This window comes from Amblyraja radiata, chromosome 24, assembly GCF_010909765.2.
Source record: "Amblyraja radiata isolate CabotCenter1 chromosome 24, sAmbRad1.1.pri, whole genome shotgun sequence".
NCBI classification, from domain to species: Eukaryota; Metazoa; Chordata; class Chondrichthyes; order Rajiformes; family Rajidae; genus Amblyraja; species Amblyraja radiata.
In genome coordinates this window covers 27,084,620-27,154,788 of record NC_045979.1, presented here as the reverse complement: position 1 = coordinate 27,154,788, position 70,169 = coordinate 27,084,620, and the positions used below count along the sequence as shown (strand labels likewise).

Genomic DNA, 70,169 nt, shown 5'->3' with positions numbered 1-70,169 from the left:
AATCCGATCAGATCCCATCAGATCCACCTTAACGCTTTTCAAGAGCCCCTACATCTCATCTTCCATAATCTAAAAATGGCCTGAATTTGTTTACATCATGTTGCCTGCTTTAAAATGATGACCATTTTTCAATAACACTCCGTTGGCTGTAAAGCACTTGGGGACATTCAGAGGTTGCAAAATACTTCTCAATATTTAACATTTATAAATTCAGATTAATACATCTACCAATCTCATTCTTAAGCATCTAAAATCCTCCAGTTGCTAAGGAACTGGTTCACAATGATACTGAAACATGCAGACACACTGACAACAATCATGGTAAATGTTGCCTTTGCCTCTAGTTCATTAATCAATAGGAAAATAAAGAATAATCCACGTTTCTTGGAAACTTGCTAGAAAGCGAAAGAGCCAAACATTCTCTTCCAGTAAATGGGTGTGGCTGAGAACTGTAGAATGTTATTGCGAGGTTATTGTGTAATTATGTGCATAAAGGTGCACTATAAAGAAGTCTAAAAGTCACCGTCATTTCAGGCAGACATTTCCTTCTCCAAATGGCAGTGACTCCGTCATTTAAGGAACAGGCTGAATACCTTGTGAATATTCTGCTGGGAGACGATGATGACAATGAACCTTTGATGGGCTTTCGATGCCTTCAGCCCAATTCAGAATCTGCAGGTAAAGTTCTTTATACTGTGTAGATATTTCACTTTACCTTGTGAAACTGCCTAACTCTCTATTGCTTAGGAATACTACCCTTGTGTTCTGCCCTGCATTTGTGCCCGATGCTCTGACACTTTAGTTTCCGGTTGCTAAACACTTTAACTCCCACTCCCAGACTGACATTTCTGTCACAGTGAGGCCCAGCGCAAATTGGAGGAACAGCATCTCATATTTTGGTTGGGCAACTGACACCCCAGCAGTATGAACATTGACTTCTCTAATTTCAACTAACCTTTGCTTTCCCTCTCTCTCCATTCCCTTCCCCATCTCATTTCTGCAACCAGTCTTACTGTCTCTGACTATATTTTATCTCTGTTTGCTTTGTTGTTAGCTTCTCCCAACTAAAAATAATCTATTCTACATTTTCCTTGATCTCAATTCCCTTTGTTCTGTTTTCACACCTTACACTTCCTTAACTATACACTTACAAGATACAAGATACATTTATTTGTCACATGTACCAATTGGTACAGTGAAATGTGTGGTCACCATACAGCCATACGAATAAAAAAGAGCAGAGAACACGATAGTCTTTAACATAGACATCCCCACATAGTGGAATCAAAGTTTCCCACTGTGAGAGAAGGCCCCAAAGTTCAGTCATCCTCCTCTGTTGTCCTCTGTTGTTCATTCCTTATCTATGTACCCCCCACTCCGTTGACATCAGTCTGGGGAAGGGTCTCGACCTGAAATGTCACCCATTCCTTCTCTCCAGACATGCTGCCTATCCCGCTGAGTTACTCTAACATTTTGTGTCTATCTTCCATTGTAATGACTAATTCTCTACCCCATAGTTACTCTTTCCATTATTATACTCTATCCAGTAGTGTCCAATATTCCATTCCATAGTTATATCTACTAGTCTACTCCATAGTTATGCCCGATACTCAATACTGAACATAGTTACGTCCAATATTCCACTCCGTAACTGTGTCCAATGTTTTACCTAATAATTATATCGAGCACTCTCGATGAAGTAGTTATATACACATTTTCATTTCATAGATGTGCCAAATATCAACCCAGCAGATATGCCCAATACTGGGCCCATTGCCATGCACACTATTCTTCTACCTTATGATTGTGCTCAAACTGCACCCGTAGTTATGACCGATACTCTACTGCACACTTGTGCCTAACACTATGCCCCATAGATATACCCAGTCACATATTGTCTGCTCTTGTTTCTGCACATTTGCATATAGGCGTAAGGAGCTATAAGATTGATGGTCGTGAATTTAATTGATGACAAGGAGCATCTTAATAGAAACATAGAAAATAGGTGCAGGAGGAGGCCATTCGGCCCTTCGAGCCAGCAATACCATTCATTGTGATCATGGCCAATCGTCCCAAATCAATAACCCGTGCCTGACTTCTCCCCATATCCCTTGATTCCACTAGCCCCTAGAGCTCTATCTAACTCTCACTTAAATCCATCCAGTGATTTGGCCTCCACTGCCCCCAGTGGCAGGGAATTCCACAAATTCAAAACTCTCTGGGTGAAAAAGTTTTTTCTCACCTCAGTCTTAAATGGGCTCCCCTATATTCTAAGAATGTGGCCGCTGGTTCTGGACTCGTCCAACATTGGGAACATTTTTCCTGCATCGCTCTTGTCCAGTCCTTTTATAATTTTATATGTTTCTATTAGATACCCCCTCAGTTGTGTGGAGAGAGTGTCCAGCTTTAAGTTTCTGGGCACTCACATTTCAGAAGACCTCACATGGTCCACAAACACCGCCGCGCTGGTCAAGAAGGCACAGCAACGACTGTTCTTCCTGAGGACATTAAAAAAGACTGGTCTGCCCCAACAGCTGCTGACAACGTTCTACCGCTGCACCACAGAGAGCATACTAACGTATGGCATCTCTGTGTGGTATCTCAGCTGCACGGAGGCGGAGAGGAGAGCTCTTCAGCGCGTCGTCAACAGACCGCAGCAGATCATCGGGACAGAGCTACCAGCCTTGGAGGGCATCTACCACACGCGGTGCCTCAGGAAGGCCCTCAGCATCCATAAGGACTCATCACACCCCTGCCACGGTCTGTTTCAACTACTTCCCTCTGGCAGACGTTACAAGGCCTTCTACGCCCGAACCTCTAGACTCAGGAACAGTTTTATCCCAAGAGCTATAGCGGCTCTGAACCGGCCCTAATGAGTGCCCCCCCACCCACCCCCTTTGGACAGTCTCCCTCAGATGGTGACGTCAATCAATTCAGCTTGCTTATTTATGTATTGTATTTATTTACCTTTCTTGTACATCAGTGGAGCTGCACACTAAATCTCGTTGCACTGACGTGCAATGACAATAAAAGATATATTATTATTATTATTATTATTATCCTTCTAAACTCCAGTGAATACAAGCCTAGTCTTTTCAATCTTTCCTCATATGACAGTCCCGCCATCCCAGGGATCAATCTCGTGAACCTGCCTCAATCACAAGGATGTCCTTCCTCAAATTAGGAGACCAAAACTGTACACAATACTCCAGATGTGGTCTTATCAGAACCCTATACAACTGCAGAAGAACCTCTTTACTCCTATACTGAAATCCTCTTGTTATGAAGGCCAACATTCCATTAGCTTTCTTCACTGCCTGCTGTGCCTGCACACCATCTTTCAGTGACTGGTGTACAAGGATACCCAGGTCTCGTTGGAACTTCTCCCTTACCCAACCTAACCCCATTGAGATAATAATTTGCCCCCTCGTTTTTGCCGCCAAAGTGGATAACCTCACATTTATCTATATTATACTGCATCTGCCACGCATCTGCCCACTCACTCAACCCGTCCAGGTCACCCTGCAACCTCCTAACATCCTCTTCACAGTTCACACTGCCACCCAGCTTTGTGTCATCCGCAAACTTGCTAGTGTTGCTCCTAATTCCCTCTTCCAAATTATTAATATATATGGGAAACAGTTGCGGCCTCAACACCGAGCCTTGCATTGGCACTCCACTCGCCACTGCCTGCTATTCTGAAAAGGACCCGTTCACTCCTATTCTTTGCTTCCTGTCTGCCAACCAATTTTCTATCCATGTCAACACCCTACCCCAAACACCATGTGCTCTAATTTTAGTCACCAGTCTCCCGTGCGGGACCTCATCAAAGGCTTTCTGAAAGTCTAGGTACACTACATCCACTGGCTCCCCTTCATCCATTTTACTTGTCACATCCTCGAAAATTCCAGAAGATTAGTCAAGCATGATTTTCCTTTCATATATCCATGCTGACTTGGACTAATCCTTTTATTGCTATCCAAATCCCCCATAATTACCTCTTTAATAATTGATTCCAGCATCTTTCCCACCACCGAAGTCAGGCTAACTGGTCTGTAATTCCCCGTTTACTCTCTCGCTCCTTTCTTGAAAAGTGGGATAACATTAGCTATCCTCCAATCCACAGGAACAGATCCTGAATCTATTGAACATTGGAAAATGATCACCAATGCGTCCATTATTTCTAGAGCCACCTCCCTGAGGACCCTGGGATGCAGACCATCGGGCCCAGGGGATTTATCATCCTTCAGTCCCATTATCCTACCCAATACTATTTCTCGCCTAATGAAAATTTCTTTCAGTTCCTCTACCCCCTTAGATCCTCTGTCCTCAAAAAACAATCTGGGAGATTGTTTTTGTCTTCCTGAGAATAGAGAAGATGGTAAATATATTCCTGAATAAATATATGAAAATGTATAGATTTAAAAAGGGAATTATAGCATCAATGGTAATGCAAAGGTTATGCAAAAGTAGAGACTATCGGAGCTTGTAGTGTAAAATTCCAATATCCACCCTTTATTTGAAAATAGATAGTTTGACAACCGACTCATCAGATGCTGACCTCCACGCTCCCTTTATTGGACAGACGCCTCGGTTTCCATGCACTCTTAAAATGCACTTGGTTCTGTTTTCCACACATAACTGAAACTCGCCTAGTTCTGTTTCTCACTCTCTCTTACTGTGCCTTTGTTCCCTTAACTTCCTTTAAATTAGTGTTCATTGGAAGATTTATTATTCTGCTGGGTAACATTTTATAAAAAATAAGTGAACTAAAAGTGCTGTTATAGGAATACATTCTTCAGGCATGGAGGAAATTTACTAGTCCAACTCCACCAAAGTCCTGAGAATGTCAGATGAACAGAGTTTTGACTGTACAAATTGATAGATTACTGGGCCTGTGCATATGATGAATGAATGAATGAACGAATACGTTTATTGACCAAGTATTCACATACAAGGAATTTGTCTTGGTGCTCCGCACACAAGTGACAACATGACATACAATGACAGTTAAGAATAATACATAAAACATTGAACATTAAGGCATTTGGGCAGATAAAGAATTGGGCAAAAATGCAGCAAGTGCTGGAGATACCCAGCAGGTCATACAGCATCTCTGTAAAGCAGCAGGAAATAGTGTTTACATTGCAGGATGATCATGTTTCATTAACCTGGAAATGGTAGAAACCAAACAGCTACCAAGAAGGAAGAGGAGTGGAGAAAACAAGGGGGCATATCTGTGATGGAGTCCACCGTCAACCTGGAATAGAATTATAGAGTCATACAGTATGGAAACAAGCCCTTCAATCTACTATGTCCATGCCACCCATTTTGCCATCTACGCAAATCCCATTACTTGCACTAGAATTGTATCCTCCCATGCCTTGCCTATTTAAGTGTCTGTTAAACATAGTCCTTAAATCTGATTCTATCACCTCCTCTGGGAGAGTGTTCCAATTATCAACCACTGCCTGGATAAAAACCTTGCCTCTCAAATTCCCCTCTAAAACTTCTTCTTTTCACCTTAACCCTATGCTCTCTTGTTTTGCCCTTATTATGGAGAATAAATATTTTCTCTATCTAGCCCATCCATGTCCAGCATAATCTTATATACTCAATCGAGTCACCCATCAGTTTCCTTTAGGGTAAACTCTAGGGTAGACAAGCTCACCCCATCCAATCTTATTTGATAACTAAAGACTTCCAAACCAGGCAAAATCCTGGTGAATTTCCTCTGCACACCAACACAATCACATCGTTCCTATATTGTGGTTAGCAATACTACACACAATACTCCAAAAGCAGCCTAACTAGTGTTTTGCAAAGTTGGAACATCATGTCTATCTCATATTTTCTCTGCCCTGATATTTGAAGACAAGCATGTCATATGCTTTCTTCACCACCTTATTGACCTGTTTTGTTTGCTTTCAGGATACATTGGCCTGGTTTCTTTGTTCATCAACATTCCTTAGTGCCATACCATTTATTGTATGTTCTATGCATAGTTGTCTTCCCAAAATGATAAACTTGCAAATCTTGGGATTAAATTACACCTACCAATGCTCTACCCAACTTTCCCTTTCCGCAACACCACAATTCTCCTGCAATCTGCAAACTTACTAATCATACCTCCTAGATTAAAATCAAAGGTTAATATATATCACAAACAGCAAAGGTTCTATCAACGATCCCTATGATATGCCACTGGTCACAGATTTACAATCAGAAAAACAACCTTTCACCATTACCCTCTGTTTCCTATCCACAAGCCAGCTTACCTTGTCTCAACCTTCTGGACCAGCATACGATGCAGAACCTTGCCAGATGCTTTACTCTGAGTCAGCTCTGTTTCTCTCTCCGCAGATACTGCCTAACCTGCTCAATATTTCTGGCGATTTCAGTTTTATTTCAAATTTCTAGCCTTTGCAGTTATTTTGATTTCATTTTGTGATTTTTCTGTGTTCTAGAAGAGCAAGCGATCAAATCTATAGCTCGTTGTCTTCGGGAAACAGGAGACGTGATAGACAAGGAGCATTTGAGTTCCTTCACAAGTGAATTTCAGACACTGGCAGCAAACCATGCAATGGACCAGGTACGTGGTGGAATTCATCCACCAGCCAAGTTAATACCTTCTCTCAAACAAATCACAAAGTAATCCTTGTCAAGAGGATTGCAGTGGAGTTAAAATGGGGTTCAAACTGTCTTTAAATGCCTTCAATGGTTCAATGGTCCTTTATTGTCACGTGTACAGTGAAATTTGATTTACCATACAGTCACACCAAAAAGCAACAAGATACAAAACCACATAAAGATTAAACATAAACAGCCGCCACAGCGGCGTGTGAGAATCCCCAGGGCACCCAGCATAAGTAGAGACTTATCAGTTCAGCTATCAGTTCAATGTCTGGGCCACACACACGCTCCTTCGCCGTGATGTGACCAGACTTGTACCGGCCGACTCCAGGATGTCCCCGCGAACACCGAGATCACTGCACTCACGGTAAACCCTCCGAGTCCCCACAGCACAGGCAGCACGTCCATCTTGCTTTCTGGTGACCTCACATTCTCCCTTGTGATGGAAGGCAAATAACTTCTATCTTCTTCCTCCTTTTCTCCCGCGGTCGGGGCGATCGAAACATCCACGGTCGCGACGATCAAAACTCGCGCAGTCAGCGATCGAAGCGCCCACAACGGGGCGATCGAGGCTCACGCAATCAGGCCAGTCGAAGCTCCTGTGGTTAGAGCTCCCAAAGTCGATCCCTAACAAAGGTACCGCCAGCTCCACGATGTTAGGCTGCAGTGCGGACGGAGACACGATACGGAAAAAGTCGCATCTCCGTCGAGGGAAGAGATAAAAAAAGTTTCCCCCACCGCCCACATATTACAAAACTAAAGATACACTAAAACATACAATTAATGCAGACTAAAAAAAACAAAATAAGAAAGGGACGAGACAGGCTGTTGGCGAGGCTGCCACTCATGGCGTCACCTGGTGAACAAATACCTCAGAGGGCTATAGCGATGAAGAAAGTTGCAAGGTTCTGAGGTTAGTGTTGGATACAGATAGCTATGGGCTGAGTAACTTTCAGGGGAACTGAACTGAGAAAGGTAGATAAAAATACTGAGCCAACTTTTAAGTGACCTCTCTCTCCCTCCATCTCTTAAGGCATGTGAACTATTTTCCAATATGGTGAACACAATCTTCCAAAACTTGTACAAGGAGAATGAATTTGCAGTTGAAGAAAAGCTGCTGAAGATTTCGGCTTCATTGGTAATGCAAACTAAGAAGCAAATTCCAGGTCTCATTCGAGAGATTGGGACAGCCATGACCAATTTTATTGCTACCCCCAGGCTGGAAAGCTGGGTGAGGAATTCTAATGGATGGGTAAGTGATTAAAGCATTGAGTGGGTACTCAATCTTAATTAATGGGGGCATGTCCAATGTCCAAGGGTTGTAAATAGTATACATGGCAAGAAATGCATAGAATCAATAAAATATACAAGGTGGCTGCAGCCATTTTTTCCATCAAGCTTGCACTTGGGGGAACTAAGAATCAGGTGACCAATAAAATAAATAATGCTGGGTGACATGGCTTAGAAGGTTAAAGACCAACATAAACAACACCGTAAAAAAATAACTCTAGATAAGAGCAAGTGCATCTAGAAAGACAAGCAAATAAATGATCGTTGGCTGTATAACAGCAAAATTAATCTGTGTCAACAAACCACTGCAATTTACTTTTAGTTGGCTGGAATTCAAAAACTGACTGTAGTTATAATAAGCTTATTTAAAAGTAGGCAGACCACAATCATCCATGCACAGTTATGGGCTCTGTACTTTAGGGAGGACAGGGGAGTGCAAACAAAAAAAGGCTTACTGGGATGACACCCGAACTGAAAGTTCAGAGTTATGCTGGCTGACGATAGAGAACTGACTTTTCTTAGTTCTGGTGAAAGATCATTGATCTGAAACATTAACTATATTTCTTTCTGCACAAAACCTGATACGTTGGGTATTTTCAGTATTTTTTGCTTTATTTCAGATGTTCAGCATCTGCTGCATTTTGTTTAAAATATAGAAAACAAATAAAGTTCTTGAAAACTATGAATAGATTGGGGAGTGCAGATACATAAGAAAAATTATTTCTTATGAGAGTGTTTGGAATAGGAAACAGTAAAGGCTAAATGCTAAATAATGTAGAGTTAATTCAAAATAAAGTAATACGGAGATATAGGATCATAGATTATAAATGGAATGAGAGAAAATTTGTCAAGAACACCAGCACACCATCTGAACAGTTATTTAGGGGAGTAGGTTAATAAAAAGACTAGTATATATGAGGATGGGGATATGGGATAAAAGTATTGACTTCACTTTATATACTTTAGGGAACAAGAAGAAATGTATGCAGTGTTGTATATTGCTGTACTTAAACATAGAAATGGGCCAATGCTTTTGGTAGACGAATTCTTGTCGAATTCTTCTCCGCATTTTTATCAAAATAAACATTATTTTAGAAAGTTGTTTCTCTTTTACATTGGGTTTTAAAGTAAAAATACCAACGTATTTACTAATTCATCTCTCTCCCCTAATGGTTCCCATTATCATCTTATTACTTATCAGATTCCTTTGTGACCCATTTACACCCTCCACCTTCCCCCCCCCCCCCTCTGCCTCTTTTTCTTTGTTTTAATCCTTGTTTGTTTTCATATGTTCCCCCAGCTCTACTCCTTCCGTTTCCATCTGTCCGAAATCCCCTCCTCAGTCCACCTATCACCCACCTCACCCCTCCCCTTCTCCTCTATACCAGTTATCCTTCCTCTCCGCTCTCAGTCCTGATGCAGATTTTTGACCTGAAACATCAAGAATTCCTCATCCCCTTCCCTCTCCTCACCTCCACAGATGCTACTGAACCCACTGAGTTCCTCTACCAGTTGATTTCTTGCTCCAGATTCGAGCATCCACAGTCTCTTGTATTGTCAAACGAATTTATAATTCATTCTTTTCACTTTTGTACAAAATAAAAAATAAAATGAGGTAGGGTAGGTTAGTGTAATAATAGGTCATTGTTTTCAGAGTGGATTTTATGGGCCAAAGGGCATTGTTCTGTGCTGTATCTTTCCATGACTCTATTGCAGTACATCCAAGTAACAATGAAAAGTACCTGTAATAGGGAATACACATGAAGTATTGGATGTATGTCAAATACAGGGGAAGGAATACTCAAGAGACATGGGTACATTTGGACACTAAAATAGGCAAGATATAGAAAAATGTGGTCCTTCTCATGTCTATTCTTTCTGCAGGCAAATTGGATTAGTTAGACAGGCAAAAGGTTGGCATGGATGTGGTGGGCTGAGAGGCCCGCTGCTGTGCTGTATAACTCTGTGACTTTTTATAAGGAGTGTATTGAGGAAAACAAAATACATGAGGAATAAATTAGATGATGTATACACGAGTGTGTGTTCATGAAAAGAGAAATAAATGTTGTAAGGATATGAGTGCACTGTTCCTGGGAAGAGGAGCATCTAAAAAAGGGATGATATGAATAGAACTATAATGAGTGGATTGTTCCGTGACAAAGGCAGAAAGTGAGGATTTTATAAAAAGGATGATGCATTACAGTGCAAATGGATGAACTGTTTATACTAACGGAAACAATATTATTGGGGGAAATTCTGCATAAAAGGCAGAATGTATTTTAATATGGGATACACATGATAACCAGGACCCAGGTAGTTCTGCTGTAATGCGTGTTTTCATTCCATGTCTATGGATATGATACAATTGATGAATTTGTGATCTCATTCTGTGTTATGCAGGCCAAATTGTTTATAATATGAACTATGGGAACAGGAAAGTTAAAAGTTACTTTGGAAATAGACAAAGCAAAAAAAAGCTGTTGGAAAAAAACAGTTGAGGGTGTTTCCATGTAACCTTCCTGCAGTAATCAGATGTAAATCTCTCTTAAGAACATAGTCTGTCAATTTCACTGCTATTCACCCTTCGGCAAGGATACCCTATTAAACTATATACCGTATAGCCTTTAGTATTTACTTTACAGTAACAAAAATAAACCTGTAGCTATTAAAAAGGTCATTATTTTTTGAAAATCCTATGGGAGAAATAACTTTTGTTACCACAAGTCTGAAACTTTCTTCCTCCTAACCTTCTTTTCCCCATTTACGCCATTGATTTTATAACATGATTTCCGATAACACAAGATTCCGTAGGAATTGAAATATTGTATTGTAGCTGAACTACCTGTATAAGAGAAGGAGTGCACAATGGAATGACCATTTTTAGGAAAGAGTGCATCTGAAAATAACTGTGCAGACAGAGAACTTTACACGGCATCAGAAGTGTAGAAGACATGGGAAGAATGGAAAGGCAAAACATGGTGCAAGAGAACAACTGTACATAGAGAAAGAATATAGAACACAGAACATAGAAAAACATGGAAAAATAGGTGCAAGTGTAGGCCATTCGGTCCTTCGAGCCAGCACTGCCATTCAATATGATCATGGCTGATCATCCAAAATCAGTACTCTATTCCTGCTTTTTCCCCATATCCCTTGATTTCTTTAGCCCTAAGAGCTAAATCTAACTCGCTCTTGAAAACATCCTGTGAATTGGCCTCCACTACCTTCTGTGTCAGAGAATTCCACAGATTCACAAATCTCTGCGTGAAGAAGTTTTTCCTCATCTCAGTCCTCCTTGGCCTACCCCTTATTCTTAAACTGTGGCCCCTGGTTCGGGACTGCCCCAATATTTTTCCTGCATCTAGCCAGTCCAATTATTTAAGAATGTTATATGTTTCTATAAGATACCCTCTCGTCCTTCTAAATTCCAGTGAAAACAAGCCCAGTCCACCCATTCTTTCATTATATGTCAGTCATGCCATCCCGGGAATTAATCAGGGAGTACAACTACGCTGTACTCCCTCAATAGCAATAATGTCCTTCCTCAAATTAGGAGATCAAAATTGCAGATGTACAAGATGTACATGTGACTGATGTACAAGCACACCCAAGTCTCATTGCACCTCACCTTTTCCGAATCTGACACCATTCAGATAATAATCTGCCTTCCCGTTCATGCCACCAAAGTAGATAACCTCACATTTATCCACATTATACTGCGTCTGCCATGAATCTGCCCACTCACCCAACTTATCCAAGTCACCCTGCAGTCTCATAGCATCCTCATAGCAGTGCACACTGCACCCAGCTTACTGTCATCTGCAAACCTGGAGATGTCACATTTAATTCCCTCGTCTAAATCATTAATATATATTGTAAATAACTGGGGTCCCAGCACTGAGCCTTGCGGCACCCCACTAGTCACTGCCTGCCATTCTGAAAGGGACCCAATAATTCCTACACTTTGTTTCCTGTCTGCCAACCAATTTTATATCCATGTCAATACCCTACCCCCAATACCATGTGCTCTAATTTTGCCCATTAATCTCCTGTGTGGAACCTTATCAAAGGCTTTCTGAAAGTCCAGGTACACTATATCCACTGGCTCTCCCTTATCCATTCTACTTGTTACATCCTCAAAAAATTCCAGAAGATTAGTCAAGCATGATAGCCCCTTCATAAAGCCATGCTGACTTTGACCGATCCAGTCACTGCTTTCCAAATGCGCTGCTATAACATCTTTAACAATTGACTCAACCATCTTCCCCACTACTGATGTAAGGCTGACTAGTCTATAATTCCCCATTTTCTCTAACTCCCTCCTTTCTTTAAAAAGTGGGGTTGCAATGGCTACCCTCCAATCCACAGGAACTGATCCAGAGTCAAGAGAACATTGGAAAATGATCACCAATGCATTCACGATTTCTTGGGCCACCTCCTTGAGTACATAGAAATATAGAAACATAGAAAATAGGTGCAGGAGTAGGCCATTCGGCCCTCCGAGCCTGCACCACCATTCAATGTGATCATGGCTGATCATCCAACTCAGTATCCTGTACCTGCTTTCTCTCCATACCCCCTGATCCCTTTAGCCACAAGGGCCACATCTAGCTCCCATGTACTCTGGGATGCAGACCGTCAGGCCCTGGGGATTTATCTGCCTTGAATCCCAGCAGTTCACCTAACACCATTTCCGACTAATGTGAATTCCCTTCAGTTCCTCCCTCCCACTAGATCCTCGGTCCCCTAGTATTTCTGGGAGATTGTTTGTGTCTTCCTTCATGAAGATAGAACCAAAGTACTCATTTAACCCTTCTGCCAAGATGTCTGGGATGGTGTATAAACATGAAGTAATGTATTTGGTGATGGAATATTCACAGGAAAGGGGTCCAGGTATACTAAAATAAATATTCATGGTAGGATACAGTAGGATAGCAAATGATAAACACAGGCAGAAATGTATACAATAGTTGGAAAACATGAATGGCTGCCGTCATATTTCCGTCTGTTTAATCACATTTTCTTTCCTTCAGACAAATATTGATATTGAGTGAGAAACATCCAAGAGATCCACTCAACGGCTGCCTACCAACACCGCCCTGCAAAAAAAGATTATTGCTCAGAAATAATGTGATTCACCATTTGGACAAAGGCAGTGAAAATGATATTTTCTAAGACCATCGTTGAGTGTTGGCTTTGGTGCATAGTTAGGAATATTTTGGAAATATTGGATTGCAGTCATCTCCACCTTGCCAAATCTAATTGAATGTTTCTATAATCACCAGTAAGTTTTTATAAATGTTGGTATTCTCTATAACTCTGAAATTGAGGCAGTTGCAAAGTGTCAGGTTCTTCACCTTTACCTTACTGTTCGATTCAATGAACCTACTTTGGAATTATGTGCAAAACAAAACAAATGCCCAAAGCCCTGAGTGCAAACGTGACAGTTTGAAGTTTAGTTGGCACTTGCAGTGTTGGAGGTACAGTTTTCAGGTGTTTAAAGGGACATTCTTCCACTTCGAAAAATTTCAGCAGTAGTTAATGACTGAGCACCTAGAACAGAATATTTCAACTTATATTTGTGTTTCATTTCAAATTAAGGAAGCATCACAATGCTGCTCTTGCTACAAAAATGAAACATAGAAACATAGAAAATAGGTGCAGGAGTAGGCCATTCGGCCATTCAATATGATCATGGCTGATCATCCAACTCGATATCCTGTACCTGCATTCTCTCCATACCCCCTGATCCCTTTAGCCACAAGGGCCACATCTAACTCCCTCTTAAATATAGCCAATGAACTGGCCTCAACTACCTTCTGTGGCAGAGAATTCCAGAGATTCACCACTCTCTGTGTGGAAAATGTTTTTGTCATCTCGGTCCTAAAAGATTTCCCCCTTATCCTTAAACTGTGACCCCTTGTTCTGGACTTCCCCAACATCGGGAACAATCTTCCTGCATCTAGCTTGTCCAACCCCTTAAGAATTTTGTACGTTTCTATAAGATCTTCCCTCAATCTTCTAAATTCTAGCGAGTACAAGCCGAGTCTATCCAGTCTTTCTTCATATGAAAGTCCTGACATCCCAGGAATCAGTCTGGTAAGGGTGCTAAGGCACATATAGGGCATAAGGAATTATGCCCAGGAAAATTAAAGGGCTACGCCTAGATGAAAGCACTGTTAAGTCATAAGGCAGGAGAATGGGGTTAGAAGGGAGAGATAGATTAGCCATGATTGAATGGTGGAGTAGACTTGATGGGCCGTATGGCCTAATTCTACTCCTATCACCTAAGATCCTATGAGATGGTTTTTTTGTGAAGATACAATTATTCCCCGTGCACAATCTTTTTAAATTCATTGAGAGATTCTGCTATCATCCAAATCCCACCCCTGCTCCTCTGCTTGACCATACGCACTGTATCAGAATCTCAGAACACAGTGCCTTGCGGGCACCTGAAAGCAAGAAGGCACAATCGAGATACCAAGGTGAAAGATGAGCAGATATTCAAATCTGAAGAATCTTGATAGACAATAGGTGCAGGTGTAGGCCTTCGAGCCAGCCGCCATTCACTATGATCATGGCTGATCATCCACAATCTGTACCCTGTTCCTTCCTTCTCGCCATATCTCTTGACTCTGCTTTCTTTAAGAGTTATATCTAACTCTCTCTTGAAAGCATCCAGAGAATTGGCCTCCACTGCCTTTTGAGGCAGAGAATTCCACAGATTCACAACTCTCTGGGTGTAAAAGCTTTTCCTCATCTCCATTCTAAATGGCCTGCCCCTTATTCATAAACCGTGGCCGCTGGTTCTGGACTCCCAAATATCTAGTAATATTTGTAAAATATATCAGTTTCAACAGATAACCAATGCAATACATTTAATAACTAATCTTAATCATCTTAATTCAAAACATAGGTCAATACATTTCTGGATAGTTAGAGGATTCCGTTCTGTTTAGTTTATTGTCACGTGTACTGAGGTACAGTGAAAAGCTTTTGCTGCGTACTAACTCGTCAGCAGAAAGACAATACATGATTGCAGTCGAGCCATTTACAGTGTATAGAGGGAATAACAATTAAAGCAAAGTAAAGCTAGCAAGGATAGTCCGAGGGTCACCAAAGAGGTGGATAGTAGTTCATATACTTAAGGTATATGTGACATGGGCTGGAAATCGCATAGAGGCATAAGATCAGTCATGATATTGGTGAACTGCCGCAAGGAACTACTACTCTTCATTTTAACATTAAATCGTTTCTCCATTTACACCTGTGCTGCTCTGAGCTATTAAAAGACTTTTGAATATGGAGACCATACTGCAGAAATCATTCAAGTTTGTATTTATTTTCACATGTGTGCTTCCAAATAAGTCATAAGCCATAATCACTTACTTATCATGGCACACTAGCGGATTATTTGGTCCAACAGATCCACACCGACTCACAGTGCAGCAGTTCTATCAACCCAGTTCCCCTTTCCTTTTCTTTCTGGCAGTTGTGAGACACCACAGATTGGCTTCCACCATAAGGTGCAGACTAAAGACTCCCCATGGTGACAGCTGAAGCATGGGGAATAGGGAGATTTGGGGAGGTGAGCACAAGATCGGATGGAGAAGAGCATAGAAACATAGAAAATAGGTGCAGGAGTAGGCCATTTGGCCCTACGAGCCAGCACCGCCATTCAATATGCTTATGGCTGATCATCCAAAATCAGTCCCCTGTTCTGGCTTTTTCCCCATATCCCTTGATTCCCTTAGACCTGAGCTAAATCTAACACTCTCTTGAAAACATCCAATGAATTGGCCTCCACTGCCTTCTGTGGCAGAGAATTCCATAGATTCACAACTCTCTGGATGAAAAGATTTTTCCTCATACATTCCTAAATGGCCTACCCCTTAGTCTTAAACAGTGACCCTTGGTTCTAAACTCGCCCAACATCGGGAACATTTTTCCTGCATCTATCCTGTCCACTCCACTAAGAATTTTATGTTTCTATAAGATGCCCTCTCATCCCTCTAAATTTCAGTGAATACAAGCCCAGTCGACCCATTCTTTAATCATATGTCAGTCACGCCATCCCGGGAATTAACCTGGTGAACCTATGCTGCACTAAATCAATAGCAATAATGTCCTTCCTCAAATTAGGAGACCAAAATTGTACACGATACTCCAGGTGCGGTCTCATCAGTGCCCTGTACAATTGCAGCAGGACCTCCTTGCTCCTAAACTTAAATCCTCTCGCAATAAAGACCAACATGCCATTAGCTTTCTTCACTGCCTGTTGTACCTGCATGCTTACTTTCAGTGACTGTATAAGTACACCCAGGTCTCACTGCACTCCCCCCCCCCCCCCCCCCCCCCCCCCATTCTCCTAATCTGACACCATTCAGATAATAATCTGCTTCTTGGTACAATACAATACAATATTTATTGTCATTTGAACCTCAGTGAGGCTCAAACGAAACTGTTTCTATAGCCATAAAAACAAAAATGATTCCTACTAGACACACAACCAATTTAATTCACACAAAGTGGATAACCTCACATTTATCCACATTATACTGCATCTGCCATGCTTCTGCCCACTCACCCAACCTGTCTAAGTCACCCTGCAGCCTCATAGCATCCTCCTCGCAGCTCACACTGCCACCCAGCTTTATGTCATCCGCAAACTTATTGTTACATTTAATTCCCTCGTCTAAATCATTAATATATATATGGTAAACAACTGAGGTCCCTGCACCGAGACCGACACTGGTTACTACCTGCAATTGAGAAAAGGACCTGTTAATCCCTACTGTTCAAAAGGGAACTGCAGATGCTGGAATATCGAGGGTACACAAAATTGCTGGGGAAACTCAGCGGGTGCAGCAGCATCTATGGAGCGAAGGAAATAGGCGACGTTTCGGGCCGAAACCCTTCTTCAGACTGATGGGGGGTGGGGGGGGGGGGAGAAAGAAAGAAAAGGGGAGGAGGAGGAGGAGCCCGAGGGCGGGCGGATGGGAGGGTGGGAGGAGACAGCTAGAGGGTTAAGGAAGGGGAGGAGACAGCAAGGGCTAGCAAAATTGGGAGAATTCAATGTTAATGCCATCCGGACGCAAGGTCCCCAGACGGAATATGAGGTGCTGTTCCTCCAATTTCCGCTGTTGCTCACTCTGGCAATGGAGGAGACCCAGGACAGAGAGGTCGGATTGGGAATGGGAGGGGGAGTTGAAGTGCTGAGCCACCGGGAGTTCAGGTAGGTTATTGCGGACTGAGCGGAGGTGTTCGGCAAAACGATCGCCCAACCTACGCTTGGTCTCCCCGATGTAAATCAGCTGACATCTAGAGCAGCGGATGCAGTAGATGAGGTTGGAGGAGATACAGGTGAGACAAAGGCACCTCCCCCCTCGACTCCATTTAAGGACCCAAGCAGTCGTTCCAGGTGCGACAAAGGTTCACCTGTTTCTCCTCCAACCTCATCTACTGCATCCGCTGCTCTAGATGTCAGCTGATTTACATCGGGGAGACCAAGCGTAGGTTGGGCGATCGTTTCGCCGAACACCTCCGCTCAGTCCGCAATAACCTACCTGAACTCCCGGTGGCTCAGCACTTCAACTCCCCCTCCCATTCCCAATCCGACCTCTCTGTCCTGGGTCTCCTCCATTGCCAGAGTGAGCAACAGCGGAAATTGGAGGAACAGCACCTCATATTCCGTCTGGGGACCTTGCGTCCGTATGGCATTAACATTGAATTCTCCCAATTTTGCTAGCCCTTGCTGTCTCCTCCCCTTCCTTAACCCTCTAGCTGTCTCCTCCCACCCTCCCATCCGCCCGCCCTCGGGCTCCTCCTCCTCCTCCCCTTTTCCTTCTTTCTCCCCCCCCCCACCCCCCATCAGTCTGAAGAAGGTTTTCGGCCCGAAACGTCGCCTATTTCCTTCGCTCCATAGATGCTGCTGCACCCGCTGAGTTTCCCCAGCAATTTTGTGTACCCTGTTAATCCCTACTCTTTGCTTCCTATCTGCCAACCTGTTCTCTATCCGTGTCAATACCCGACCCCCAATACCATGTGCACTAATTTTGTACATTAATCTCTTGTGTGGGACCTTGTCAAATGCTTTTCGAAAGTCCAGATACACCACATCCACTGGCTCTCGCTCAGTGCGGGAGGGGGCGTGGCCGGGCTCTCGCTCAGTGCGGGAGGGGGCGTGGCCGGGCTAAAGCTCAGTGCGGGAGGGGGCGTGGCCGGGTGGAGCTCAGTGCGGGAGGGGGCGTGGCCGGGCTCTCGCTCAGTGCGGGAGGGGGCGTGGCCGGGCTAAAGCTCAGTGCGGGAGGGGGCGTGGCCGGGTGGAGCTCAGTGCGGGAGGGGGCGTGGCCGGGCTGGAGCTCAGTGCGGGAGGGGGCGTGGCCGGGCTGGAGCTCAGTGCGGTAGGGGGCGTGGCCGGGTGGAGCTTAGTGCGGTAGGGGGCGTGGCCGGGCTCTCGCTCAGTGCGGGAGGGGGCGTGGCCGGGCTCTCGCTCAGTGCGGGAGGGGGCGTGGCCGGGCTCTCGCTCAGTGCGGTAGGGGGCGTGGCCGGGCTGGAGCTCAGTGCGGGAGGGGGCGTGGCCGGGCTGGAGCTCAGTGCGGTAGGGGGCGTGGCCGGCTGGAGCTCAGTGCGGGAGGGGGCGTGGCCGGGCTGGAGCTCAGTGCGGTAGGGGGCGTGGCCGGGCTGGAGCTCAGTGCGGGAGGGGGCGTGGCCGGGCTCTCGCTCAGTGCGGTAGGGGGCGTGGCCGGGCTGGAGCTCAGTGCGGGAGGGGGCGTGGCCGGGCTGGAACTCAGTGCGGGAGGGGGCGTGGGCGGGCTAAAGCTCAGCACGGGGGGCGTGGCCTGTTTGACCTCGGTCCAGGGGGCGTGGCCTGTGATGTCAGAGGGCGGGGTATGCCAGAGGGGGCGTGGCCCGGCCCGGCTCAGTGCGGGAGGTGCAGCTTTCGGTTCATTGCCTGCGGCGGCGCATCGTCGTGCGTCTCGGCTCCTCTCCGGCACAGCCATATCATGCTCGACTTAAGGGAGCAGACGGCGATCATCATAGATCACCTGCTGGACCTGGATCCCTGGGCCTTGCTGGAGACGGACTGCGACAGCCCAGGTAGGTGCGGCCCGCCGCCCGTTGTCGGCCTAGCGGGGAGTGGATTGATATCCGCGCCCGGTGCCATCTTTTAAAAATTATACAAATACTTTTGTTCAAAAATCAAATAAATAAACATACAGACTATTAACACAACCAAAGGCTGCTTATATTGACAGTTTATGAACAAATGGTCATCAAATAAATATATCGCCAACTTTATCAAAAATGCACTCGACCTCCCGCGGCGACCAGCGTTCACGGAAGGCCTCCGGTCCCCATGGACACCGCGTGTTCCCTCTTCAGGGGCACGGGGGCAGACAGGCAGACAGCCCCAGCCAGTGCGGCCACCGACCACCCGCTGCCTGGATCCGCGAATGGCCATCTTGGCCAGGCCCAGGGACAGACCGACAGGGAGACTTCCCTCTCCCCTCTGTGCCCAAATATCAGGTGTGTAGCCAAGACTTGAGGAACAGCTCCCTTCAGCTAGTCGAACAGGGCCTGCAACCTCTCACACTGCATTTGATTCTATGTCTGTGGAATTCTCTGCCTCAGAGGGCGTGTGGAGGCAGGTTCTCTGGATGCTTTCAAGAGGGAGCTAGATAGGGCTCTTAAAAATAGCGGAGTCAGGGGATATGGGGAGAAGGCAGGAATGGGGTACTGATTGGGGATGATCAGCCATGATCACATTGAATGGCGGTGCTGGCTCGAAGGGCCAAATGGCCTACTCCTGCACCTATTGTCTATTTGGACGTGGAACATTGCTGGCGAGTCTGTTACAAGCCACAGCCATGTGCAACATTCCACCCCAGGTCCCCGATGTAAATGTGCCCTGTGAGCAGCCGCCGTTGTCAGTTTGAGGGGGAGGGTCGCCTTCGTTGGTTCTTTGGGTGGGGGAGAGACTGTAGTGGGAGGAGAGGTGGCAACGGAGCAGGGAACATGGAGGAAGAGAATTGTTTCCAATTTTAAAAATATATACAAAACAAGAACAGTGCAAAAACACTTTCCATGTTTGCAGCGTCAAATCATCCATTAGTGTCATATTGAGTAGGGTCTGTAACTATCCTTAAACCAGGCATCCTTATCTGAGGAAGGGTTTCTACTATTCCTTTTCTCCAGAGTTCCACAAATGAGTTCCACAGATTAACTACCCTCTGATCAAAGAAGTTCTTCCTCACCTTTTTTAATTGTGCCCTTTAATTCTGAGGCTATGACCTCTGGTCCAAGACTCTCCCACCAGTGGAAACATCCTTTCCACATCCACTCATCCATCTTCCCACACGTCTTCCCACCCTGCCCCCTGTAAAGACTCCATCCCCTACTCCCAATTCCTCCGCCTACGCCGCATCTGCTCCCAGGATGAGACATTTCATACCAGGGCATCGGAAATGTCCTCGTTCTTCAGGGAACGGGGATTCCCCTCCGCCACCATAGATGAGGCTCACACCAGGGTCTCATCCATACCCCGTAACACTGCTCTCTCTCCCCATCCCCGCACACGCAACAAGGGCAGAGTCCCTCTGGTCCTCACCTTTCACCCCACCAGCCGGCAAATACAACACATAATCCTCCGCCATTTCCGCCACCTCCAACGTGACCCCACCACTCGCCACATCTTCCCATCTCCCCCCATGTCTGCCTTCCGCAAAGACCGCTCCCTCCGCAACTCCCTCGTCAATTCTTCCCTTCCCTCCCGCACCACCCCCTCCCCGGGCACTTTCCGTTGCAACCGCAAGAAATGCAACACCTGTCCCTTCACCTCCCCCCTCGACTCCATTCAAGGTCCCAAGCAGTCGTTCCAGGTGCGACAAAGGTTCACCTGTATCTCCTCCAACCTCATCTACTGCATCCGCTGCTCTAGATGTCAGCTGATTTACATCGGTGAGACCAAGCGTAGGTTGGGCGATCGTTTCGCCGAACACCTCCGCTCAGTCCGCAATAACCTACCTAACCTCCCGGTGGCTCAGCACTTCAACTCCCCCTCCCATTCCCAATCCGACCTCTCTGTCCTGGGTCTCCTCCATTGCCAGAGTGAGCAACAGCGGAAATTGGAGGAACAGCACCTCATATTCCGTCTGGGGTCCTTGCGTCCTTATGGCATTAACATTGAATTCTCCCAATTTGGCTAGCCCGTGCTGTCTCCTCCCCTTCCTTAACCCTCTAGCTGTCTCCTCCCACCCTCCCATCCGCCCGCCCTCGGGCTCCTCCTCCTCCTCCCTTTTTCCTTATTTCTTTCCCCACCCCCCATCAGTCTGAAGAAGGGTTTCGGCCCGAAACGTCGCCTATTTCCTTCGCTCCATAGATGCTGCTGCACCCGCTGAGTTTCCCCAGCAATTTTGTGTACCCACTCATCCATCTATGCCTTTCATTATTCTGTAAGTTTCAATGAGGTCCCCTCTCAACCTTCCAAACTCCCTCAGCACTCACTCCTACAATCTGGAACGGGCCAGTCGGTAACATTAATTGATGGACACCTCGCTCTGCTGAGAGGCCAACAAGTTTTGGACAGACTAAAGAGTGTCTTTCACCAAGTTGATAATATTCCAGCAACACTTGATGTCTGTCTCTGAATGTGTACCTGGGAACAGCCTGTAAATCAGAAAGTCCTCCGTTATGGAGCTGTTCAGAATGATCCTTGTCATTCCCCACAACCTCTTCGCAAATCCACATTCTGCGAAGAGACAATAGGTGCAGGAGTAGGCCATTCGGCCCTTTGAGCCAGCACCACCATTTAATGTGATCATGGCTGATCATCCCCAATCAGTACCCCGTTCCTGCCTTCTCCCCATATCTGCTATTTTTAAGAGCCCTATCTAGCTCTCTCTTGAAAGCATCCAGAGAATCTGCCTCCACCTCTGAGGCAGAGAATTCCAACAACTCACAATTCTCTGTGAGAAAAAGTGTTTCCTCGTCTCTGTTCTAAATGGTTTACTCCTTATTCTTAAACTGTGCCCCCTGGTTCTGGACTCCCCCAACATTGGGAACATGTTTCCTGCCTCTAGCGTATCCAAACACTTAACAATCTTATATGTTTCAATGAGATACCCTCTCATCCTGCTAAACTCCAGGGTGTACAAGCCCAGCCGCTCCATTCTCTCAGCATATGACAGTCCCGCCTTCCTGGGAATCAACCTTGTAAACCTACGCTGTACTCCCTCAATAGCAAGAATGTCCTTCCTCAAATTAGGGGACCAAAACTGAACACAATACTCCAGGTGTGGTCTCACTAGGGCTCTGCACAACTGCAGAAGGACCTATTTGCTCCTATATTCGATTCCTCTTGTTATAAAGGCCAACATGCCATTTGCTTTCTTCACTGCCTGCTGTACCTGCATACTTACTTTCATAGACTGATGAACAAGGACCCCCAGATCCTGTTGTCCTTCCTCTTTTCCCAACTTGACACCATTTAGATAGTAATCTGCCTTCCTGTTTTTGCTACCAAAGTGGATAACCTCACATTTATCCGCATTAAACTTCATCTGCCATGCATCTGCCCACTCCCCCAACTTGTCCAAGTCACTCTGCATTCTCAAAGCATCCTCCTCACAGTTCACACTGCCACCCAGCTTTGTGTCATCTGCAAATTTGCTAATGTTACTTTGAATCCCTTCATCCAAATCATTGATGTATATTGTAAATAACTGCGGCCCCAGCACCGAGCCTTGCAGTACCTCACTAGTCACTGCCTGCCATTCTGAAAGGGACCCGTTAATCCCTACTCTTTGTTTCCTGTCTGCCAACCAATTTTCTATCCATGTCAGCACTCTACCCCCAATACCATGTGCCCTAATTTTGCCCACTAATCTATGTGGGACCTTATCAAATGCTTTCTGAAAGTCCAGGTACACTACATCCACTGGCTCTCCCTTGTCCATTTTCCTAGTTACATCGTCAAAAAATTCAAAAAAGAGCGAGGAGGAACGGGGAAGGTGGATGTGAAGTGGGGAGGCTGGGGCCAGAGCAAATCTTGAAGGTGTTGTTGCACATCTAATACTAGCTGTAAGTACCCGTGTGGCAGAGAGGGAGTGGATAGAAGCATGAATCAGTTATTTACCTCGCCTCCTCACAGTTCACAACCATCACTTTTTAAAATTGCTGCCACTTTCCTGCAGTATCCCTGCTGCCCTCATTTAAAAATCCCAGATTTTAATCTGGAAAGTAAAAATGGCATCAAAGTCAATATTTTTTCACCATATTGGTTCATAAACTTTCCTGCATGAACCACATATTCTTTCTATTTACATAATAAGCAAATATCCATCATGATTTGTCTAAATATGCCAAGTGATTCAATTTGCACAGTCTTCTTGATGAAGAATTATAACCACCATCACATTGAAGGAATATCTTATCTCTGTCCTGAATGGCTGAACATTTGTTTTGAGGTACTTTGACTAGAGAATATGTCATTGGTGCATTTGCTACATTCTGGGGAGTATAATCTCTGTCCACTTATTCTCGTTATCGCACAAACCGCTCAATTCCAGGTTTTCATTGATCCAGTGAACTTTGGTGGTGTCTTTCAGAAGTACTTATTTTCTGAGGTAGGGTAAACAGTTTCACCAGGATCCCTTATTTCAGTAAGACCTTTTACATAGGTACAGTGCCCTCCATAATGTTTGGGACAAAGACCCATCATTTATTTATTTGCCTCTATACTCCACAATATTTGTAATAGAAAAAAATCACATGTGCTTAAAGTGCACATTATCAGATTTTAATAAAGGCAATTTTTATACATTTTGGGTTCACCATGTAGAAATGACAGCAGTAAATTACAGAACATACCATGAGTCTGAAGAAGGGTCTCAACTTGAAACGTTGCCTATCCATATTCTCCAGACAACAGTGTTTAAGAAGGAACTGCAGATGCTGGAAAATCGAAGGTACACAAAAATGCTGGAGAAACTCAGCAGGTGCAGCAGCATCTATGGAGCGAAGGAGATAGGCAACATTGCGGGCCGAAACGTTGCCTATCTCCTTCACTCCATAGATGCTGCTGCACCCGCTGAGTTTCTCCAGCATTTTTGAGTACCTTCTCCAGACAACATGTTTGCTGAGTTACTCCAGCAATGTCCTTTTATAACATGCCTTCTTTGATTTATACGCAGTTCAAACATGTAGCAAAATATATTCACATCAGGGCAGTCTGCAGTACACTTCTGTTTGCATGCTACTGTTTGTAGTTATCTATTTTCGACCCTAAATGCAGAGTCATTTCAAATCAGTTTTCAATCTACAAATGAAAAGGAAAAGTAGAATTTACATCACCAATAAACTCAAAATAAATAAATCCTGGTGATCCTAACTCGTGCGTCCCAATTCAATGATACATCACTCTCTGAAATGCCTGGGCTTTTTAGCTCACCAGTTGTACCATGACTGCTACATTGGAGAGTCAAGAGTGCTTAATTGTTCTGGTCTCTGTGTATATGGCCATTAAATTCTTGCTTGCTGCAGCTTTATAGGCGCATAATGTTCAACAACACAACAAATAATTTATTGTATTATTGATTGTACTTTCATCAGTTAAACTAGGTAACCAGACAATAATAGTGCAAGCCAAAGTATGCAGTAGTTTATACAAAGCTTGGTGCTGAAATAGGGTTGTGTAGTGTCGTTCAAGAACCTGATGGTTAGTGGGAAGAAGCTGTTCTTGAACCTGGACGTAAAGGTTCTCTGGCTCCTATACCTTCTCCCTGATTGTAGAAGCAAATGAGAGTGTGGCCAGGGTGGTGTGGGTCTATGGTAATATTAGCTGCCTTCATGAAGCTACGCTTTCTATTCATCCCTTTGATTTTTGAGGAGGGTAGTATCCATGACGGCAGTGTCCACCTCTTGTGGTAGCCTTCCTTGTGTGTTTGCGTTATGGAGGAAAATGCGTGAACAGGTACTGATTTTGGATGATCAGCCATGATCATATTGACTCGAAGGCCCAAATGGCCTACCCCTGCACCTTTTTACTATGTTACTATGTTACTCAACCAGGCTGTGATGCAACCAGTCAGCATGCTCTCCAAGCCACTGGCTGACGTACGGAGTCATACCTTAGTATGCCAGATTGCTGATTACATGCTGCCGCAGGGTGGCAGCACAGTAGTGTGTAAATGGATAAACCTTGGCATCCTCAACTGACTCCAAAATCCCTCATGCTTGTAGGTTAAACATGGGTACGATACCTTCTGATAACCACCCAATTCCTTCCTCAGCTAATAAATCAATGTTGCTATAGGGAGGTTGCACGGCAGTCGGGTCACGACCCGTGACCCATACTGTTGCCACGCAACGCCAACTGGAGTTTTTTTAAATTTTGCAGCCAGATTTATCACTTCTGAAACTTTTTAGATATCAAAGGAATCAAGAAAAAACACAAATAATGCCTTACTGTTGATGAAATGCAGTGAGCCAACGCGATAATTTCCAGTATTTTCAATCTCGATATCTGCACGCCCAATGTTCGCCAAGCACTTTGGCTGTTGTTGTCCCTTCAGCTCTCGCTTCTCTGTACCATCATTTCTTCTCACTTTTGCAATTCTGAAGTAGGATAAGTGTCTCTCATGCTTACCCCGATTTCCACAATTATTTACAGCACAGAAAATTACCTTTTCAGCGTTTTTAAAAAGGGTAAGAAAGTATGCGTTTTGGTATTCGTAGTATATGCCGGAAGCTGCCATGTCCTCCAATTGGATTGAGCTGGTCCGTGCGTCACGCCCTTTGACCTGATGACCTTATGTGCAAACCCCCTATACTTGTAGTTCTGCCATAATGTATGTTTCCGTAAGTGTGTGGATAAAACCGCCATGATGCACATGATAAAGTAGGCCAAAGTCAACATGGTATTGCGAAAGAGAGATCTCGAATCTTTTGGAATTGTTTGAGGAAGTAAACAGCAGGATAGACAAAGGAGTCAGTGGATGTTGTTTACCTGGATTTTCTGAAGGCGACATGAGTTACTCCAGCTTTTTGTCTATCTTCGGTTTAAACCAGCATCTGCAGTTCCTTCTTACAAATTATATTTTGAGCTCGATGTCAAACTATATCCGTCTAAGTCTTTCCTATCTGTGTACCTGTCCAAGTTAAATGTCATAATTGTACCAAACTCAACTACTTCTTCTGGCAGCTCGCTTTTATATATGCATTGTGTGGAAAAAGCTGCCTCTCGGGTTCTTGCTATGTATTCTGCTCTTGCATTAAAACTGTGTGCTCCAGTTTTAGTCTCCCCTATCCTAAAGAAAAAACTGTCTATTTGCCATATTTGTGCCCCTCATGATTTTATAATTTCTGTAAGGTTACCCATCAGCTTCCTAAGGTACATGGGGAGAAAAGGACCAATCTACCCCCATAATTCAAACCCTCCAGAGCAAACATAATCAAATGTCTTCTTTTTGCATCCTTTCCAGTTTATTGTCCACTCACAATGATTAATTTAATTTAAATAAATATGGTTACATTTCCCAGCTTCCGTTATGCTTTTCAAACGTTTGCCTCCTGATAATGGTCCAGGCCTCTAATCTCGTAACTTAATCATCATGCTACCGACAACTTAATTTCCACCTCAAATGTAACCTCCAAGAATGTCTTCCATAGCTTTGTCATGGAGCCACAACCTCCAAATATTCATATACAGACATCCCCTGACTTACATAAGGGTACCATGAACTCTGTGTAAATCAGATTTTATGTAAATTGAGATCACCAACTCTGTATCTGTTTCCACCCCCAGTCCAAAATTACTTGCTGAGATTTCACAACTGCTATTTTGTTGCAGAACTGTCCACTGATCGAGGTGATTTTCAAATGATTTATAGTCCTAGGTAGACAAGTGCCAGCTAACCAATCCCTCACAATCAATGGGGAGAGCTATTATTTGGAATCCAGCAGAATGCCCCCTCTGCATGCTTGACAAATCCTTGTCTCTCTCCTCATTCAAATGGTTAGTCAGTCCTGGTGGGTTAAAGCTCACTGTCTCAGCAGCCCGGCAGTGACTCAACTTTTCGTAGTGTTCTATACAAAATAGTGCACTGCATTTAGTTGTTGGTTCTGAAATGTAAACTTTCTTCAAAGATGCTTTTGAATATATCCAGCATTGTCTGTTTTATTTCAGACTTCTATCATTTCAGAGTGTGGGAGGAAACAGGATAACCCAGAGAAAATCAGTCACAGGGAGAACGTACAGACTGTGCACAGAGAGCACCCGTAGTCAGGATGGAACCCGGGTCTCTGGCGCTGTACGGCAACAACTTTACCGCTGCTCCACTATGCCGCCCTAATTCTCCACAAGTGGTGGATACCTCCTGGTCCATTAAGAGTATTGACCTACCCACTATAGAAGAGATCTGTTAGAACGCATTATTTAATTACACTCGGAGTCTGGTGGTAGGTTTCAAGGCTACTTTGTTCACAGATTACAGTTGTTACAAGTCCTACACCTTGCTATTCGATAAGTTTATTTTAACCACACACTTATTTGACCAACATCTTAAAAAGGCAGCCGGCATCATCAAAGGCCCACACCCACATTGGCCACCTCTCATTTCACTTATACCACCAGCAAGAATGTAGAGGAGCCTGAAATGCATGAGCACTAGGTTCAAGAACAGCTGCTTCCCAACAATCATCAGACTTTTCAACACTAACCTATGAGCTATGGACTGCCTTTGGTTGCACTAAAGACTTTTGGATTTTGTTTGCATTAGTATTGGGGAAGTTCATTAATTTAATCTTTGCTTATATATTATCTCATGGTATTGTATTACAGGTCTTCTATGCTGTTGCAGGCAAGAATTTCATTGTTCTGTTGTTGGTACATATGACAGTTCTCTTGACTCTCGACTGGTACTCTTGACACAATTCACCCCATTTTCTAGTAACTCATCTACCCACAAGGACAATTTACGGTGGTCAGTTTATCTACTAACTTGCACATATTTGAGATGTGAGAGTAAACTGGTGCATTCGAGGAATGTAGGGTGGATTTGGGTCCTGGAAAATGGCGAAGCTCTTAATATGTATAACATATAGATGAATCCAAGCAGGTACATAAGTTTGTGTGGTATAGCTGTCACCTGCAAGACGGGCATTTATGGTAAACCTGCCCCATTGTCATAGCAGTTTGGCTGCAGTCCCATTAGCAATGCTCTGAAGATAAACTTGGCGATGTAGCTAACATGATATATCTCTTTATTCTTCTAGAGTAATTGTTGTCATGGGTGAATCCCAAGTTAGATCCTGACTCAAGGCACAACACAAAATAGTATTCACTTATTGGCATGACTTCCACAAGTTTGACTGCAATCCTGTTGAGATATAAATTAGGAGATAATTTATTTGTTTCCTGGTTCATTTATATTGCATACAGATCCTATTTCGGAGGAAGAGAAGATTTTGAAGGTAGCTCGGTGTCTGCGGGCGTTCGGAGATCAATACAATGACAAGATTCAGGAACAAATGAAGGAATTTAAACCCCGGTTACCTGAGCTGATAAATAACCCGGTATGTAGAAGTTTAAGCGAGCTACAGAGAGAACTTTAGCACATGCAGAAAATGTCATATGTTTTACATAATCCAAAATGAGCAGCCAGTATCCCAATTTGGTCACATCCTAATGGGTGCCAATTGGTGTGATTATTCAATGATCATTCACCATCATTAACAGTGATACTTATCCTTTCGCCATGAATAAATAATACAAACCAGCTCAAAAATCCAACTGATTTTGTCAAGTTCTGTAATTACTTGTGCAGTTAACTATTCTAATTGGAGAAATTTAACGTGAACACAGTCTTTTAATGTTAATGGTATAACCTAAGAATATGATATAAAGCATCGTTGATTTTCCTTTATGCTTTGCAGTTAATAAATTTTACAAGTGATATTTGAATTATCAGACATTCTTCCTAATCTAGCTTGAAAAACCCAAGGAATGAGCTCCATTCTTCCAAATTACAGAAATTACATGAAATAAAGAATTGTTAGAAACACTCTAGAGTCAAGAGTATTTTATTGTCATATATCCCAAAACAGAACAGTGAAATTCTTACTTGTACAAGACATGTAAACGTGTCTGTAGGAAAAGTTTATGTTTTGGGTTGAAACCTCCAGCTCTGCTTGGGTCCCTATTACTCTATAAAGCCTCTATCCCTGGAACCAGTCTAGTGAATCTACAATATCATTAAAGACATTTATTCCGACTCTCCTGGGCATAGCCGCTTTTAACAGCTTCATCAGATCCATTTCCATTACAAGGTCAGAAATGAAGATGTTCTTTGTACGATGTAGTCAATTCTCAGCAAATGATCTAATGCATCCAGCATGGATCAAGACACAGACAACTTACAGGCATATGTTGATGAATGGGAAGCAACATTCATGTCACAACAGGCAATGATAATCTCTGACAGGAAATTCTCACCATCTCCTTTATGTTTGAAGGCAGGGCCAAAAACTAAATTGGTGTGGCCACATATATATCTATAAGAGCTGACAGAGCTGCTGCCAAACCAGAGTGCAGGCTGTATATCTTGTGGCAAGTAATTTATTCTGACACTCCCAAAGCTTTTCGATCATATACAAGACATAAGGCGGGAGTGTGAGGTAATGTTGTCCACTTGCCTGGATGAGTACATCACTTGACCAGTGTTGATATGGTTTATGGACTTTATTGCATGCAATTAATGGACTGATCTGTTCTGGTGATGGAAGAAAGAAAATATGAAAATCCAAAAACCGCAGATGCTGGAAGTCCAAAATTAAAACAAAATGCTGGGAAAACTCACCAGTTCAGGCTGCATTTGTAAAAGGAGAAACACTGCAATTTACTATGATACTGCCAATTTTTTTTGATTTAGTATGACATAAATATTCCAAGTTTAAAAATGTATAAAACAGGCAATTAAGGAGGACACCAAGTGCTGCAGTTCTATAATTCGGATCCCATTTCCATCACTCTTTTAGGTTTTCATCACTTGTTTTTTCTCTCTTCTGTTCTGCTCCTTCTCTGTCAGGAGGAACATTATAATGTAACACAGGCCTGTGGTGCATTACATCACATCACTACAATACAAAAACAGTGATGTAATGCTGAGGCTCTATAAAGCCTTGGTCAGGCCTTTCTTAGTTATTGTGAGCAATCTTGGGCACCATATCTGAGGAAGAATGTACTGGCTCTGGAGAGGGTCCAGAGGAGGTTTACAAGAATGATCCTAGGGCTGAGTGTGTTAACATATGAGCGTTTGACGGCATTGGGCCTGTACTCGCTGGAATTTAGAAAAATGAGGGGGGACCTCATTGAAATGTACTGAATAGTGAAAGGCTTGGATAGTGGATGTGGAGAGGATGTTACCACTAGTGGGAGCGTCTAGGACTAGAGGTCATAGCTTCAGAGTTAAAGGACGTTCCTTTAGGAAGGAGAGGGGGAGCAATTTTTTTAAGTCATAGGGTAGTGAATCTGGAATTCTTTGCCACAGAAGGCTGTGGAGGCCAAGTCAATGGATATTTTAAAGGCAGAGATGGATAGATTCTTGATTAGTAAGGGTGTCTGGGGTTATGGGGAGACAGCACAAGAATGGGGTTAGGAGGGAGAGATGGATCAACCATAGTTGAATGGCAGAATAGACTTGAATGACAGAATGGCCTAATTCTGCCCATCTTTAGTTTTACTTGGTGTTCTATGACACATGCCTTTCTCCTGCATTTTTGTCTACCTTTTCGATATTTCCAGCATATGCAGTTCTTTCTTAAACATAAATAATTCTGCTCCTGTCACTTATGACCTTATGAAGCCCTTAATTGCTACAATTTTACATTATTGGGAAGGCATCAAATACAACAGGAAAATAAATAAACAATATTAAAAGGCATGTGTCATAGAGCACCAAGTAAAACTAAAGAAATAGAATAGCTGCTGAAAGGCAAAGTTACTTTACACATACTCTCTTAAACAGTATGATATTAACAGGCACGTGATTTTTGTTTGGTAACTCTTTAAAGAAAATGTAATGTACTTTTCAAGGCTTCCGAAGGGTTTTCGAGAATGGTGACTGAACTGAGCAACAGCCGTGTGCTGTGCACACATACAGAACAGTTGGGTCCTGAGATGAATGTGCTGAGAACTACTGTCATTCTGGGAATGTACATTTCTAAGGAAGTGCCTGAACTACTTCCCAGAGTCAAGGATGCAATGGTGAATTATATCAATGCGAACCTGCTGACCTGGATTCGACAGTCAGGAGGATGGGTAAGCACCATTCCCAATATTACAGTAATGATTACTATTGAGGGATTTTTGTTTAACCGTTTAGAATCTATTCAAGAAACGAGCACAGAATGTGGATTGACTCCTTGCTCTCACTTTTAATTAGGGCCATTAAACCCAGACTATTTAATAGCATTAATGATCCCGGAGGATGGTTCAAGTGAAAACAGGAGCATTCTCCTAGTATTCTGCCTGTGGTTTATCCCTTGGCTGATGTAATTAAAATATTACCTTTTTACATTATCTTTTCCATACCTTGTTTGTAAGATCTTGCTGTGCATAAACAGGCTACTGCATTACAAACCTCTTATTCAGCCTAAACCAAATGGCCACTGTTGCTCAATTACAAACAAATAATTCTGAAATCACTCTGCAGGAAAAAGGCCCTCCCGCCCACTTCATCGATCTGAACAAGAGGTCGTCTGTCCATTTCACTCCATAGATGTGGAGTTCCTAAAAAACAAAAAAATGGCTAACTTCCTTTCGATTAGGGTCCTGTTCTATTCTTTCGACACAAAAGGCTGGAATAACTCAGCAGGACAGGCAGCATCTCTGGAGAGAAGGAATGGGTGACGTTTTGGGTCGAGACCCTTCTTCAGACTATCTTTGGTTTAAACCAGCGTTTGCAGTTCCTTTATACACATCCTGTTCTATTCAGTCTGAAGAAGGGTTTTGGCCCGAAAAGTTGCCTATTTCCTTCGCTTCATAGATGCTGCTGCACCCGCTGAGTTTCTCCAGCTTTTTTTGTGTACCTTCGATTTTCCAGCATCTGCAGTTCCTTCTTAAACACCTGTTCTATTCTTGTTTTGATTGGTATGGCAGGGTGTAACAGTTATCGATCTGATGTGGTCCCTGTCTATGCAACATTACATTATCAAAGATGGCTTTAATTGCCTAACAGGACGGAGAAGAAAACATTAGACATTTCAAATGGCTTTCCATCAGCTATTCCTGGAAAGTGTGTGGGGTCACCAGAATGACGATTCCATAACAGCAGTATAGGTTATCAATGCCTGTTTAGCCAAAAAAAGTGTGGTGTTTGGATTAGATATCCGGAGGCAATCAGCAACTGCAGAGTGGATCAGAGCAAGAGATAGGAATTTAAGGGTTGATACTAGAGCACAAAAGATCAGTTATTCATGACTAGTTGGAGTGACAGCTGTAGATAGAGCAAAGATTAGTTTTAGATTTTTGGCACTTTATGTAGCAATAGTGGAACAGTTAGATTTTTTTTCTTTCTGAAGACCTGCATCAACAGGATTAACTTAGATTCCCATAGTTGAGTGATGTCAGTAATCTGATACAGATCTGTTGAAATAGCAGACTATTGGGATTAATGGAATGATGCAGGCCTAAGAGAAAATAGTGAGATAGTGTGTTAAATGTGGATTGTTAAAGAGCAGTGTGAAGAGAGCAGAGGGATTAGTTTAATATTGATACAGGCTATGAGAATAAAGAAAACCAGTGGAATACGGTTTGTATTAGCACAGACAATGAGAAGATAACAGCAAATATAATTTTGTAATTTATACAAGCATGTTTTAGATTAATATCGGAGTTTGAAGATGAGCTCCATTAACGTCAGTGAAATGGGGCCATGACAAATTTATTGCCCCATTAGCAGTTATGCAAAACAATGGTTAGACTGTATTTAGAGTTTTGTGTAGTTTCTAGACACACTGAAAGAAAGATGCGGTAGCAACAGAGAAAATATATAAGAGATTTGCCAAGATATCGTCTGGAAAGGAGTGAGTGGATAAGATGGGTTAATTCCACTGCAGTGTAGGAGACTGATGTTATTAAGGTTTGATAGAGCAGAGAATTGAGGGCAGATGGCCAATATTTTTTTTCCCCAAGGTAGGGAGATTCTTGAAATAAGTTTAAGGTAGGAGGAAAGAAACAAAGGAGACCTGAGGTGGTTGTTTTACACTTTCTCATATTTTCTGAAAGGAATGCTTTAATTTTAGACTAACCCATGAATTCCATGTTGTAAATTCCTTTTGGTATTTTGAGAATGTTCAACAATTCTTGCATAAATCAAACTGCTTCAATTTTAACCCTTGGGTGCCCAGAAAAAGACGGGACTGTTCAAATCTAAACTATTTAACTTGATGAGAATCTTGAACGGCCAATGTCATTAATCGTTTCCTTTATTTCCTTTTAGGAGAACCTCTTATGACTTTTGGCCACACATTCTTTGAAGATGGAAGAAAGCTCAAGATTGGTGAAAACAGTGCATAAGAAACACATTCCAAATACATTTTGCAGAGCCGGAGAACATTCCACATCCCACGTAGTTTCCCCCCCTGCAGTATATCAGACAGTTCCTCTAAGTAACTTGGTGATTGCCAGTTATTTATCAATCCTCTTGTGATCCTACATACAATGGTAGCAAGAGAATGAAGATTGAGGAATTTGCCCAATTCAAAACTCATTCATCTTAATTTTATGGAGTAATAATTGTTTGATGTACGCAAGAGGTGGAGTAAAAATCAAAACAGCTGCTAAAATGTAATTACTGATGGTAGAAAAACAAATAACTTTTAGTTTCTATTCTCCTGGAGCTGAGGAACATTCACTTAGCACATTCATGTTTGAACCAGTTGTCCAAATCTGGTATCGTCAATGGGCTTCCAATCTGTTTCCAAATTTAAAAATGCAGATTTAGAATACCATCTGGTATTGAGATAAGTTTAAGAAACACCATCTGAATTGTTGAATGCCAAAGCCCCTGTCCCACTTTTACGACCTAATTCACGACCTTTGTTACTCGTGGATCCTGACCTACTTGATGCCACGAGTACCTACGACCTCACTGCAAGTACGAGTCAAGGGCAAACTCGGCAGAGGTTGTGAATTAGGTCGTGAAAGTGGGACAGGGTCTTAAGACTCTCCAATTATTTTTATATGGTCTGCGTTAACTAATATTTCACCTTGCATCTCATAGTTCTGCATATCCTAATTGACATTCTGTGTCTGCTGAATATAGTTTATAATTTTTCACACTGGTGCTCCCCTGGTGCTAATTACTTTAAAATGCAGTATGCTCTGGTATGTTGGCTAAAAATTTTAGATGGGGATTTGAAAGGACAGCATAGGCCAACCTTTCAAATGATTTTTTTCACAAACTGTTTAATTGCATCTTAATGTCAGATGTGGCTGAATCTTGGTATACATTTACTATACCACAGACTCTCCATGTAATGACAAACTCCAAATACTGAATTGAGATAAGTTTAAGAAACCAATTTGGTTTCAGCTTGGCTTCCTATCACACTTTTTTAGTTTTTACAATGTTCTTGTCACAATTCAGAAGCATTCTACTTTTTTTGTAGGATACAAATGGGACAGAATTAGTTGAAATAGTAGTTCTACAGTGCAGTATTACTAGCCATTCTGCACACATTTCAGCACAACCGTTACTTTAGCATTTTTAACACAATTACAATGAACCTTCAAACCATTTGTAGAGATCTGATTCAGAATGTACTGAAATTAAATTTTATATTGTGCATAACCATTGTTAGACTGAAAACTGTTAGCTTTAATAAAATGCAGCTATATTGTGATTATGCTTATATTGTTTAAATTTGAACTTTTGCAGGTGTTTTTCAATCAGTTTACCCAATTCAGGCATTAAGTTGATGATATTTATTCATTGGTATAATTACACTTGCAGGTGCCAGTAAGCAAGTGATCTTAAGCCACTGTTGCACATTGCTGTTCAGGTGAAAAGATGATCCATGATTTTGACTAAATGAAGGAATGGAAATTTTCTGAACCAAGATGGTCTGGTTTGGAGGGAAATTAGAAGTGTTGCCATTCTTGTATTGTCCTTTTAATGAAAATAATTCCTGAGATGCTGTTGAAGTCTTGGGCGAGTTGCTGTAGCACATTCGGCAGCTGGTAAATACCACAGATACATTGTCAGTGATGGATAGGGTGAAGAACACTTGTTAGATGCACTCAGGCAAATGGAGTGCATTTCTGTACACACCCATATTGTCCCATGCATGACACATTTTATAAGAAGTCACAAAATCACAGACTTATCCTGACCTACCCTGAGCCACAGTAGTTATGTCTGAGTCCCAGTGCATTGATTGGCCTCCACAATAGTAAGTAAACTTTATTTATATAGCACATTTTAAGTCAACTTGCATTGCAAACCATAGAAAAAGTTTTTTTTTTTAAATGAATAAAAAAATGGACACAACATATTATAGAGTTCAACACAAACGTCCCCCCACAGCAGAATCAAAACATTTCCACTGTGGGGAAAGGCACCAGAAAGTTAAGTCCTCTTCCTCTGTGAAACACCCGAGGTCAGGGCCCATCTGTGGCCGTGCAGCCAGTCCGATGATTTTCAGGGCCCTCTTGCCGTAAAGATGGAACATTGGCGTCGGGTGAAACATTCCTCAGCGGCTTGGAAAAGTCTGGAGCGGCTGTCCCCTCCCCGGAGACCGCGGCACTCGTAGTCCTCAGGCCGCGCCGGTTGGAGCTCCGGCCCCGGCGAACTCGATCCCTGGCTCTGCGGTGCTCCAAATCCAGCGCCGCCCGCGGCAGGACGCCCGCAGCCACAGCTCCGCGATGTTGGGAGTCGGCGGCCAAAGCGCTCCGGAGCCTACCGCACGGCGACCCGGTAGGCATCGCTCGCTCCGTGTTGGTATCCCAGCGCTGCGCCACCGCCGCTGTAGTCCCAGCCGGTTCCGACAGGAAAACGCCGCTCCATTTTCGATGGTAGGCCGCGAGGACGGGGCGAAGAAACAGCACGGAGGGATGCTGCCTCTCCGACCAGGTAGGGGACTAAGAAATAAAGTTCCCCACCCCCACCCCCACCTCCCACATAGAAGACCTCCACTAACATTTTTTAACATGACTTAAAATAAAATAAAGAAAGGTAGAGACGGACTGCGGGCAGGCTGCCATACACAGACGGCGCCCACTCCCGCACATCCGCCGTGTCAGTGGGGACTCTTTCAATCTTGTGAACACATATACAATATGCTCCCTTAAGGAATAGTTGGAGTAAATAGCACAGATTCATTTATGTAAGCTAGATAAACATGAGGTGGGAATGTGAAAAAAGGTGGGATAGGTGTGGAAAGATGGGAATTAGTTCTAGAATAGGCCCGTTTGGTATTTACATTGTTTCTTTAAAGTTGCTGCGCAGATATTTTTACAGTGCACTTTATAATCTAACTGGTGTGAATGCATGGACTATTATAGACAGTTCGTTATGCATTGCAACATATTTCATCTAAGCTATTGGACAATGGGTGAGTGGAACGAGCAGCAGGTGCCCCACAACATTCTTGGGCACACATACAATTTTGAAGAAAATGGCATAACGCAGCAAAGGAGAAAGCTGGAGGGATTCGAAAGGTGAAACTCTCTCATGTGATGGGATGATGAGGAAATAGGCTGGTGTCCCAGACGCATCAAGGGTGCTTCACAGTTATCAACTCAAAATCTACATTTTCTAAAATTTTCAATGTCTTTACAAACACTGTTAAATGTCCTCAAATCTAGTTTTCTTTCCGTATAAGCTAAAGAATTAAAGGACAGTCTTAGGAGAGGGTATATAATTTGCTTAATTGGTGCATAAGACTGTGAAAAGATACTTGATATAAATAAAATGCTGTCTTAATAAAACAATGATCTCTTGGTAAGAGGATATGAACCCATCTTGTGTTCATTGTTCTGATACCAGTATGAGCTAATTACAATTGAAAAGGTTAATCAGTGACAGGACATGTGGACATTGGACTATCACCCTTCATGTTTGTACAAGCAGTAAACACAGGTCCTTCTTGCCCTCAATATTCTTTACCCTCTCTTAGTGGTGACTGATCAAAGATTAAAACAAATTCTCACATCAATCTACCATCAGTTTTCCAACTCTCATTTAATATAGATTCTGGGCTGCAGAACTACTTTTCTGTGCAAACTACTGCTTATTTATGGAAAGATTTACATTTAAGTCCAAATATTGCACTTTGAATCAAACGGCACAACTGAGGGCAAAGATAAATCATTGCCGAGACTAGTCTCCTGCGTGGCTGCTCCTCTTGTTCTTGGTTAGTCCATCACTTCTCCCGCAGCACGCACACACCAGCATCACAGCGTTGAGTTCCCATTGAAGTTACTATATCCCAGCTGTCAATGACAGGGTCATAATACTCGATGCTGCTCAGCAAAGAATTCCCGTCATACCTGTTAAAAAAAAAAAAAAAGATGATTGGCAGATCCTCTTTTAATTAGTATTTTCTTTACTTGAAAGTAATTCTCCAGCTGGAACCTGCTATAAAGCTACTCAAACCCTACAGACATACTGCCTTGTGTTGGAAGGAACTGCAGATGCTGGTTTACTCCGAAGATAGACAAAATGCTGGAGTAACTCAGCGGGACAGGCAGCATCTCTGGAGAGAAGGAGTGGGCCGAGACACTTCAGACTTGTTTACTGCTTGTACAAACATGAAGGGTCTTGACCCAAAACGTCACCCTTTCCTTCTATCTAGAGATGCTGCCTGTCCTGCTGAGCTACTGCAGCATTTTGTGTCTTATCGTCCTTAAATGTTGTTTCTTTCCACGTGATAATGGTGAACATTGCATGGGTAGCTTAGCCAAACCATGGCAAACATACACAATACCATTTATTTGTCATTTGAACCTCACATGAGGTTCAAACGAAATTTGGTTTCTGCAGTCATAGAAGAAAATAACCAGGACACGCACCAACACAATTTACACAAACATCCATCACAGTGAATCTCCTCCTCACTGTGATGGAAGGCAAAGTCTTGTCTCTCCCCTGCTCTCCATTCTTCTCCTGATGTCAAAGTCAAAGTCAAAGCCCCCGGCAGGCGCTAGCAAGTCCCACGGCCATTTAAAGCCGCGCCGGGCGATGTAAGGCCCCGCTCCAGGTCACTTTCAACCCCGCAATTCGAGCGGGAGAAGTCGCCGTTGCCGGTGCCCCGCAAAGCAGTGACTGCAGTCTCCCACCGGGGACCCGCGAGCTCCCGGTGTCACCATCCACCGGAGTCGGGTCGTAGCCGCGCGCCACCACAGCTCGCCATGCTCCGAACCGGCCAGCTCCACGATGGTAGGTCCGCAGCTCCGCCGGCTCCGTGACTTGAGCCCCCGGGTCGTTCCGGCTGGAGGCCGCTCCACGGTGCTAGGCCCCAACGACAACAGAGACCCGACGGAAAAGGTCGGGTCCCCGTGCAGGGAAGAGATTTAAAAGTTTCCCCCCCACACATACACATTTAAAAACCCACCACAAACTATACCCTCAACGGGACAAAAAAATAAAAAAAAGACAGACAGACTGCAGAGGCCGCTGCGACGTCGGTCGTGCCGCCCACCCAGAGTATTAATCATTAAACATTTAATCATTAGAGGGATATAGCTTATAAATTGGTCCTTCAGCCCACTATGTTTATGTCCAACCTTTAGCCCATCTACAACAATCTAATTTACCCACATTAGATTTGTGTCTTTTTATATCTTGCCTATTTAATAATCTGTCTAAATGTCTTTTAAACATAGTGATTGTAGCGGAGTCCACCAACTCCTTTGGCAGCTAGTTGCATGTAGCAACCAATCCTGTATTTTTTTTTTTAAAACCTTTCCTCTTAAATCATCTTTAAAACACCTAAAAGCAGCCACCTTGTTTTGATAGCCCCCCTTGGGAAAAGCATTTTTGTGAAAAGCCAAGAACTGCTGCTGGGTGTAAATGTCAGGCTGCGATTCTGCCAGCTTGGCCTGCTGCAGCATTGAAACAACTTTTCAGGGGATGGGGAGAGCAGAACAGCGGGGGAGCCGAGGATTCGTGGGTGAGAGCTCCACTCATCAACAGCAGAAGGCAAAACCACATTTCCTGAAGAAAGAGGTAATCTCAGATGTCCTGGAATGGAAAGCTTCATTTTGGGAGCAGATGCGGTAGAGACGGAGAAGTTAGGAGTACGGGATAGTGTGCCTGCAAGAGGCAGGGTGAGAGAAGGTGTAGTCACTTTAACCGTCAAAGTTAGAGGGTTTGTTGTAGATGTCAACCCTGGAGTGGACAGTAGCAGCACCAACTGCTGCACCACCCTGCAGCCATTACATTGATACGCAGATGCTCATTCTAAGCAATTAAGTGCAAATCAATTTATTTCTTTAATTACTGTCGCAGGACATTGGCCATGAGCCGGGAGGTCATACAGCAAGGAAGCAGGCACTTCAGCTCAACTTGCCTACACCGCTCAACATGTCCCATCTACACAAGCACTACTTGCCTCAACTACTTCCTCCGGCATCTAATACACCCACCGCCCTTTGCGTGATAAAAATACCCCTCTGGATCTTTCCCTCCTCACCTTAACCCTACTTCCTATGGTTCTCCAATCCTCTAGTGGGCTAGAGACTCTGTGTCTACCAGATCTATTCCACTCATGATTTTGTACAATGTTTAAAAAAAGCAGACAATGTAAAAACTTGCACATATTGCTTGGACTCTGACATACCCTGCAATGGCATATAACCTCCCACGGAGTACTGCTGCTCCCACGTAGCACCGAGGTGTTGTCATGTTTGTTATTATCACCCACGAGTCTGTGCGAATGTTATACGCTTCCACTGATGCAAGATGGGCTGTTCCATCAAAGCCACCAACCACGTAGATACGGTCGTTCAGCAGAGCCACTCCTGCTCCTAAGCACAAGCGAAAAGAAGAGGCAGGACAAATTCAAACATGGTCCATTATGGTTCTATTTAACAATAAAAATCTTTACGCGTGATTCTAAGAATGCAGGTCAGGATTCCAAAACTAAGGAGAGCTAGACATGAACGTTGGCTTGGAGGACATGTCCACAGATGAAAAGAAACATATTTAATCTCTTGGAGAGAAGTGCAGCAAAGTTTATCAGTGGTCCTCCCTACGGGTTAATCAGCAAACACTTGCTCCTTGATCTGCATTCCGAAATATTGCGGGATCATTCAGTATTGGATCATACATTCCCTTTTAATCCACTCTATCTGACAGATTACCTAGTTTCTTTACTCAGGGAAAGACCAGGTTTCATATATTGCTGATTCAGTCGCTTGTGTCCTCTTGGGCACTAATGAAGATCCTCTATACTCACTGCCCCACAGCACAACAAATGCTTAATGGATTGTACAAAATGCAAACCGTTGGAGGAACTGAGCAGATCAAGTAACGTCTGTGGAGGGAAATGGACTGATGATCTTTCAAATCAGAAACCTTCTATCAGACTGATGGGACAGTGGGGAGATAACGGCGATCTCCTCGATTACAACAGTCTGAAGGTTCCAGACCCAAAATGCCATTTGTACATTTCCCTCCACAGTTGCTGCCTGACCCACCCAGTTCCTCCAGCAGTTTGTTGTTTTGCTCCAGCATCTGCAGTCTTTCGCCTTCCCACTTTAATACATTGTTGCTGGGGTGGCCACATTCTAAGCCCATATTATTGCAATCGCTAAATATTTAACTACACACAGAGGATCATAACAAGATGTAAAATTTGTGTGAAGAGACCAGAGAGAGAGAGAGAGAGAGAGAGAACATATTTTTTACCCAAGACAACACTAAGTCTGTGGAGGGAAATGTACACATGACATTTCAGGTCAGACTTCAACTAAATCAATGGACTCGCATTCAGACTAACCTGAACGTTTGGTTGCCATCGGTGTGACATGTGTCCAGTGTCCGGTGTGCGGGTCATACCTCTCCACGGAGTTCAAGATGTTAATCCCATCATAGCCTCCTGGAACAACACCAAGACATTGCAGCAACTAACCTCAGCCTTGATATATTGACCACAACACCAAGAAAGTCCATGATCATTCAGAAGAAATGTGGTTGACAGGATAGAAGAAAAGCAGCGTAATTTTAGCATTTACGGAAAATTTTAACCCAATGATTTTACAGGTGTGCACTTCCAATTATGAGGTAAAAAACAGCAGAACAATGTATCAGGTAGTTACATGAATGAAATTCCTATGTGACAAATCTTTTCAGGGCTTCCTGTGAAGTTTCAGTTCAAGTTGACTACTCCAGGAATAGAAAACCACATCCATTGGTGGAGGCTATAAATTGGGATAATATAAGTAATGACCGGACATAACAGAATCTCCCGGAGGATGACCTAAGATGGCCTGAACACCCATATACTGTATCAAGAAACACACAAGTGGAACTCCCACTAATGGCTCAGCATTGTCAGTAGGTGAGCTGGCAGGAGCTGAATTGGTTTAACGACCATTACTTACCAAGCCTCCAAAACTCTCCCTCTCTTTCACTTTCCTTTTACCCCATATCCATCTTTCCAATTTCACATTTGCTGTGCTTTCATCATTCCTTCAAGTCTGTCCCTCTGAATAACCACAGGCTGCAACTTTGCTGCCAGTTTCCACCCTTCCCCCATTTCCAATGGCCATGGACCATCTCCATCTCTCCCTATCTTCATATCTGAAATATAGACGTGCAATATTTGACTATTACATTTACCTTAACAACACTTCCGGGCACCGCAAGTCCTTTTGGTCTAGTCCAAAATGGTCACTAGTCCATTTTTCCTAATTTCTCTGTCTGCCTCACCTGATCATATCTGCAATGCTGTTTTCCTTTTGCAATTGAATATCTTGCTCCACTACTGTTTAGTTCAGAGATACAACGTGGAGACAGGCCCTTCAGCCCACCGAGTCTGTGCCGACCAGCGATCCCTGTACACTAGCACTATCCTGCAGACTAGGGTCAATTTACAATTTTTACCACAGCCAAATTAACCGACAAACTTCTACGTCTTTGAAGTGTCGGAGAAAACCCATGCGATCACGGGGAGAATGTACGAACTCCATACAGACAATACCTGTAATCAGGATCGAATTGGTTCCTGATGCTATAGGCAGCAACTCTACGGCTGTGCCACCCTACCGTCCTTAGCCAGACTATCAACCATGCCCTTTTCTAAACTTCTGCTCCCACTCCCTTCCCTCTCTTCTAGAACTGTGAATGGCTCCACTTGTCCACCAGTCTTCAAATACAATGGATCATCCTTCCACATCTTCAGCACAAAGACACCACCAGGCACATCTACCCTGCCTGAGTTGGACTCAGAAGAAGCAGGGGAACATTAGTTAACCTTAGTAATCTGGTCCATCTAAAACTAATGAGTGAAATGGTTCCCATAATCTACAACCCCTGCACAGCACACTAGGGTGAGGACATCAATAATGAATTGCTTGGTAATGTTCAGTTTTTAGAAGAGCACATGGTTGATTAGCACTTTATAATTATTTATCTTTAATATCACAATCTGATCATTCCACACCCAACAAAAACATAGGTACCTACCAAGACAGTAGATGACTCCATTGGCCACAACAAGACCAGCCCCTTCTCTTGCCGTCTGCATGTCCCCCTGCATGCTCCACAGATCAATGTTTGGGTCGTACCTCTCCATACTCGTATGCCGCCTGCTCCCATCAAAGCCACCTGCCACGTAGATCATATCTGAAAACGGAAGCACAACAGATAGACATCAGTCAGCAATGTAGGATGGAAATCTGATATGTGTGCCCGTGGTTGGGTCAAACCAGCTACTGACTCGACTGGATCCAAGAGACCAAGCGCGAGGACCAGGACAACACTGCGGCAGCGTGGAGCAGTGATGGAGGATGCCTGCAACTTTGCTTGGCCAGGTCAACCCTGCAACGCCGCAAGGACAATCGGCCTTTATGGCCAGCTGCAGCTTGGACTTTGAAAATGGTGCCAACACCTGGCAACTTTTGTATATGGTCTCAGTGGGCTATTTCTATACACTTTGCATTTAATCTGGAATTATGCTTATGTACAGCAATAATTTACTGAGCTGTATGCAAAAAACATTTTCATCTTCGCTACATGAGACAATAAAGAACCACTGAACCAATGCTTTGAGGAGTTTGCTGAACACTTTATACATTGCAGCTCACCCACTGTATTTAAAGAGGTTGATTGGACAAAAGTGCTACCACATGAGAAGATTCAAGAAAACATGATCAAAAAACAAAAATAAACAATTTGTACATGATGACGGTGTGTTCCTCAGTGGGGAACAGAAACTGGGTTTTGCCAGGAGAGAGCGTATCAAAAATATCCACCTGTTCACCATCTTGTTTACAGAAAAACAGCGCACACTCACGGTAATAATTTTGGTCCATAAGAACAAGAAAAGAATCCGATGGCAAAATCTGATTACTTTCTTTATCAAACTGTGCATTAATAAGCTGTTACGGTAGATGCACAAAGTCTCTTGCCCAGAGTAGGTGAATCGAGGACCAGAGGACATAGGTTTAAAATGAAGGGGAAAAGATTTAATAGGAATCCAAGGGGTAACATTTTCACACAAAGGGTGGTGGGTGTATGGATCAAGCTGCCAGAGGAGGTAGTTGAGGCTGGGACTATCCCAACATTTAAGAAACAATTAAGAGAAGAACATGGATAGGACAGGTCTGCAGGGATAGTGTGTGTGTGTGTGTGTGTTCTGCGGGTCTCTTTAACCGAGTGCTGATGGTTGTGTCGACAGCTTATCACACTTTCCAATGCAACACCAGGCCTCACCTCCATGAGTTGTTGCTCCTGCTAGACCTCGGCGCACGTTCATAGGGGCAACTGAGTACCAGACACCGTCTTCATCAGATGTGTAGTCCAGACATTCGACCGAGCTCAGGCGAGATCGACCGTCGTATCCGCCGATCACATATATTCGATCGCTGAGCGACACCGTGGCCACGTACCTGCGTTTCCGCGTGATGCTCTGTGGGAAAGCAACCAAATGAAGAGAAACTCGAGGTGGCTCAGCGGTAGAGTTACTGCCTTACAGCGCCAGAGCCCTGGGTTCAATCCTGACTACGGGTGCTGTCTGTACGGAGTTTATACATACTCCCCATGACCAGCGTGGGTTTTCTCTGGGTGCTCCGATTTCCTCCCACATTCCAAAGACGCTACATCTTGAAAATATTAGACTTGTCTTAGCAGAAAAACCAGAGCATTTTTCGAAGACATGGACACCATTCATTGATTTATTACAAGGATAGTATGGTGCAACACTATTTTGGAGTTAAATCTAATTACGGGTTGGGTGATGGGTGGGGAGGGATGCAAGGCAAGTATATCACCACCTTTTGTTTTTCCTATCTATTTTTGTCTTTTTATTTCTCTACATCTTCCTTATTTCTTTTACTTACTCGCTCTTTGGCTTCACCACTTTGGTAGTCTAGGGGTTCTATCCTTTCACATTCCACTTTTTCTCTCTTTTCTCTTAACTATAGCTAAATATCAAAATTGAAGCTGTACAATACAATCTGTATTATGTCATATGCCGCTGGTTATATTTTTGTACACTTGCTTCTAATAAATTTATTTTTTTTTAAAAACATTCCAAAGACGGACAGGTTTGCAGGTTAATTAGCTTTGATAAAAAAACTGTACATTGTCCGCAGTGTGTAGTGTGAGTTAGTGTAACTAAGCCACATTAAGCCCATCTAAACAAAGCACTTTGAAATGTGTAGGAAGGAACTGCATACGCTGGTTTACACCGAAGATGGACACAAAATGCTTGAGTAACTCAGCGGGACAGGCAGCATCTCCATTGTCCATGCATAATTGCTCATGACCTGAGGAGGCAGTTAAGAATCAACCACATTGGTAGGTGTAAAGGCACAAAGACTTGAAAGGGTGAGGATGGTATTGTCTTTCCTGAACGACTGAAGGGGTTTAAAAACAATCGAGTATTTTCTCAGCAATTATTCTTTTTGTTTAATTACTTGAATTAAAATTTCCTGGAGATCGTAAAAGGATTCTTGCTCATATCCTTTGATCAACAGCCACTTTTCTGGTACCAGTCCAATAAATTAACCACTATGCAACTCTTCATGCATTCAATTAAGGGTCTAATAAACATTTATTAATAACTCATGCCAGTGCTGGAATACAGTCAGGGACAGGTGTCTTTCTTTAAAAGTCCACTCATTCATTTCTTAGGGATGCGAATCCACATCGTATGATTCACAGCAGATGCTGCGATGAAGCAAGATACAGTTTGAAATGACTACTCACAGACAGAAAACTCCACTCTTGAGACTTGGGATTGTATTTCTCCACTACGTCAATGGGAGTCTGCTGGCTTCCAAACCCTCCGATCACTAATAGTACTTCATTGGCTCCTGCAGAAATATGTGCAAAGTCAGAATATAAAAATTCAATCTATCACTCACTATGAAAAGAACCTGAGGATATCCCAAATTGATGCAATGTTCAGTAGACTGGTAGTTAGTTGCAGAAAATGTGCAGCTTCTGCGGAAGAGATCAAGCGACTAAAACCAGAAATCTCAGCAAGAGGAAATGACTGACTCGTGTTTTTTTTTTTAATTTTAAGAGTGTAAGATGTGCACTACAATTGCTCTGCAAGAGAATAGCGACACCTTTGGGAAGTGCATGTTATGAAAATGTTAAGAGATACCAGTTACAAGGGGAAGAGATGCTGGTAGTTGGCCAAAAATGAATGATGCAATTCATGCACAGATTAAAGCTTGTGTATTTTTAAAGCAGACTTCAAACAACTGGAAAAGCACAGAAACAATTTAACCAGGAGCAAACTGCATCGACAATAATTTCTGGGAAACGCTGGATTCATACAATTCAACCAATTCTTCACCTGACTTCCATGTTAGCAAATCTGACGTTTCCCCAGTGTTAGATGCACACTTGACGACCAATCACACATGTTTCTGGCCATGTCAACATAATTTGGAGATCAAAGCACCAGAATATAATTATCATGGAACAGCGAGAGCTGCTGCCTGGGTTCTAACAACCTGGGTTCGATTACGAATTTAGGTGTCATCTGTACTGAGTTTGTATGTTCTTCCTGTAACTGTGTGTGTTTTCTCCCAGAGGGTGAAATTGGTTAGAGAATAGGCAACATCGAAATATGAGGAATGGAACTGATTCGATTTCTCGCAAAGTCCACTCAGTGTGCACCATGACTACTACCATTTAACTAACTGTTGAGATACTCTTCAATAGCTGTCTCAGCTGGAAGTAATGAGTTACAATAGTCCTCTCAGAAACACCAGGGACTTATGCAGTCTACAGTGGCACCATATTGTACCAGATTGTACCCTCTAATCAGCAAAATCTTCAGACACAGGTATATCAAGCCCATCATAACAGGTATGTGAATCTGTGGAATTAATTGCCGCAGATGGTTGTGGACAAAGATCCTACAGCGGAGCAAGATAGACCACTCCTTCTAAATGCAATGGGCTGACCTGTAGTATGCGGAACGTGGGCCTTTTTTTCATCCATTTCAGTAACCCGACCCAACCCGACTCGCAGTGTAATCAACGTTGCGGGGGAACAGTTTGTGTTAATAAATTATAGATAAATTATAATTCTGAAAATGAGAAGATTTTTTTACCATATAACTTTTATTTTTACGTGGATGTTTCCGTAACCGGCTTCCGTCTCTGCACTAGTATCTTTGGTGCGGAGACGGAAGCCGGTTACGGAAATGGGGCCGAAAATTACCCATGAATCTGCCCATGACCGTACTACGTCTTTTTCGTCGAGTGATCTATCTTGCTCACTATAGGATCTTTGGTTGTGGAGGCCAAGTCAATAGATATTTTTAAGGCAGAGATTGACAGATTCCCGATTAGTAAGGGTGTCATGGGTTAAGGGGAGTTTGCAGGAGATTGGGGTTGAGAGGGAAAGATAGACCAGCCATGATTGAATGGCGGAGAAGGCTTGATGGGTCAAATGGCCTAATTCTGCTCCTATAACATGAACTTATGAACGTAGTGCGGAATCAGGCCCTTCAACCCACCGAGTCTGTGCTCACCCCATGCACCAGCACTATCCTACACACTAAGGACAATTTACAATATTTATTGAAGAAAATGAACCTACAAATCTGTACATCTTCGAAATGTGGAAGGAAACCGGAGCCCCCAGGGAAAACCCACATGGTCACAGGGGGAACGCACAAGCTCCATACAGACAGAACCCGTAGTCAGGATCAAATCCGGGTCTCTGGTGTTATAAGGCAGCAACTCTACCGCTGTGCCACCGTGTCACCCAGATTTGAGTTAGAGGGACAATTGTCTAGATTGGTAATAAGGGATTCGCCTAGAAAAACATTTCCCAAACAACATGCATAATTATACACCCCAGCCAAACAAGCGACTCCCTCCACACCCATTTATTAAGAGCAGCAGTGTACACCAACATACTGTCAAAGAAATCCATATGGCACGCAATACTCCCTTACACCCTGCCTTGCAGGTTCACCTAACCTACTTATAATAAATCAATGAATTAATCCCAAGGCCAATGAATTAAATGGCTTGCTGCAACTTGTCTGTACTTAAAGTTATCTGATGTTTTTGTGTTTTGACCTGCAATCCAGCATTTGGTGGTACATACTTGCATGTAGAAACAAAGAACTGCAGATGCTGGTTAATACACAAGAGGACACAAATTGCTGGAGTAATTCAGCAGGACAGGCAGCATCTCTGAGGAAGGATCTCCACCCGAAACGTCGCCTATCCATATTCTCTCAGCAGATGCATTGAGGTGCAACAGATCAAGCAAACTGTTAATGCAATACAAATTAATGATCCTTACTTTGGGGAAATCACCTATAAAGATTCGGTGGACTCCGACGTGAACCATAAATACTGCAAGTGCTCGTCCTTTTACGAACACTCACCCAATCTCGGTCTGGTTCGGGGGCTTTGCATTTGCGTTCGAATTTCTGGTCTCAGGTGAAATTTCTTGGCTTCGTCCACCAGATCTCGACATTGTAGGCTGCATCGAACCAAGGGCTGGGGAAAGAGGGAAAATTATCCATCCAACTGGTTGAGTGAACTATATCAATAGGCTTCCACTTAACCATGATGCAACACAAAGATATGCAGTGTTCACATTAACATAAAAGTCCTGACCCATTGATATTAAAGTTGGATAAACGATAGATCAGTAATTTCTAGGTACAATATAATGCCCCCGTCCCACTTAGGAAACCTGAACGGAAACCTCTGGAGACTTTGCGCCTCACCCAAGGTTTCCGTGCGGTTCCCGGAGGTTTTTGTCAGTCTCCCTACCTGCTTCCACTACCTGCAACCTCCGGCAACCACCTGCAACCTCCGGGAACCGCACGGAAACCTTGGGCGGGGCGCAAAGTCTCCAGAGGTTTCCGTTCAGGTTTCCTAAGTGGGACAGGGGCTTTAAGATTCACCGACTGGGAATAAAAAACACAGAATTAGTCATTTAGCTGAACCCTAACTCCATCTAGCTGGGAAAACAATTTGTAGCAGTAAAATTCAAGTGAATTTGAGGGCAGGGTGGAAGTTACTGGTAAAGTCTGAAAAAAGGATCCCAACCTGAAAAGTTGTCTATCTATGACTTCCAGCGATGCAGCCTGGCCCGCTGAGTTACTTCAGCACTTTGTGTCTTTTTTGGGAAAGCAACGCATTCAATTGAACAAGAGAAGCACATAATTCACTCAAAAAGATAGTGTTCACACTTGTCATTATCTCATTTTGAAGAGGCATAATCATTGACAAGATTATCTCTGAACAGGCAACTTGTATAAAGATAGTTTAGTAAATAATGTGACATCCATCGATATGGTGAGGACACTGAAACCAGCCATGAGGTCTAAGACATCGTGAGCTTTGTGCCATTAATGATTATGAGAGCTATACACAACATAGATAAATGGCTGTCGAAAAGCTAAACAAAAACGCAGACGTTTAAAATCTAAAATAGAAACAGGAAATGCTGGAAATACTCAGCAGATTAGGACCCTTCTGTTGAAAGTGAAGCAGAGTTAACATTTCCGGTTGAAATCCTTTGTCAGAACTGGGAAGAAAATAACCTACAAACCTGTACCGGAGCACCCGGGGAAACCCACGTGTTCAATGGGAGAACATCCAAACTCCATAAAGACAGCAACCGTAGTCAGAATTGAACCTGGGCCTCTGGAGCTGCAAGGCAGCAACTCTTCCGCTGTGCCGCCTCTGGCTAATTTATTTTCACCAATGAATACATGTTACTTAAGAAATAACTTTGCTCCCTATAAATATGTCCAGGCTGATTTAGTTGCAATAATTATTCCAGCTTCAAGAGGGGCAAAGCCATTCAATTCCTATACAGACAACCTTTGTGTGTTACCTCTTGTAAAATGTCTCTAAAGTTAGGCAGGCAGATGGGTCCACAGAGTCTTGAAATGATTAGAGAACAGCTGTCAGCTGTTATGATTACCATAATTAGCATAGGCAACAGTGACAAGATAAATATATATCACAAAAGATACCAGCAACTAATCACTCACTAACGCACTAAGCACTAATAAATTAAATGAAGCTGAGCATAAATAAATTTACAGAGCAACAGGCACAGTAGCATATCAATAATCCAAGACAAAAGAACTGTTATTAACAATTAGAAATTAATTTAATAATCATGGTAATGCACACTCATTGCCCCATGGACCATTTAAATTACGAGTGGAGGCAAACTATGTGGAAGGGGTACCCACCTCGGCATCAATAATATCTGTGATATATCTTGGTGTGAGCAGTGGCATCCGCACATATTGCAGCAGATCTGGTAGGAATTCTTCTCGTTCTTTCTCAGAGTATTTTACCCAGTTTAATACTGCTTCAAACACAGGTTCTTCCGAATCCACCTACAACAGCAGCAGTTTATCAGAAAGCAACCAGCCACCCACAATACTTGTTCTATGCCTTCACTTAAATAAGTACAAACATGTAATTTGGGCCATATGTCTCACGCAACTAGATGCAGTGGAGGAGTGTGGGGTGGCGCTGTTGATAGTGGTGAGAGGCAATGTTAGTTTTCTCTGAATGTCCAAAAATATATCACAAAAATATTCTGTTTGTAGTAGGAAAGTGCACCAATATGAAATTGAAATTAAATTTCCTTTTCCATGCAATGTACTAATTGTTGAGAGAATTCATTTAGTTTCACTGGTGGATCTTCAAATGTTTTGCCAAACTATTTAATGGAACTGTCTACATTCAACAAGAATCTTCTCCCAATTTATCTACCTTATCGCAAACTTTCAATACACCTTCCTATTCCATTTCCTACTTCCATTCTAACTTTTTTGACTAAGGAAATTATTCTTAATTACCAAACCAGATTAGCAACTAACCTGTATTTTTGTGGGATTTTTCTCTTTTTTCATCCTTATAAACTGCTGAATTTGATATTTTATTAAGAGTTGGTGATGTTCTACTTACCCTCATAAAAACCATCTAACATCCACATGTATTGAAGCTGTGTACCACTTAACTGGCAGACTGAAACTTTTCCCGTGCTTTACTGCATTTATATTTAATATTTAATTCACCTCGACATTGCAGGGGACGGAGCCCCTGGACCTTGATTCTCTCATTTGATGAGACATTCTCACACCACTATCCGATGCATTCATAGTTTTCATGATCTTTTTTCCTCCAAACTGGTCATGTACTAATTTAATATAATTGGACTAATTTTGAATTCTATTCCAATACTTTATTATTATTATTATTATACGAAGCTCCAATACAGGTTATAGTCATTTACTACCTGCATTGCACTTCTATGCCACTGAATTCCTTATTTTCTGAGATATAGGTGATGCTCTGTTTTTCTTAACCAAGTGCATCACCTCCGACCCATCCACATTTAAGTGGTTCGCCTCTTAACTGGTCAATCTGAGAGTTGTTTAATGTCTTGCTCTGTTATAGTGCGTTTTGTTTCAGGACACTCTTACCGATTAAACAGTCATCAGCAGGTTAGCCAGCCTCTGTGGAAAGGGAAGCGTGAACACTGGTTCCCTTGCCACAGATGTAGTTTGACCTTCTGAGTCTTCTCAGCATTTCCTATCATCATTTACTTGACCGCCAATCAATAAAATGTAAAGCACAGGGAGGAAGCCATTCAATATACGTCCAAACTGCCCCAGTTTCTGGGGCAGTCTTGTGGTCACAGCCCTTCCATATTTATCTGGATATCCCTTAACTTTATTTTTTACAGACACAAAACTGGCCCTTTGGCCCACCAATTCCGTGCCAACCAGTGATCCCTGCACACTAACACTATCCTACACACACTAGTGACAATTATTTAACAATTTTACCAAGCCAATTAACCTACAAATTTGTATGTCCTTGGAGTGTGCGAGAAAACTGGAGCTCCCGGAGAAAGCCCACGCAAATCACGGGGAGAACATAAAAACTCCTTACAGACAGCACCCGTAGTCAGGATCGAACTACGGTCAATAGTGCTGTAAGGCAACAGCTCTACCACAACAACACCATGTCGCCCTGTAATGAGAGTTCCTGTCTCCACATTCTAACAGTGAGGACTGGTCTCCTACTTGTGTTTGGTTGAAAGTATTTTTTCCCAACTCCCTTTGAATTAACTATGTGCCTCTAAGTTGCAGATCTCTTTGCTGAGGGAAATATTTTTTTCCCCTTTACGTTGCTCAGTCGTTCATGTTTATAAAGCTCAATTAAATCGCGCCTTAAACTCTGTCCAAAAAACCCCCTCCATTTCCCCATTGTTTCCTGCTGTGCATAATTTTGAAGTCCTGAGACACCTTCAGTGTAGTAAGCAGCGTCGTGGTTAAACAAATAAATACCAGCCAGTCCGCCTCCTGCTGATAATGGGTGCATAATTGGAAGAAATTATGAAATGCAATGTGAATCATCACTGATTGTGCAGATCAAGCAAGAACATTCAGCATGGATTTGTTACAAGAAAGTCATGTTTGATTAATGACTGAACTTCGAGGTGGTAATAAGGAGAAGTTAGAACATTTTATGTGGCCTACAATACACTTGGATTACCTGGAAGGCTGATTAGGGAGGGCTGTTAAAGAGTGAGGAGGGCCTGTCGGAGAGCAAGAAGGGCCGTCAGAGAGTAAGGAGGGACGTCAAGAACAAAAGGGGGACCCGGAGGGGAGGGGCGCCCTGCAGCCACGTGTGGTGGCAGGCAGTAGATAGGAATGTTCATTGAACGTTTGTAACTTTGTTGATGCCAAAACATGGCAACACTTGTGTACTGCCTTGGTGTGGTCTGCAACATGATTTTACTAGGTTGTATACAAAACAAAGCATTTGACTGTACCTAGGTACATGTGACAATAAAGTATCATTGAATCATCAATCTGAGAACCCAGCCCCTTAAGATCCCTGAAGGTGGCACTGCAAGCAAATAAGATGCTTAAAAATGCATGTGGGATACTTCATTTGTTGGTGAAGACACAGAATGCAAGTGCAAGGAGGTCACTTTAGAAAGGACAGGTCACAGCTCTGCTCATTACACTATGAGGATACTGTCGGAGCTGGGGAATTTCCATTAAAATTTGCTAAACAAAGGCAGTTTTCTTTCTAAGATATACACAAAATGCTGGAGTAACTCAGGCAGCATCTCTGGAGAGAAGGAATGGGTGACGTTTCAGGTCGAGACCCTACATCAGACGTTTTCTTTCTTTTTGATTTAATTTAGCTTTATTAAATTATGAATGCCTTACACAAGTTGAACAGAGAAAATATTTTCCTTTGGAAAAGAACCAATAATTTGTTAATTGATAAAAGAATTGAAGGATGGTTTAAAAAAAAAATCTTTTCACCCAAATTGCAGTGAGTCTGGAACTCACTGTGTAATCAGGAAAGAAAATCTCATTATGTTGAAGGTTGAGCACCTGAAGAGTTGTGAAAAAAAATTTTTTCCCATCCACCATCCTGTGATAAATAGCTCCAGCTTGCTTTTGTTTTAAATGCCAATGCCTCACCTGAATCTCATCACACCTAATGAGTTTTTCCACTTCCTCCTTATTTAGCAGCATGAATTCCTCATGTTGGACCACTTCGGGAAAGTTCTTCTGACTGAAAACCTCTGCCGCTTGCATCAGATCCACACAGTTATGAGTTTCGGCAAACTCTTGGATTCCCAAGCAGTTGTATGGGTCTAACTGACTCTCCAAGAATTCACAGCAAGCCTGCTTCACACCTGGAGGAAAAGCATACACTCGCTCTGTAAAGAAATTGCTTTACTTATTGTGCTGGTATTTTACATTAGTGTCAGTGCGTACAGCAGGTAAATTATTCTCTTTAGACAGGATGTTTCGGAGTCTGAAGCATCAGCCGTGTCACATGTTAGCATCCTCATCTCACAGTGAGGTAAAAGTGGGTTGAAGCTCATTGGCAGACCCACCAGCTCAGTACTGCAAGAATTTGCACTCTCTGAGGTGCTGTCATTCATATGAGATATTAAAGTGAGGTCCTTATCATCTTAATTGAATGTATAAGGTATCAGGCTCAAATGGTATCCTGTTTTTTGTTAATTCCCTAACAGGTTATTTCTTTCACTGTTGCAAAAATAGCTACTCATCCGACGTATTCCTTTGAGAGAAATGGACGGTCTTCTGAACGATCCTTTCATGAGCTAGAGTAAAGTCCCGATTTGCCAATCTACCTTCATTGTGGACATTGGACGTTTTCTCTGGAGCTGTTATGGTACAGAGTGAAGAACTATATTCTGCACTCTACCTTTCTCTTCGCTTGATCTTCTGTACATGAGTATGGCTTGAATGTATTTGTGTTCTGCTTTATTTGATTTGATTGGATCGCATGCAAACAATAGTGTTTCTCTGTATTTGTACAATAATAAAGCAAGACCTAAACCATACAACAATGGGTTATCTGGCTTGAAATAAAGAGCTATTTTTATCCAGTAAACTGCCTTCAACCAGCAACACAATGTTGGCAATCTCTAGTGTTACACGGGCTATAAGTGGAATGGGTGATTCCTTGCAGCACAGAAGAACACCAATGGATGGGGTTTTGTACCATCCAGCCCTGAACGTCTCAAAGAGCATCAAGACTAAGATGAAAGCTCACCTTTCAGTTGAAGGAGGCAGGCTGCGGGTAGCAGCTCTTGAACATTCTCCACAGTGACGTGAACCGTTTCTGTATACACAAAGTCCAGTAGAATCTCCATGGTGGAGGCCGTCAGACCCTGGATATCAACGTCAGGTTTACTCTTCTCCGAAAGCTGTAAGGAGATGAACAGTAGCTCGATCAATTATCAACTGTCTATAATCATTTAACCAGTCCCTCCAGCAAACAGATACAAACCACCTTTGTAGTCACGCCATTCTGCTGGGTCAGACTGCCCTACATTCATCCCATCCTGCAGGTTGAACACAGACCCCCACCCTTAAATATCAGTGTCCACAGACACTATTCTGATGTTATCTCTGTTTCTTAATACTATTTAACACTATTTTGCAACCCAAAATATTAGCAGTTTTTTTCTGTCCACACTCTGTTGAATATGTTTTCATAACAGATTTAAAGCATCTGCCACATCTTGCATTTGCCTAGCAAATCTACACCTGCTGCCCATTCCTCATTGCCTGAGTGATGTGAGTTTTCTTCCTGGGTCACTACCAATGATTTGGGTATAACTGAGAGGCTTAATGAGTGAGGATTTAGAAGCTACCCAACTGCTGTGGGGCTATTCAAACCCAATTGGGAAATAAGTATTTCCTTCCCAAACATTGCTAATTAATTAATATGGTGGTAGCCACAAATGAGGCTAGTTAGATCAGGACTTTTAGACAGACAAAACCTTCTCTCTGGGAGCACGATGAGAGGAGTCACTTAATATTTTCCATCAAGTCTCACATAGTTGCCTACATCTTTCAGTTAGATGCTTACAAGCAGCTTACAGTAAAAGACTGTCTTACAATGTAGTACATACCTAGGTTCCCCCTGAGAAATAATAATGATAAGGTGAGGAATAAGAGGAAGGATCTGATGTTTGGAGGAACAAATTCTAAGCAGAATTTGTAGAAACCTGGTGAGTTATTTTTGGAAGGATGTACAGGATTTGGAGAAGGTGCAGAAGAGGTTTACGAGAATGGAGCCTGAATTAGAGGCTATTAGCGAGACAGAGAGATTGGATACATTTGGGTTGTTTTCTCTAGAGTATCAGAGGTTGAGGGAAGACCTATTAGAAGTATATAAAATTATGAGAAGCATAGATAGGGTAGACAGTTGGGACCTTTTTTTCCAAACGTCAAAAGTATAGTCATATGATCAGAGTGGAAAAGTTTAAAGAGAGTGATGGGTGCCTGCAACCACACTGTGGGAATTAGTGGTGGAACAGATATAATAGTGGCATTTAAGAAGCTTATACAAAGGCTCGCGGATATGCAGGGAAAAGAGGGATATGTATCAGAAACAGGAGATTAATTTTATTTGTCAACATGCTCGATACAGACAATGTAGGCCAAAGGGCCTGTTCCTGTGCTGTACTGTTCGATGTTCCATGTACATTTGACGAACAAAAGGTTCAATAGAATATCTGGCATGTCACCCAATATTCTATCGATCTTCTACTGACTGGCTCCATCATGGTCTGGTTCAGTAAATTGAACACTCAAGAACAAAGGAGGCTACAGAAAGCTGTGGATATTATGGGTTTTGACCTCCCCACCATTGAAGAGATCTATAGGAAGGCAGTAACATCATCAAAGACCCATGTCGACCTGGCCATGCTCTCATATTGCTGCTACCATCAGGAAGGTGATACGGGAGCCTGAGAACTGCTACCTCCAAGTTTAAGAACAGCATTTTCCTGCCAAGATCAAGCTTTTCAACCAACCTGCACAACCCTAACCACGACTCGACCTCAGCACCAAACTATTACAGACTTACTATAAACTATGGATGCACTACCTACTTCATCTTGTACTAATATTGTCTAGTTTACCTAATATAATTGATTGTATATTTATTTGTTGTTTTTGTTGCATATAATGTGCCTGTAAAGCTGCAGCAAGTAAGAATGTCGATACAACGAAATGCAAGATGCTAGTTTACAAAAAAAGACAGTAACTCAGAGTAACTCAGCAGGTCAGGCAACATTTCCGAAGAAACATGGATAGCTGACATTTTGGGTTGGGACCCTTCATCCGACTCATTGGAGCATGGACGGGGAGGGGCAGAAAGCTGGAAGAGAGGAGGGGCAAGACAAAGCCTGGCAAGTTATAGGTTGATAGAGTCATTGTTTGGGTCCCAGTGTATAGGGTGATTTCACGAAAGGTCACTGGAGCGTAAATCCCCACTCACGTGACCGAAAATTTTAACTGGGGGACAAGCGTCACTTCCGGTACATGTTAGTGGATGGGAAAACACGCACTTTCACACCCGTTAAAAACATCGAAAACGGCCCGTTTTTGAGCTGCAATTAAGTGAGCCAGTCGGGGTGACCGTGAGGAACAGCTACCTAAATTTACAGTCCAAAAAAAAGATAGAAACTAAGGTAAATACAAGAGGGAGCTGAAGGTGTAAATACAGCGGAAGTTGATTGCCGACATTTTTCGTGGAGATTTAAAGATCCAAAATATCGGGAATTATCGCGTTTGCTCGCTGCATTTCATCAAAAGTGGCATTATTGACTTTGTTATCTTTATTCATTTGTTAGATGAAAAGTATTAAAAGTTAGAAACCCGTCAGTAAAATCGCCCATGGTTCTCGGGTGGGTTGTAACATGCAAAATGAAAACGCTTCTGAAGCTCCATTTGCCATTTAAATAATCGTAAACTCTCAATGCGTTTGGAAATCAATTTTACTGAGATGCAAGCTTACGATTATTTAAATGGTGAATGGAGCTTCAGAAGCGTTTTCATTTTGCATGTTAAACCCACCCGAGAACCATGGGCGATTTTGCAATTTTACTGAAGGATTTCTAACTTTTAATACTTTTCATCTAACAAATGAATAAAGATAACAAAGTCAATAATGCCACTTTTGATGAAATGCAGCGAGCAAACGCGATAATTCCCGATATTTTGGATCTTTAAATGTCCACGAAAAATGTCGGCAATCAACTTCCGCTGTATTTACACCTTCAGCTCCCTCTTGTATTTACCTTAGTTTCTATCTTTTTTTTGGACTGTAAATTTAGGTAGCTGTTCCTCACGGTCACCCCGACTGGCTCACTTAATTGCAGCTCAAAAACTGGCCGTTTTCGATGTTTTTAACGGGTGTGAAAGTGCGTGTTTTCCCATCCACTAACATGTACCGGAAGTGACGCTTGTCCCCCAGTTAAAATTTTCGGTCACGTGAGTGGGGATTTACGCTCCAGTGACCTTTCGTGAAATCACCCTATATAATCATTAAACACAAGATAGACACAAAACAGGCAGTATCTCTGGAGAGAAAGAATGGGTGATGTTTTGGGTCGAGATCCTTCTTCAGACTATTAAATTATTCAATTAAACGCTTTTGAAAGACAACTCTTGAAAAGAACAAGGTCAAGAAAATAAATGTGTAATTCTACAGCTGCCCTAACTCTTGTGTAGCTATACATTGCCACCTTGTTGAAGTATTTAGCAATATGGGAAGGGAAAAGGTTAAAAATCCTTCTACCGGTAAGTATTTTAAATAGATTGATAATAGCACAACAAAATAAGGTACAGAATTTCACCGGGACCATTAATTAAAATGCTTTGAGATACAGATTCAAATTTAGAATGATTTTTAAAAGCATTTCTTTTCAACCAGGGGAACAATTCTAACAGCAAGCATGCATACTCAATACTATTTTGGTACTTCAATTATATTTTCTATCCTATAATCTGCTGCTTTTAAACGCAAGCATCATATAATCTTCACTTCTATTCACTATGGTTTTCAATAAAAATGACTGGTCTTGCAAAAACAAGACTGTTTGAATTAAAAGATCATGAAAAAGGTCAATTACACACTATTTTAACTACATGTCTAAATATAAATTTAGAAACATATTATTTCCTGCAGCGGAGGAATCCAATAAAAAGGGATCAGTGTGATGAAGGGGCTTGACCCAAAATGTTTGTCCATTCCCTCCACTGATGCTGCCTGACCCGATAAGTTCCTCCAGCACTTTGTGTTTTGCTCAAGATTCCAACTTTTGCAGTTTCTTGTATCTCCAGTATAAAGGGATACATTAGGATCACAGAACCATTCAACCCTGAGTCTATTCATCAGTCAGTCAGATCACAACTGATCTGAAATGTTACTCCATTTATCAGCCTTGGTTTCATATCTTATCTTACCAAATCTATCAAATGTTTTTAGTAACCTTGGACAAACAGTTTTCATTAGGCATTCCGGCATTAAAATAGTGTGTAATTAACCTTTTTTCATGATCTTTTAATTTCCACATCAAACAACGGCCATGCAGGTTTAACATCAAGAGAACTCAAGTCACGTATGCTGAAAATCATCAAGGAGAGTAGGAATATGGAAAATATCATTAGAAAGCACACAGAAACCGGCAACACGTTGTTTAGAGAAACAGCATGGAAACAGGCCCTTCATCCATGCCAACCATAGATCACCCATTTACACGAATTCTATGTCATCCCACTTTTTTATCTGCTGTTTACACGCTTGGAGGAAATTAGAGGCTAATTAACCTAAAAACCTGCATGTCTTTGGGATGTGGGAGAAAACTGGAGCACCCGGAGGAATCCTACGTCATCACATGCAAACTCCACATACTTCACCCAAGGTCCGAATTCAACCCGGGTCTCTGGTGCTGTGCCACTGTATCACCCTGTGTATTTGGCAGCTGTTCAAGCAGAGACTAGTACATTTTTAGGGATAAATGTTTAAAGTCAAAGAAGATTTGGACACCTTAAGTTCGTAGTTTTGGTTTTAAATTGCATGATTGAATGGCGGAATAGACCTGATGGGCCGAATGACCCAATTCTACTCCTATAACATGAATTTACAGAGAAAAATCCAGCAGCAGCAGTGCCAACTTACCTCACTGGTGAACATGGCGCAGAAGTAATCACTGCACGCTGCCAGCACTATACGATGCGCAGGAAAGTCCTTGCTGTCAACTCGTAGTGTGACATCGCACAGGGTGTTACTCTTCCTCAAGGAGTTCATTGTGTTGAGAATGGACTTGGCATGCGAGTTGGTCATTATGTCCCGAGGAGCCATGTTGCACCTTTCCACTTGTAATTCCAGGAAATAGCAATTAAGTAGCCTACAGCTGGATTGGAGTCAAACTAAATATTATTAATATAACATTATGAAGCATAGATATTTAATATATCCTGTGCAAAGATTGTGGAATAAGATTTACACTACATTTTAACTGAATTTGGTGCCAGAAGGTATTACACAAGAACTGAGCATGCATCTCAGCAATCTGACCAATTCAGTCTCCTAGCCTTCCTCCGAAACAAAGTAAGACCATTTTTATATCTTTGTCCAATGCTTTATCAAACCGACTCAACCACAATCCCACACTAACTTATTTTCTAGCCACGATAATTAAGGTGTCAGCCTTGACCAGAGCAAACTTATCTCAGAGTTAGATGACTGTAGATTCAAGCTCCATAATTTAGAATGGTAGTAAAGGAATGTTGCACTATTGGAGGTGCCATTTTTTGTATTTTCTCACCTAATTAATATTAATTCCTCATCCCGTACATATTATATTGTCATGCACTTTATGCACCACCTAAATTCCCCTCAAAACCAGTGAGCATCTTTCTGCTCTATTTGACTGCAAAGCAATTTGGGCACCCGAAACTGAAAATAAAAATGCTTTGTAAATGCAAGTTCATTTTTTATTATTTGCATTTGATGATGTCCCAAAATCTCTAATTGCCTCTGCTATAATTATACAGAGCAGTGGAACAAGTTTGAATTTTGTTAGGCATTAAATAAATCATTTAGTTATAAAATGACTTAGCACATTGAAATATCATACATGCAGTTATTTTTGAAGTCCAGAAGCTATTGATGGTTATATAGTCATAGATTTATACAGTGTGGAAAGCCAACTTGCCCACGCCTACCATGCCCCATCAACACTAGTTCCACAGGCCTGCATTTGACCTATACCTCTTTAAACCTATCCTATCCGTGTGTATATCTAAATGTCTTTTTAAATGTTGTTATAGTACCTCCCTCGACTATCTTGTCTGGCAGCTCATTCCATACACCATTCCCTTTGTATAAAAATGTTGCCCCTCAGGTTCCTATTAAATCTTTTCCCCCCTCAACTTAAATCTATGTCCTCTGGTACATTATTCTCCTAGTCTGGGTAAATGACTGTGCATTTATCCCATCTATTCCTCTCATGATCTTATATACCTCTATATGATCACCTTTCATCCTCCTGTGCTTCAAGGAATAAAGTCCTAGCCTGCTCAAACTCTCCCTATAGCTCAGGCCCTCGAGTCCTGGCAACATTCTCATAAATCCTTTCTGCACCCTTTCCAGCTTAACAAGATATTTCCTACAACACAGGGAGCAAAATTGATCACAACATTCTAAATGTGATCTCACCAATGTCTTGTACAGCTGTAACATGACCTCCCAAGTTCTACCCTCAATTGTGATAGATACATAGTGCTCATATTTTTTGTTTAGGTATAGGTTTATTAGTGTAACATGCACCAGGATAAAGTGAAAAGCTAACTAACTGATGAAAGCCGAAAGCCTTCGTGACCACCCTATTACCTGTTACGCCACTTTCAAAGTTCTAATCAAACCGAAACGAAGGGTAAAACACCATGTTGGAGGAACACGGCAGATCAGGCAGCATCTGGGGGTGGAATGATTAGATGGCATTTCGTGCTGGGACCTTTATTCAGACTGAAAGGGTCTGCCATTAAGTTACCAAGCCAATGTAGAAATGGAAGAATTTGGAAATGTTATCAATAAAATGGCAAAGTTAATGATTATTTTCGACTTTGCTAAAAGCTTCTGAATATCATTTCTAAATGGCAATGAAGTAAAGTAACTGCCGTCTACAATACACCCAAAAAGAAACAGATAGCAATTTGCTTTAAATATCATGTCAGGTAAAAGACAGCCTGCTGTATATCAAGTAACTGTAGCCTCTCAAGTAGAGTTCAGTTGAGCATGTTTCAGGCACATGTTTTTTAGATGATAATTGTGATAATCACAGGTCTACATTCCAATTTCAGCAGTTACAAACTAAGACATTTAGCCCCAGCTAAGATCAAGCTTGTGTTTAAAAATGCACTTGGCAAATGTCGATCAGTTCGAAGAGGGGTCTGAATCCAAAACATAATCTGTCCATTTACTTCCGCAGATGCTACCTGACCCATTGATTCCCTCCAGCAGTTTGTTTTTTTAGAAACATTCCATCATGAAATTTGCAATTTCAACTAAAAAATCTATCATTAATATTCATAGTTAATTTTTCAATCAGTCTAACTGCCTCATAATTAAAGTTTTACATGCAAAATTGTACTCCATTTTTGAGCCTTGCTTGGAAATTAGGCAAATCAGAAACATCAGTACATAGTGCTCATATTTTTTGTTTAGGTATAGGTTTATTAGTGTAACATGCACCAGGATAAAGTGAAAAGCTTTGTTTTGCATGCTTTACAAACAGATTAGTAATATCATACATAATACAATCAAGTCCGCACAGTGGCAATTAGGGCAGCACAGTGGCACAGCGGCAGAGTTGTTGCCTTACAGCGCCAGACACTCAGCTTTGATTCTAACTACGGGTGCAGTCTGTACAGAGTTTGTACGTTCTCCCTGTTACCGCGTGGGCTTGCTCCCACACTCCTGACTGTTCGTAGGCTAATTGGCCGGTTAAATTGTCCCTAGTATGTAGGGTAGTGTTAGCTGAAGTTGTGATCGATGGTTGATGCGGACTCAGTGGGCCAAACAACCTGTTTCCACACTGTATCTTTAAGGTAAAGTCTAAAGGTAATTCTGCTATAACACAATAGTTGGGTTCCCAAGAAACCCTGTTACAAAAGATTGCATTATAAAATCGATTGTGTCAATGGGAAAAGTTTAGTTTGGGCGAGAGAGTTCATACTCAGTTATTTTTTCTGCATTGTTTCAAAAATATAGTATATTTTAACAAATATGTCTATTTTTATTCTGCAAGCTAAAAACACCAAAGGCTGCATGTAACAGTGTTTAATAAAGTTTCATTGCACAAGTGCACAATAGAAAAGATTGCCAATTTCGATGGCCATCAACAGTGGAACTAACAACTGTGTTCTTAAGAGACAATGTTGTCAGATTACTGCCAGGACGTTACATGCAAAGAGATCTTTTTGCCAGCACTGATTTTTTTCCAAGACAGCTTTTTTTCTGCTTGTCAATTTCTAAAGTAACTTTTAAGTGGTTGTTTAGTTCCTGATTGAAATCATATTATAACCAGTTTGGCTCACATAATACAAATTGTGTTTCCTAATACATCAATTGCATTATATCCAATTTGTGTTATGAAGATGTGTAGGAAGGAAATGCAGATACCGGTTTAAACCAAAGATAGACACAAAATGCTGGATGTGGAATCTGAAGAAGGGTTTTGACCCGAACCGTCACCCATTCCTTCTCTCCAAAGATTCTGCCTGTGCCGCTGAGTTACTCCAGCATTTTGTGTCTATCTTGTTTTATGGAGAACTACCTGCATGTCCCTCCTTAAATAAAGAGCCCAAAAATAGTCACAGCATTCGAACTAAAGTCTCACAATGCCCTGAAACAGTTGTCATAAATGTCCCCTTTTATAAAAATTCCCTTTTGCATTAAAGCATACATTTAATCTAAAACTCATTTGCTAGCTGTACCCTATTTGTAAACTTTATGCTTCACATACAAGGACATCCGGATCCTTTTGCACTGTAGCATTCTGTACACTGGTAACGCATTCAACATGCAGGATGTTTTCCCAGAAACAAGCTCTAATGGAATCAGTGCTAAAACCATTTGCTATAATGTTACATAAAGAGAGATGCATTACCGACATGCTGCAGTGTAAGGAACCCGACATGAACTCCTGTCCTCTCTGCTGCTGTGCACTGTTGTGCAGAGTACCTGGCACGAACCCAGCAATGAATCGTCCATCCCACAGCTCGGTGTGGAGAAGCTGCTGGTGAGGGCTAGTGTTATGTGGACTGCAGTGAGCTGCACAGCAGTTTGGTGGTGAAATGTTGAATTCAGGGCTGAATCCTAGGTTCTTTGTATGGCGAGTGCAAGGCATTGCAAGAGTCTGGCAGAACCTGCTCCGGATCCCACAGTCTTTCACAACACCCTATGTTGCATGTGATGGAGGTTACCATATCCCCCATCTTTGGCGGCACTGCTCTTCCCCGCCCTGAGGTCTCTCTGCAACCATAATCTTAAAGGTGATGATTTAAGTAGTTTACCAGCTTTTCTAATCTTCCTCCCTACGTGACGTGCGAAGGGTCCCTGGTTCGCAAACACCAGGTACATGGATAGGTACACCAGGAGACACAACTATTTCAGGGCATTGGGAGACTTCAATATTTACTTTCCCCACTAATCTTTGTAGCATTAACGATCTTGGGGATCTAATCCCTTCATCAAAATCATTCATCTAAATTGCAAATAGTTGAGGCCCAGCACTACTCTGGGGGAGTGGGTAAGAAAGGGAAATAGATCTACATCTCCGAATAAAGATTTGAAAATTTCTCTTTTAAGGGGCCTTCTCTCCTATTTCTACTTTCCACTTTTTCTTTTTTTATATACACACTTCACGTTTTTCTATTCTCTACCATCTATTTTTCCTCTTTTTCCCCTTTCTATTGTTTTCTTTTTCTTGTCTTGCTTACTTCCTTCTCAAAACATAAAACTAGAGGTTGTACATAGAATGGATTACGGTATGGCATAGTTGGCACCTAAAATTAGGTTCCACTGTACTGTTTTGTACTGTATTAACTTCTAATAAAATAAACAAAAAAACAAAAACAAAAAAGAAAGGGAAATAGGAGACTTGACGATGAGAGATGAGCGTACAGAGGAGGGAGACTAGCAAGGGGCTGATCATAGAAATGTGTGCGCAACAAAGTGGGAGAGGCATGGAAAAGAGAGCGGGGTAGTAGGTCTTACTTAGAATTGGAGGATTCAATGTTTATACCCTTGGATTGTAAGATACCAGGGCAGAATATGAGGTGCTGTCCCTCAAGTTTGCATGTGGCCTCACTCTGGCAAAGGAGGCGGCCAAGAGCTTTATGTTTTGCTGTTGAATAATATATGTGCAACTTTGTAATTGGATTCCTCAGGTCTCTGCACACTTTGTTTCTATGCGACATAACAATGATGTAAACTTCATACAGGGGGCGTAATTAAAACATTAGAAATGGTACGAGAATTAAACAGGGGGTTGACGCTGAGGAACAATGTGGGACAGTATTAATGAACTATTCAACTTCACAGAGGAACAGTAAACAAAACTCAAATAGGAAAAGTTTCTGAAGAGTACAGAAAACAAGGAAAAAAAACAAGGAAATGGCAGGAAGACTTACAGAGTAGCAGAGAAATCTTGAGATTGCACCTTTACAGGGCAACAAATAAATTGGTTAAGACATGCAGCATAATATTTTAGAGTATGGCCCAGCATATTATATGAGGTGGGGGCACAGAAACATAAGCCCAAAACATTATTAAACAACTATTATGTTATGTTCAGTGTACATTTCCCAGCAGTGCATAACGCAAGATCTAATAACACTAAAGAATACAGTGAAATGTATGAGGATGTTGATTCACGAGAGTCTTAAACTATGAGAAAACTATGCACATACTGGGGCTGTTTTCTTTTAACAGAGAATACTGAAAATACATGCAGTTGGTAAGGAGCTAGAATGGGTGGGAGAGCAGATGGATAATTATAGAAAGCTATAGATTCAAATGAAATCGATAGGTTCATTTTGCACCAAAATAATGCTGGGTGCCTGTAATTCACTGCCTGAAAACTGGATGAGGCAGAAATACTCATCATGTTTTTTGAGAAGAGCACACGAGTTCCATGTCCATCAAAATTATTTAAGGAGTCGAATTAGTTTTTGTTTAGCCAGCGGTGCCATGATGGATTAAAGCACATCATTTGTGTACATTTCTATAATTTTATAGAAATGAGACGAGATCAGTGAGAGGATATATGTCCTCAGACATGGCCATCTTTACTTTAGAGATACAGCATGGAAACAGGTCCATCGGCAACCAGCTATCCCTATACACCACCACTATCCTACACACCATGGACAATTTACAATTTAACCGAATCCAATTAACCAACAAACCTGCACATCTTTGGTGTGTGGGAGGAAACCGGAGCACCTGGAGAAAACCAACCCAATCACAGGGAGAACGTATAAACTCCATACAGATAGCACCTATAGAGGACCGAACCTGCGCTGTAATGCAGCAACTCTATCACTGCACTACTGTGCAGTCCCAATGCATGAATTATTTTAGTTTGGAGATACCACATGGAAATAGAAACGTAGCATTAAATATTGCAGTTAGAACTTAGAGGATACCTTGGTTATGCATTGCAACAGTGGGAGAGTCCAATTTGATATTGTGATTTACAAATGTTATTCAGAACGTAGAATGAAATTAGATGAATTTGTCTTTTAACAGAGAAGTAATTCTTACATTTGCTTGCAGAATTAGGATTATTAGAGCTTCTGGTGTGCCATGGCAGAGATCCAGTCTACCAGCTGCCACCGCCGTCCATTCACTCCCAAAACTGAGCAAGACCAACTTCATGGGGTGGCAGCCATTTCAGTCGCCTTCAGCTATAACCAGTCAAACCACCTGAAATAGAAATTAAAAAAATAATACTTCAAAACTAATTCATTTACCAAGTAGCAGAATTCTACTACATTTGTATTTCCTGGGTTCCAGAAAAGATAACTCTCTCCGCTGTAAAGGACACAAAGTGCTGGAGTAACTCAACAAGTCACTCCAACTCCTTTTGTGTATTAGCCAGCCTCTGCAGTTCTTTGTTTCTACACCTTTTCTCTGTGGACTTGGGTAATAGAACAAATATGTTCAACCCTTAATACCTCAATTTCTTCCCCACCTCTCCCTAATTTTGTATTGTTTTCCTGACTCAATCCAATCAGTTTATTCCTTCACTTGGCATATCCTTTCCTGCCCAGAATATTTTCCAATTTTCTTCCTCCGTTACATCTGTGTGATTCCTGGGTTATGCCAACCCTCTCACCTCCTTCTCCCTGGGTTTTCTTCCTCCTCCTCCTTCACCAACCATATTCCTCTTTGCCTCCACTCCCTGCTGGGAAATTGCTTACCTCATTCCTACACTATTTAATTTAATCGGCCATAAAATGACTCTTTCTCAATTTCTTCCCAAGATATTCCCTCTTCCTACGTTATTCCTGCTTTTGTTACATCTGCTCCAGGAGTTATTCTATCCACAAGATTCTAGCTTCTCCCTTCCCTCAGTATGGAAATCCCCTTTCCCCTTCCCTCAATGGGAAATCACAGCTTAAAACCACTGTAGTTTGCCGGATATCAGATAATGACGAGACGGAGTAGAGGAAGGAGATTGATAACCTCGTAACCAGGTGCCAAGACTATAATCTTTCCCTCAATGTCAGCAAGACAAAGCAGATTGTGATTGACTTCAAGAAGTGAAACGGTACACATACAACGGTATGCATTGATGATGCCGAAGTAAAGATGGTTGAAAGCTTCAAGTGCTTAGGAGTAAATATTACCTGCCACTTATCCTGGACCAGCCACATCGTAGCAATAGCCAAGAAAGCACACCAACGCTACTACTACCTTAGAAGACATAGAAAGTTCAGCATGTCCCTTACAACTCTCATCAATTCCTACAGATGCGCCGTGGAAAGCATTTTATTGGGATGCATCACAGCGTATTTTGGGCTAAATTGATTTGTCCTGTACGTGACCACCCTTGTCCCGTATTTGACTGCTGCAACTCGGGTCAAGGGGACTGTCAGGTCGGAGCGCCGCATCCGGCCCCGCCTCACCCATCCCGACGTAGTGCAGCAGCAGCAGCTCCTCGCCCGTGGCACCATCGGTCAGCAGCCCGGCCTTCGGACCTTCGCTTACCGCCGACACCACCACCTCTCCTTCTCATGGCCGATCATCGGTTCATGAGTTGCATGGGATGCCGGACTTTGCGCGCGACGTCGCACCGGCCAAAACTCCTCAGCTGGCCCGCCGGCTGGGCTTGTGTGCAGTCCAGCACCCAGGCTAACTCATCATTCACCCAACCACAGCCGTGACGGTCAACGAATTGCCGTTGGAAATTTGTCCCATATTTTGGCCTTTCGTCCCTTATTTGGGAGGGAGAAAGTTGGAAGACCACAACAAATTGCAGAGAATTATGGATGCAGCCAGGCCATCAGACAAACCAACCACCATTCCATTTACTCCATTTACATTTCATGCTGCCTCGGCAAGACCCCCTGTATAATCAAGGACGAGTCTCACCCTGGACACTCCCTCTTCTCCCCTCAGGCAAGAGTTGCAAAAGTATGAAAACACATTCCTCCAGATTCAGGGGCAGTTTCTTCCCAGCTGTTATCAGGCAACTGAACCATCCTATCACCAACTAGAGTAGTCCTGCCCTTGCATTTACCTCAAGTCAAGTCAAGTTTATTCGTCACATACACATATGAGATGTGCAGTGAAATGAAAAGTGGCAATGCTCGCGGACTTTGTGCAAAAAGACATACAAACAAACAACCAAACTACAAACACAATCATAAACACGCACATATTCTTTTACATATTAAATATTGGAAGGAAAAACGTTCAGTAAAGTTAGTCCCTGGTGAGATTTACAGTCCAAATGGCCTCTGGGAAGAAACTCCTTCTCAACCTCTCCGTTCTCACAGCATGGCAACGGAGGCGTTTGCCTGACCATAGCAGCTGGAGACCCTTGCACTATCTTTAATAAGTGAGTTCGGTATTTCAACTGCGCATGCCTGGTCATGGGTCATTCGGGATAAACATTCTCGCCAACTGAGCTACTGTGTGTGTACGGACCTGCGTAATCATTTCAATTAGATTTTTAAATAAATGTCTCTGGTAAGAAAGTGGCCGATTCGGGAACTCCAGAGTGTGTGTTCCAATCCGTCGTGACGTCGGAGTTTCGATCATCCTGACGAGAGTGCTTGTACATCGGGCCGTCCATAGCGCTGACTACGGAGGGTTCATGGCCCCAACCACGGGTGAACAAAGGAGGAAGATTGACTGAACGTTATTGCCTTCCATCACAGTGTAGAATGTTTATTCCATTGTGATGGATGTTTATGTTAAATTCTATTGTGTATTGTGTTCTTTTTGATTGTATGCTGCATGGTAACTCAAATTTCACTGTACCTGAATTGGTGCATGTGACAATAAATGTGAACTTGAACATGAGAACAAGAAGTTAAGCTACTGAGTTGACAGAATTCTAGATTAATTCCTTGGTAGAATAGTTAACAATTTATACAGTTTATACAGCGCTGCGTTCGCTTTTTAAAAAATCCCGAATGACCTTTGACAAATCGCATGATTCCTTGCGTTTATCGAAATACTGAACTCTTTCATTTTACTTTACCTACACCACATGGCCATGTTTTATCCCACTCCCCTCGCAGACCCCTACACCTGATTTTTTCTCCCTTTCCCCACCACATTCTTTTATCTCCTCCCCAGCTCATACCAATGTATTCCCCTTCCGCAACCTCCCCTCCATTTTGTCACCTTTCCCATCCCCTATCCTGTTTTATTCCACTCTCCCCCCTACACCCACCCCTGATGTTTTCTCCCCTTTCCCACCCCCTACTCTATTGTTTTATCCCCTCCCCACCACATAACATAGTCTATTCCCCTTCCCCACCCCACACCCTCGTTTATTCCCCTTCCGCACCCCCCAACATAATGCTTTATCCCACTCCCCTTCCCCATCCTGATGTTTAATCCCACTTCCCTTCCCCATCCTGATGTTTAATCCCACTTCCCTTCCCAGCCCTGTTTCAACCCCACTCCCCATCCAACCCCCACTCCTGTTGTTCCCTCCCCTTCTCCAGTCCCTACCCTTCCCCACCCACCCACTACCGACGTTTTAACCCGGTTCCCATCCCTACCCTTGACATTTGCCACCACTCCCACCCTCTCCCCAGCCGTTATACCGTGTTTAAAAGGGGGTCCAAGGCCCGGCTGGGTCAAGCATGTTTGTGGAATTAGCTCCAAGCAAACTACGCGCTTGACCACCAGTCCCTCCACGGCTTCGTCACGGTGTGGGGCGGGGCGGGCCGGGCCTTCAGCTGCGGCTCACGCTCGGTGCCACCGTTTCCAGCCGCCTGCTTACCGTCTACCCGCGGCCTCCGCTCCCGGTTCGGACTACAACCCCCACAATGCACGGCGGGACAACGCATGCGCGCTACCGCCGGCAGGTGGCACCTTTGTATTTCTTTAAACACTTGCATTTCCAACCCTAGCCATCTTCTTGCTGCATGTCCATCTTCCTGTCTATACCCCAGCTCAAAACCATCCTCTTTCCACCATCTTCCTCTATTTCAATCCCAGACTCATTCCAATTCTCCTGCTCCAACATCAACAAATATAAACTAAAGAGAGACACTAAATGCCGGAGCCAACTTAAGCTACTTGCAGCTTCTAACAATCTTGGTTTATGATCCTACTGCACCATCCTCCAACTCCTTATCTACCAACTAGCTGGAGTTTTTACGGACATTTTCAACATACCACTTTTGAGGTCTGAGGTTCCCACCTGCCTTAAAAGGACTATCGACCAGTGGCACTAACGTCTGTGGTGATGAAGTGCTTTGAGAGGTTGATTATGGCGCATATCAACTCCTACCTCGACAAGAACCTCGTCCCACTGCAGTTCACTTACCGCCATAACAGATCAACGGTGGATGCGATCTCACTGGCACTCCACTCTGCTCTGGACCACTTGGACAACAAAAACTCATATGTCAGGCTGTTATTCGTTGACTACAGCTCGGCA

The 70,169-nt window shown here is 42.7% G+C and overlaps 1 protein-coding gene across 2 annotated transcripts; it reads right to left on the bottom strand.

Moving 5' to 3' along the window:
- Positions 1-37,147: 37,147 nt before the first annotated feature.
- On the bottom strand, positions 37,148-69,550 carry klhl12 (kelch like family member 12). Of its 2 annotated transcripts, none has more exons than XM_033042733.1 (13): positions 69,328-69,550; positions 65,804-65,965; positions 59,150-59,384; positions 54,227-54,380; positions 53,119-53,336; positions 49,849-49,998; positions 48,016-48,130; positions 45,360-45,466; positions 43,863-44,058; positions 42,615-42,773; positions 40,927-41,025; positions 39,766-39,952; positions 37,148-37,474 (listed from the first exon to the last, which is right to left on the bottom strand). In XM_033042733.1, exons 3-13 carry the CDS (start codon positions 59,330-59,332, stop codon positions 37,348-37,350), a joined length of 1,695 nt encoding a protein of 564 aa, XP_032898624.1. In that variant the 5' UTR covers positions 59,333-59,384; positions 65,804-65,965; positions 69,328-69,550; the 3' UTR covers positions 37,148-37,347. The 2 variants fall into 2 exon arrangements, with proteins under 2 accessions (XP_032898624.1, XP_032898625.1); XM_033042734.1 differs by having other exon boundaries at positions 69,507-69,542.
- Positions 69,551-70,169: the final 619 nt, after the last annotated feature.

Bases quoted from the DNA above. Each gene is read 5' to 3' on its own strand.
- klhl12 (XM_033042733.1), bottom strand. From the start codon at position 59,332: ATGGCTCCTCGGGACATAATGACCAACTCGCATGCCAAGTCCATTCTC. The intron at 44,059-45,359 runs GTGAGTAGTCAT...GCTTTCCCACAG, and splicing joins AAGAGTGGAGTTTTCTGTCT to AGCATCACGCGGAAACGCAG. The intron at 37,475-39,765 runs GTATGTCAGAGT...TTTTTTTAACAG, and splicing joins AGGTTATATGCCATTGCAGG to GTATGACGGGAATTCTTTGC.